Below are 71,833 nucleotides of genomic sequence, written 5' to 3' on the forward strand. Positions count from 1 at the left end.
TGTTTCCCAACCAGGTGGTTGTGATGTCAACTTCCCACATTCCAGTGGCTCTGTCATTCTGTCACTTTGTCACCCTGTGTCACTACCAGATCCCCCAGAGCATCCTTCCCCTTCATAAACCCTCACAGTATTTCCATAAAGATTAGAAGATCATGACTTAGAAGGGTATTTATAATGACATAGCTTGGGAATTGAAATTAGGGTTTCTGGAGGAATCCAAAACATGACTGGGCATCTAAAGTCACAGATGTTAGATCAACACAGGCACTGATCGGGGTTTCTGCAGGCATTATCAATAAGATTGGAACCAATAATCTAAGCACACGTGGAACACTACTGAGGGCTCAGTGTATTTGATTCAGATACCAAAGTGCCTAAAATATTGATCAACAATGTGGCATCATAGAAAGTCCCAGCTGCAAGCAGATTTAGGATACTTCCACTCTACGTAGGTCAGGAACATATGGCCAGAGGGGGCAAAGGAGACCTCAAAGTTGTGCAGAGTCTGAACTAGAAACCATGTCTTCTAACTCTCTGGGATCATGAATTCAGGCCCCCATTTCACAGCAGCCCCTTCTTTTGGACTTGCTTGGGTACATCCACTAGGATCTAGTCTCTCCCCTGCCCACAAGCTCCCTCCTTTTTTCATGCCATTCCCCACCCAGTTCACTTTTCTTAGTTCATTGTTTCAACTACTCTTTTGCCAATATAATAAACTTTCTATTGTTACCCATTTGGCTTGTCACTGCATTTGACTGGCAAAGCCTTATCCTTGGCTGAATTCTCCCTGTTGTGCCTAGTTGCTATAAAAATGAAAACAAAAATAGACATTTTGGCAGGATGACACCATCGTAAAATCATCATCATCCACCTTGGCTGGTCCAAAACATAGCTTGATGATCCCCGTACACCTCCCTGTATTCACCACGCACATACCTCATGGCTTTTCTCCTCCCTTGAATCTTCCAAACCTTCACTACTGCCTCTAGATAGATGGTACTGCCTCTACCACATGGAGCAAAGAGCTGCTGTCAAACAGAAAGTACTTCCACTTCCTACTTCTAAGCCTTCAAGCTCACTTACATCTGCAGCCATCCTTCATGACTTCCTGTGTTACAGGGGAGGAGTGGCCCCTTGTCTTTTCCAACACCTATCCCTACCCCTTTGCTCTGGATCCTTGCATCTTCAATCTCAATTGTATTGTTTCTCCTATGAAATGCTCCCATGGCACCTTGTATTCCTGGTAACACTTGCTTGTATTTGTTTTTCAATATCTGTCATCCTGGATAGAATGAAATCCCAGTGTTCATGGGTTCACTCTTTATCTCCAGCACCTACACAGAATCTGACATAATATAAGTGCTCAAAAATATTTGTTTAATGAATTAATGGGCGATCTGTGTTTGAGGCAAAGGTCTCCCCTCCTTTCACTCCTTGAGAGAGAGTAGCCTAGGAGGCCAGGTCAGTGGCAGGCCTGTGGGGCAGGTGTGGGAAGCTGCTCCAGGGATGGAGTCAGCAGCAGGAGCTTTGCACTGTGAGTCAGTGCTCTGGTCCCTGCTCTGCTGCTCTTTCTGGGTTTCAGGAGAGGCTGGACCAGATTATCTTAGGTATATCTTCAAGTAGGTATTTTTATTTATGAGCCTCAGACCTCCAGGAGCTTACACTCAGCACAGGTCTGATCTTGTCCCTGAATATATTTTATCTGGGATTGGAAGTGGCAGTGAACTTGATGAAGAGGGTGGAGATGATGGCTGGAATGTTGACTATGCCAGGGTGTGAGATAGTTGAAAGTAAGTCACATTATGAGGGAGGAACTCCATACAGTCTATTCAGTTTCTCCCACTTATCAGAGGAAATGACTTAACATCTTGCCTTGCTGTGCCAAAGCAGAGTATAGTGTATATATGTGGTTCTCTTCTGGTTGTGCCTCTTCTGGCTCTTCTTCTGAGCCACTGAAGCCCAAATCTGTAGAGATAGGCAAAATGATGCTCTTTCCCTGTGATATTTCTGACAAAAAGTATTACAAGTATATTTAAAAATGTTGGAAAACACCATTTTATTGTGTTGGTCTAATACCCACCAGTGACCTTCTGGTTCAATAATGAAGAATTATTTATGTCCACAGAAACTCCTTTTTTGTAGTAACTTTTCAAATGCTACTTTAAAGATGTTAATTCATTTGTTGAGTGCCTGATATGTGCAGAGTTTTGTGAATTCAAAGAAAATTAAGATATTTTCTTGTCCTTAGAGGATGGTCCAAGTGAGATGATATGAGAGAAAGAAAGGGAATTAACATTTATTCTCAACCTACCATTCATTAAATATGTTATTTGAATTATCATAGTATAATAGCTCTATGGGTGTCTTTTTGTTAATCTCATTTTACAGAAAAAATAAGGCTCGTGGCTCACGCCTGTAGTCCCAGCACCTTGGGAGGCTGAGGCGGGCAGATCACCTGAGGTCAGGAGTTCGAGACAACGTGGCCAACATGGCGAAACCCTGTCTCTATTAAACATACAAAAATTAGCCAGATGTAGTGACAGGCACCTGTAATCCCAGCTACTTGGCAGGCTGAAGCAGGAAAATCACTTGAACCTGGGAAGTGGAGGATGCAGTGAGCCAAGATAGCTCCACTGCACTCTAGCTTAGGCAACAGAGTGAGACTCTGTCTCAAAAAAAAGGGGGGGCTCAAAAACATTATATAACATACCTATGTCTCAAGTGCCAATGCCCTGATTCTGGGTCGCATACTCTTCCAGCTTGTATGCTGTGTAAAAACATGAAGCCAATGCAGTAGGCAATGGTGGAGGCATGGAGGGAGGGCTGGATAGTGCACAAAGGCAGAAATTTGTACTGTCTGGGACTACATCTCTTGGAAGAGGTTACATTTGGAAGATCAGTGGGAATTAATCAGGGAGTGAAGGGGAAACTGGCATTCTAAGTAAATGGAAGAAGAATTGACAAAGGCACAGAGATGTGGATGAGCTTGGTTTGTTCTGGAAACAGATAGTGGCCATAATATTGGGTGTATAAGAACCAGAGGTGGGATGTTTCCTGGACAGAAAGGAAGGACAGGCCCAAAACATTAAAAGCTTTACTTGAAGCATTGTGTGATTTTAGCATACATTTATGGCTTCCAAATTATATTTCCTAAAATGCTGTTGCCAAGGATGCTCGACCGTCATCTCTTTTGAGAGCCTCCAGACAACATGAGTTTCTCTGCCTTTGTGCACTCCCTAGCCCTCCCTGCATGCCTCCACCGTAGACTATTGCATCTGCTTCATGTCTTTACATGGCATACAATCTGGGAGAATATGGGTCTCAGGATCAGGGCATTGGCATTTGAGCTGTGGATATGTTATTTAACATTTTTTGAGCTTCATTTAAAAAAAATCTATAAAATGGGATTATCAATAAGAAACTCATAGAGCTATTGTAATGTGATAATGCAATTAACATGTTTGATGGATAGGCGGTTGAGAATAAATTTTAATTCCCATCTCATTAATATGAGGGTTTCAGAAATTTGAGCTCCATTTAAAAATACCATTAATCCTTGAGTATTTGGGCTGCCTGGGAAGGAGACCCTGAGCAGACAACAGTGGGGGCCTTGTACCTACCCCCTGCTGCAATCAGAGTAATTACACCTTTACCTTCTTTATATATTGGAGGTATACATATGATTTAATGTGAAAACAGGGTGATTCTGCTTTTAAAAGTTTGACCAGAGACAACTGGACATCCCTGACCATTTAAACAAGGAGAAGTATGATCAGATTTACATTTTAAAAAGATTACTAGGATAAGGTGGTCTTAGTTGTTTTGATTTGGTTATCTACAAAGCTGAAGCCTGTGGTGAATGACCAGCCTGATGGTTTAATGAGGATCAGAGATGGACTTGGGGGAGGAGCTTTGTTAATCAGCTTCTAGAAAAGGGGAATTGCTGGAAGATGACTGGAAGATCTTTGCTTGGCCTAGGCCATCTGGGCACAGCTGGTGCATTCCTGGACTCCACTCTCATCTGCCCATGCACTTCCTCACCATCCTGCCTGCCTGAAGATTCAAGAATGTTAAGGATTCCCATCTGGCTTGGGTGTGCCCCTTAAAAGGGTGAGGTACCAGCCAAGCTAGCATTGGCATGCATGAGATTCTTATCAAGCTAATTCCCAAGTGATGAGAGAAAGGAAAACAAGGATTATCCTTCTGCCTGAGCAATCAACGCTTTGAACAGTCCTCCTGTGGGCCAGAATCTCCGTGGGCAGGGAGCATATGTGGGTCTGATTGGCAAACCGCACTGGGAGAGGATTTATGGTCCTCCCAAGGATGATGGGATTCATAACAGGCCCACTGAGGGACCAATGCTGCTTGTGTTTCTCTTGGAGCACAGAGAATAGTGATGACCCATGATCAATGACCTGCCTCATGGTTCTGTGCCCATCTGAATTAGTGGGTAGAAGAAAGGGACAATAACTATTCAGCATAACATATTCTTATCACCTCTATTAGGTGGCCTCAAAACAGGCACTCCATTCTATCTGTATAGTGTGAACTAGAGAGGTAGGCTCATCATGTATAATGTGGTGGTTGAAAGAATTACTGTGAGAAAAGAAACCAACACAGTGCCCAGCAATTAACTGATATTCCATAAGCTACAGTTATAACTATAAGCATTATTATTACAGTCCCAGTTATTCTCTAGATGCTGAGCTCTATTCCTTTAGGATGGGGGATGCACACCAATATCATCTGGTACCAGTGCTCTGGTCCCTCTTTTCCCTAATATCTCCAGCTGTAGAAAACTCCCTTGGAAAGAAGCAGCAGGTCATCCCTGGAGCACAAGCCTAGTCCTGACTCTGACCAGCTATGAGCCAGTTGCCTCTTCTGGGCCTCAGGCTCTTCATTTGTAAAATGAGTGTTGCTGCTTTCATCTTGATCACTAAGGTAATTATGAGATCTCTGTGCTTGTGGTTGCTCTAGACCATATTAGAGCCTGGGTGACTCCCTGATTTATCATCTCCGATATCTTCGCCAATCCTTCTCCTATGTAACACATGGAACGATGCCCTCTTTGGATCCTAGGCCCTGCCCTGGCTTCTTGGTTGACTTTGGTGAATGGAGCAATAGATAAAACCTCTTATCAGGAGCCTGTATTTACACATGTCACCATCAAGTGATGCCTGTTAATCCTAAAATAGGAAGGGATGAAGAGTGATCATCTTGCCTATCATTTTCCTCCAGACCCAAGAATATATTTTTAAATAAGAATATATTTCTAAGATCCCAAGAATATGTTTCTGAATCTTCTAAGAAAGAAGACTCCACTGCCTACAATGACAGAGCTTTCTGACTCCTGTGAAACTTCATGTCTTTTTGCTGATGTTAAAGATGAATTCTACCAACTAAGGTGAGCAGAACAGATCTTTGGCACCACCGCCCTCCTATTCTTGGAAACAGTTGTCCTGATAATATCTCTGGCTCGTCACAACTCCATGCCATTGATCTCTCCATCATTTTCTCCACTGTGCCTAAAGGAGATAACCCAGCTGGACTGTATCTTTCATCCTGCAATTAACACATCTTAAGAGAAAGGTAGGGAAGATGAATCCCTCTTATCACCACCCTTCACCTCAAAGCCTGTTTTCAGTAGTGTTTTTACCTAGGAAAGCCAGGACAAAACTCCTAAGGGCATGGGGGGACACATTAAGAAGCATTAAGCAAGTTGCTCAATCTTTCTGGAGCCCACACCTTCATCTGTGACACCAAGACCCCATGTTCCATCACTCTGTGAGCCTGTAGTTCTAAACCATTCATTCTTTTAGTGATGGTGGTCACACAAGGGAAGCCCCTCACATCCCTCCATGCATTGCATTTCACATGCTTTGTAATGCATTGTATTGCATTTCACATGTTTTGTAATGCATTGTATTGCATTTCACATGCTTTATTTTCTCTTCTTAACAACCTTGAGAGTTTGTTATTATTGCATCTAGAAAAACTGAATACTGGACAGTTAAAAGTAAGTGCATATCACACAGTCTGTAAGGTTGCAGAGCAATAAGGCAAGCCCAGCAAAGAACTGCGCAAAGCAAGGAAGCTGTCCTGGACTCTCAGTGCTGTTATAGATCAAGAATTCCAAACCTGGTTGGGAACATAAGCCATCTTGGAAGTACTTTTAAAATGCAGATCCCGGCCAGGTGTGGTGTCTCACGCCTGTAATCCAAACACTTTTGTTGGCCAAGGCAGGGAAATCACAAGGTCAGGAGATTGAAACTATCCTGGCCAACACGGAGAAACCCCATCACTACTAAAAATACAAAAATTAGCTGGGTGTGGTGGTACACGCCTGTAATCCCAGCTACTTGGGAGGCTGAGGCAGGAGAGTGGCTTGAATCCAGGAGGTGGAGATTGAAGTGAGCCGAGATAGTGCCACTGCACTCCAGCCGCCTGGTGACAAAGCGAGACTCTGTCAAAAATAATAATAATAATAATAATAATAATAAAATAAATGAATAAAAAAACAAAAGAAGCAGACACCTGGTCTCTAACTAAGACCTACTGGATCATAATCTCCAAGGAGTGGGTCTTAAGGATTTACACTGGTTAACTATTTCCCAGGTGATTCTACCTAGTTTGGCAGCCACTGTCCTGGCATGTTCTGGTAGAACTGTAGAACTACAGCCAGCCCATGAAACATTCTGGTAACAACATTTCCACAGTCCTACCACCTTCTCTGAGCTCCTCTAGGGATCTTCCTAGGAAATTGATAGATGCAGGAAGCATAGTAAACTCACAAACTTATTTAGCTTTGCAGAGGTCTTAGCAAGAATGTAGTGTGGTTTTCCACCAGGAGCTTGTATTTCTTCACCCACATGCCTAGTGGTGAGCTTCCTGGCCTAAATGAAAATGCTTTTAGTTGGAGAACTTATTACCTCACAAGGCAGTCCATTTCTTTCCACATTGTTATCTTTGTTAGAAATTTTTCTCCAATAAAATAGGAACACTTTTACACTGTTGGTGAGACTGTAAACTAGTTCAACCATTATGGAAGACCGTGTGGTGATTCCTCAAGGATCCAGGACTAGAAATACCATTTGACCCAGCCATCCCATTACTGGGTATATACTCAAATGATTATAAATCATGCTGCTATAAAGACACATGCACACGTATGTTTATTGCGGCACTATTCACAATAGCAAAGACTTGGAACCAACCCAAATATCCATCAATAATAGACTGGATTAAGAAAATGTGGTACATGTATACATATGTAACTAACCTGCACATTGTGCACATGTACCCTAAAACTTGAAGTATAATAATAATAAAATAAAAAATAAAAGTGAAAATAAATGAAAAAAAGAAAATGTGGTACATATACACCATGGAAAACTATGCAGCCATAAAAAAGGATGAGTTCATGTCCTTTGTAGGGACATGGATGAAGCTGGAAACCGTTATTCTGAGCAAACTATCACAAGACAGAAAACCAAACACTGCATGTTCTCACTCATAGGTGGGAACTGAACTATGAAAACACTTGGACACAGGGTGGGGAACACCACACACTGGGCCCTGCCATGGGGTTGGGGGAGCGGGGAGGGATAGTATTAGGAGATATACCTAATGTAAATGACGAGTTAATGGGTGCAGGACACCAACATGGCACATGTATACGTATGTAACAAACCTGCATGTTGTGCACATGTACCCTAGAACTTAAAGTATAATAAAAAAAAGAAATTTTTCTCCAAAAACGCATAAGATCAGATCATAAAGAGGTAATCACTATAATACCCAAATAAAGCAGTTCTTTACATATAGCTGGTACTTACTAGGGGTTCATTGAATGATTGAGTTAATTACAAACAAAATATTTCGTTGGGTTTGGTTATAGGCCTTCATTTTACAAACAAGAGTTGGAGGTTCACAGAAGTCACCTTACTTAATCCACAAAGTTAAAATAGTGTCAGAATCAAGACTAAACCTAGGGTTGATTAAGTTCCAACCCAGTGTTTATGACTGGGGGTGGATGGAGGAGGAGCAGGGATGCAAGGTAGCAAGAGGAGAGCATGCCCATCCAGCACTACACTTCTAGGAGCACAGCATAACACTTCTGGGAACACAGCATAGCAGCTCAGTGTTTAGTGTTGGTAGCCAGATAGCCTAACTTCAAACCTAGGTTTTGTCACTCACTGGTTGTAAACTTTAGGCTTGTCACTTGACATCTCTGCCTTAGTTGCTGATCTGTAAAATGGTGATAACATCTCCTTCATAGAGCTGTTGTGAGAATTAAATAAGTAATATGAGTAGAGTGTTTAGAAGAGTACTTGGTACGTGTAAGCACTATATAAATACAGATTATTGCTGTTCTTCTTCTTCTTATTATTATTATCATTTGTTTAGTTCAGTGTCCTTCAATGATGGGGGCCTATCTCTTTATTTCTCCCATGACTTATGAATACCCATGAAAGCCAAGAGAGCATGTTGGTGACTAAGCAAAGCTGGTTTCACAATACTCTCCCTAATCCACTCTCAGGACCACTTCCATTTCTTATAAAAAATCACCCCAAGTCACATATAGATTGGGGCTGCAGCCATGACAATGGATACTGACATGGATTGGGCAAGGATTCAAGGTTGGAGTCTTACATTTGGGGAACCATTTTCACATATCAGGCTTATTGTATAAAGCCATAATAGGGAAAGTTTCCTAAAATATTCACCTGTAGGCTGTGAGAACAAACTGGACATTAGAGAAGCCATTAGAGTTAGTCCTTGGTCTAGGCAGGGGCTGAGTTCTCATTAGATTCAGGGTGCCTCGATCATTTCTACCCCTCCAGCAATCAAAGCAGGGCAGAGAGATTCTGACAGAGATAAGGATGTAACTCCAGGACTGACTATCAGAAAGAGAAGGAGGCACCTCTAGGTCCAGGTAGGGAGGGCATATTGGAGCTCAGGGGAGGAGGATTGGGGTCAGTGAGAAACAAGGACTCGAGAGAACTGGCAGAGCTGCTAGAGAGAGAAGAGTTATAGACTCTGTGTGTGCGTGCATGCGTGTGTGTGTGTGTGTGTGTGTATGTAAAAGGCGTAGGTGGTATTGAAATCTTCCCTGGCTAGATGTTAGATGATATCTGGGAAGGGTGGTGAATGAAGTAGTAAGAAACACATTTAGTTAGGGCTCTTTTATCTTATTTGGACATCATTTTATGCTAGAGTGATGCATTAAGTTTTTTATTATCCATATTTCATAGATGGGTAAATTATGTATCTTGTGAGCCAAGCTATGGTTGGCCTGAGAGACCTTCTGCTTTTAGGCATCTGCATTTTTGCTTCCTTGTATTCTTGGTGTACCCTTTCTGCCATATCATGAATAGCATTCTGTTTCAAAGTACTGTGTGTTTTTCAATGGGAGACAAAGAAATATGGGTTTGTCAACCATCTGTGTATTTGTTGTAAGAGTGTTGTTAAGTGTCTTGCTGACTATTGCAAACAATTTCTTTTAGAATCCACTGTTATGACTGTCTATCTTTCCTTTGAAGAAAAAAAGAGTGTATAATAGACTGTCTCTTTATATTCTGTATGTCAGGAAGTTCAGAACTACTCATTAGGCTGAGGTATAGCAACTATGTAGGTTGCAGATTGAATATCATGTGCTCTTTTATCTACTCACAGCCTGTTCCCTATGGTTTCCTGATTTCCTATTCATAGTTGTGTAACAGAGATGCTATGTTCACTCCTGTCCTGCTTCATAGGGAAAATCCAAACTGTTTCAACCTGTGCCTTATATGGAGTGAGGCCCTCTCATGCCCATAACCCCATGCAAGATACCCATAACCTTACTCTTTGTGTCCAAACTATACGAAGGAAGCTTGTTCTCAGAAGTGGGTCTGTTAAGATGGAATGGCAGGAGGAGGAAGCTGAGTAGGAGGTTTTGATAGAAGGAGGTCCCCATGGAGTGAAAGCCTACTTCTGTTCAGCCTCAAACCCCCACTAGCTGCTCCTCCTTTTTAGAGACCATCTCACTCTGTTGCCCAGGCTGGAGTACAGTGAGTGGTACAATCATAGCTCACTGAAGCCTTGAATTCCTGGGTCAAGGGATCCTCCTGCTTCAGTCTCCTGAGTAGCTGGGACCACAGCTGCATGCCACCATGCCAAGCTTTTTTTTTTTTTTTTTAACCATTTTAGTCCAGATGAGATCTTGTTATATTGCCCAGACTGGTCTCAAGCTCCTGTGCTCAAGCGATCCTCCAGCCTTGGCCTTCCAAAGTACTGAGATTACAGCCTTAAGCCACCATGCTGAGCCTCTGTTCAGCTCCTTGACCTTCAGGATGTTCTGTCTTTACCTTGATCCCATCCTTACCCAGTTTCAACAACCCTGGCTCACTCATTCTTTCTTTTCAATAAACAATCATATAACCTGCAAAGGCAAGAAAAAAAATGTTGCTTACATAGGATACACTGACTACTGAGCAGTTTATAATTTTGTTTGTAAAATAGAGTACAACATATAGGCAAACTGGGATTGAACATATAATTGAATATATGGCAGATAGTGAGAGCCTGTTTTCTCAGTATTGGAGTAAGAAATGATAGCTAAGCAAGGAAGGCTAGAATAAACCATGTGATACTAAATTAGAGTTAAAGACATCAGTATAAACTAATGGTTAGCTTAATACAGAAAAAGATGGATACATATTGAAATAATTATGGATACACACTGATTAGTATATGCACATATATTTCTAATCTCTATCCACTGAGAAAGCTTAGAAGCAATGACATTCCATTAGCAATGAGCACAACCAACACACTTGGTTTACAACACAGTTTTTCAATAACAGAAACCAAGGCTCACTAGAGCAATGAGTTAATCTAGGTTCAGGACACAGACTATACAAGATAAGTCTGAAGCATCTTGTAGGACCAGAAAGCCAGGGAGTGCTCAAAAAAGGAAGTGGTGCTGTTATTGGGGAAGAGACACAAGAGCCAACTGAAAGAGCTCCCAAGGCTGGAAAAATATGAGCAACAAGTAAATGACATATATTGAATTATAACCAAAAGTATGACATAAATAGTATCCAATATCTATCAGTTCATGCTGATAAGAAGAAATGATTGTATAGTTCTTAAAAAGAGAGGGAAAATAGGAAAATCTCTCACAGAGAAGAATTACAAATAATTTATACAGCATATATAACATGTACTCCCAGCCCCATAAGGAGGTGGCTTGCCCTTGGAATGGGTGATGTGGAGTGACATCCTTCCTAAGACATGAGTACAGGAAGGGAAAGAAATGGAGTAACTTTACAATAGAGAAACTTGATGAACACTGTCCAGGGTCAGTGTTTGCAGTGAGGTCACGTTGCTATATCACCTTGATGTGATGTGATGAGAATGGCACTTTACCTCTGTGGTCTTCCTCCCAAAGGTCAATAATCCTATTATAATCATAGGAAAAACACTACACAAATCTCAATTGAGAGACACTCTAAGAAATACCCAACAAGTACTGCTCAAACTGTCAAAGTCATCAAAATACTAGGTTGGTGCAAAATTAATTGCACTATTACTTTTGCACCAACTTAATAAAAAAAAGTCTGAGAAACAGTCACAGTCAAGGGGAACCTGAGGAGATGTGACCACTGACTATAACTTGATTTTCCTAAATGGGACTCAGGAACACAGAAAATTGATCATAACAAATTTACTATTAATGTAAGATATTAACAAAGGAAACTGGGTGCAGATATACAGGAATTCTTAACTATGCTTGCAATTTTTCTGTAAATCTAAAATTATTATAAAATAAACAGTCTATTTAAAAAATAGAGTGTACCCCAAATGTAAACTACAACGAACTTACAACTTGGAGTTAAATTGAGTTAGACATGCCGTACATGTTACCTATGATATCATGTGTGATCCCTCCACAGTCTCACAAGGCAGATACTATAATTTTTATCTAATTTTTAGATGAGGAAGATTTCAGAAGATTTCAGAGGTACAGAAATTTTCATAAAGCCACAGAGTTGTCAAAGATTTGAAGTGAGTTTCATCTGACAGGATTTCAACTTGTACTTGCTCTGTTAGGGAAGGTTTGGCCTAGGACTCTTAAAGATGCATGTGAAAAAAGGGGATGTGCTTTTAGTTATTTGTTTATAGAAAAGCAATACATTTAAATGAAAATTTAAAGTCAGGTAATCCAAATAGTTGTAATATGAAAAAATTAAGTATCAGTCTAAATAATCTGCTTTTACGTTTATTTCTTAGGCCATGTCTATTTACCTTCTCAATAAAAAACAGAGAATTAAGCTCACATTCATCATCCCTTCCCTCCCTCCTTCTTATTTAGACATATTTTTTATTTTAATATCATTATTGGCTACCTCTCTAACTTTAAATGCTATAATTAAAACTCTATTTCTTCATTCTTGAAGTTTGGGCAGTATTTCTTGACTTCCTACTAAATCAGCACCACATTTCCTTTACTTTAGATTAATTTTATTTTAATATATTATTTGTGACATCTGTACAGGAATAAATAAAAGGAACGACTTATTATTTATGCTGTATCATGAAGTGTATACCATCCAATAGCAAAATACCGCCTGTCAAACACTAAACTCATAGCTGCTAAACAGGTGTTATACTTAGGGAGTGGGCTATGCCAGCCGCAGTAAAGGTTGACTATGTTGACCACGGGCCAGGCTGAAGACGGCTCTATTTGTCCTGACTGGAGACCCCGGAAAAGCTGGGCACATTGAGGCAGTGGATGGCCTGAACTGAGATCACTGGGCTCAAGTTCAGCTTCTGTGCAAGAGCTTGCTTGCTGGAAGGCTGGAGTCCAGACTTGTTAAGGAAGACAGAGTAGTGTTAGGAACTGACACCTGGGGATGTTTCAAAGTCCCTGGGGAGCGCTTCTAAACACCTAGCACCTTTTTTTCTTTTAACTTATGTGTTCTTTATTTAGTCCAAACAATACAGCATTTAACATTTTCCAAAAATTAGATAAAAGAATATATTAAATATCAAATATATAAAGTTTTTCTGTCAAAATAAAATTTTCTGAATTAAAAGATGTAAAATATATGTGTTTAACATTTGTTAAAAGCATAAAGTTAGATATATTCTAAATAAAAGGAATTGTACCATTTACCTAGTTTTGTTGTTCCTATGAACTTACAAAATTTTATATATAGGACATTTAAAAATACATGTATTTATTTATTTTAACTGGAAAATAAAATTTGTGCTGTATATATTTAGCATGTACAACATATTGTTTTGAAATAATGTGTACATTGTGGAATGAGTAAATCAAGCTAATCAACATGCATTATCTCACATACCATTTTTTTGTGGTGAGAATGCTTAAAACTACATGTATATTTATGTATAAATCATAACATATATATAGATTTACAGGACATTTTGTATAAAATATAAAGTCTGCATTTTTCATTACTTATTACTATAAAACAAAGTACAACGTGCATGTAGTATTAAAATGAAGCCGTCCTAAAGCCATATAAAAAAGTCACTCTTATTGACATTTCTGATGTACAGGCATATTTTGGGAATTGTGAAGATGCCAAATACAGCCTTTATAAAGAAAAACAATAATCAAATCATTAGTTTATTTTCATTGTAGTAATTTTGAAATCAATTTGACACAGACTAACCAGTGTATCTGTAGAATAATACATAGGTTGAACACTTAGCACAGGGAATTCAAGTACTGACTAGAGAAAGCTGAGTAGGCGAAAATAGTAAGTAATATTCCTGTCAAAGAAAAACAGTTTCTGTAAAAACTTTTTAAAAAATTTTCCTTTGGTAAATGCCTGTCTTCAATAAAGAGCAGAAATAAAAAGCAGAAAAAAAGATGTTCTTACACATTGAGCTTTACACAATCAACTCAACATTGATATTTTGTATTTTTCCTAGGGAAATATGGGATTCTTCCCAAAAATCTCTCATGCAAATATAGACACAAAATTTCAAACAATGGTATATCAATATTCATGAGATATTTCTTCATACAATATAAAGCACTCCTTTTTCCTCAGAGGAAGGCATCTAAACTTTCTTTAAAGTATAGATTTTATGACGGCAAATAGGTGCACACCTCTCAAGCTTTTTAGGAAGTGTCTCTTCTCAAAAAGTGGACTTTCTCCACTATGAACTGGGGCAGTCCTTTAACCTAGTACTCACTTTTGCTCTCAAACGAAAGAAATGCCCTCTACCATAATTAATTTCTTAAGTGGAGTAATTTTTATTGCTCCCAAAATGCAGTCTTGCTGAAGAGTCTGAAAAAGTCTTCATAGTTTTGCTAATTTATTCCAATTCTAAAAACTTATTCGAAGAAAATTAAGAATAACTATCAATGGGCATGATTATTTTAAATTACACTTGACAGCAAGTGCAAAAACAACATAAATGCCCAGTATTGGAGACCTAGTTATGCAGACCATGATGTGCTTGTGAATATCATGTGTAAATAGTGTTGATCAATATTTACCAGCATGGAAGAGTATTGACAATGACTCTTGTTCAATTTTACCATTTACTTAACAGTAAAAAAAATGTAGATTATAAAATATTCTGTAATGAACCCATTTTGTGATGTTTAAAGGTTTGCAAACACATCTATGAAATGATTAGCCGTGGTTATTTTTAGGTGATAGGATTTTTAGGTTGATCTTAGTCATCTTCCTTAAGCTTATCTCCATTAACAAACCTTTATACAAGTGTGTGTCACTTGTTTAATGAGAAAAATCATGCATATGAAATTATAATTATATATAACCATGATACATGTCTGCATATAGATGTGTGTCATCACAAAGGTGACATCATGTCCCAGCAATGAGGAGAATTACTAAGCTCTGAAAATGAGAATCCCACATACTGGATATTACAGGTTGAAATTCTGTTCTGAGTCTGTCAATACAATCTATTGAGTTGGATATTTGGTTAAAAAAAGTAATGCTTTTAATGTCTTGCCAAAAATGCAGATCAACAAAATTATTTACATAAACTTATATTTATATGCATCATAGTTGAGCTTCAAGTCCCCTCTCAAGCCTGTGTAATTTATGTCATGCTTCCCTTATCTCAGACTACTAGACTTGGGGCTTGGGCCCAGACTTTTCCCAGAGGTACGATCTTTTGGTAGCTGGTGTTTGATACCTAAAGCTCAGTAAACTCAGCTGGTTTGAATTATCATGAAGACTTGGGGTTATGAACTGTGTCATATCTCTCATCTCACACCTGGCACTCCAGCCAAATTGAAATACACACCATTGGCAAGTACCGCCCTTGTTATGCATTTGTTTATGCTGGATCTTCCACCTGGTTGAACTTTCCTCCTCACTGCACCTCCTAGCACCAAAGTCTGCTATCTTTAGAGGTCTTGTTTAACTGCTTCCTGCCCCAGGGAGCCTCTTCTCCCCACTCCCAAGTGGGATATCTCTTTCCTTCCAAGGCCTGGGAAACCACCTTTGATCCACACCATCAGAATGGTTCTCCTCTCTCTGCTGTCTTTGACCTAAGGTACTTTTTAAATTTCTGCTTTAAGTTCTTTTGAACACAAATTGAGAGATAAAAATGAGTAAGTTAATCAGCTTAAAATGATATTTACTAATCCACTTGTTTTATCTGAAGTGTCCATTGCATCTCCTACTGGATTATAAGCTTTCTAGAGCAGGGACAAATTTCCCACTTACATCTGTAAACACAGAGGCTAGTACACAGTAGGCGCTCAACATATGTTATTGTAGTCTTTGGTGCTAGAATCATGCAATGACATGGGTTGTTGGCTGTGAGGCTGCTGGAAACTGAACATAAATCCCAGAACATCTGCTTCTTAAAAATACCATCAGCTGTCTTAAGAGGAAGGAGGAGAAGTACCATGCACTTGGGTTGAAGCGGGGATCTCAGCACATCTGAGCAGGGGTCTCAAGAACTCACAGAAGTCAGGGCTCCAAGTAAAGCAGCTTTATTGTTGCTGAACTGAAGGGGTGAATGGAAGAGAGCAGTAGCAGCGTGGCTCAGCCTAGTTCTCGCTTCTCTAGAGCTGGGGATCAGGAAGTGTTTCTCAGCCCAAATGAGAGGTTGAGGGCCTGGCTTTCCAAGGGGGAATTAGTACCCAAAGGTGGGGTAGGGAGAGAGTAACTGCACCTGTGCCTCAACTCTTCTGGGCTCAGTCGCCTTCACACTCTTCCTCTTTGCAGTGGTAGGTTGTGCCCCCACTTAGGCAGCGCAGCTTTTGACGAGCCCTCCTAGGCTTCTGAACCTCAGGCCTTTGGGAACTGGAATGACAGCCTTCTGAATGGGGAGCACCACAAGGAGTCGAGTAGGGAGCTAGGCAGGGGTTTGATCTTTGGGGAGGGGAGCATTTGGGAACATTTGGAGGCTTCCAAGATTGCTGCTTCTGCTGTGACATTGCTTGGCTACCAAGTCGAATCTGGAAGAAAAATAGTTATATCAGGGACCCAGGCAGCTTGGGCTTCTGTTTCTCTCCTCCACAAACTGGAGCTGTCAAAAATGGAGTCCAGCATTTACAACCCACTGAACTCCATCTCAGGAGGAGAAAAACGGACTTGAAAGGACTAAATATTTGGGAGTAAATCTTCCCAGGGGACTCACTTACTAATAACCATGTTAATGATATATGCTTCCTTTAAGAAAAAAGAAGACAAATTGTACTTAGTTGAGCTGACAGTTTACTTTTCCCAGCCCAATATCCACCTGGTTAAGTGCAAAGGAGAGCCAAGTCTCTGCTCTTTCTTTACTCTGTCTTATTCTGTCCCCAGACTCCTAAGTCTGACTGTCCCATCTCTGCTTTTCTGGCCCTCTAACTTCTATGGCTTTCTCCCATGTTATATTATTTGGGGTCTTTCTTTTGCAGGGATCCACTTCCCTTCCCTTCTTTCTACCCCAAGCATCTCCTACCTGGCTTTTCAGCTCCCTGGGAAGAGACAATAGGAGAGATCAGGACTGCCTAAGCAGCACTTGAGCTACATCCAAGTGTCTCCTCAGCCAGAAGTAGCCTTACCCTAGTGGAAGATGTGTGGACAAGTTATCCCAGGAGGAGTCTGGAGGCCTTGTGTTGCCAGGAAGTAAGAGGCTCTTTTATATATCCTCCAGTTGAAGCCTCCAGGCCACATGTCATTGGAGGAGAGCCATGGAGCAGATGATTGATCTGGGTATTTCACAATTCCCAGTGCTAGATTCCTCGGCTACATGTAGCTGGAATGTGGTTCAAAGGCATCTGCAGGTGCGTGAGTGAGCAGAAGGCTGGGGCCTTCAGATCGGCCTACGCAGAAGTGGGTACACTGGCTAAGTCTGGATGTCCTTGGGAGGCTGGGCGGGTTGCAGCTGCTGTTGAATTCTATGTAGGATTGGAGGGAAAAATCAGGTTCGACATCACCCAGAGTCTGAGGAAGACCTTCCTTGTCTACTCCCCACCCATCATCCCTGACTGTCAGCATCCCATTCCGTGTCATCACCTCTGTGGAGACTGGCCCATTGCTCTAGCCACATGTGAGTCCTTCATCCTCTGACCTTTATAGATACATCTCACAGCCTTTACTATTGCTTTGGGTCATGTGACCAAGATACATACCCTATCTCACCTATTAAACTGTTATTTGATGACAGGGAACTTGCCTTTATCACTTCTGCATTCCTAGAGCCTGATGTTGTTACTGACACAAAGAAAATACTCATTAGTATTTGTTGAATGAAACAGTCTATGCGCCATTAGAAAAGACTTTGTGTTTCAGGAGAAAAAAAAAAAACAGGAATAAAATAAAGCCCAACTCATTTTGTTTTGTGGACGAGACCTTAACTTCTTGTTTCCATCATTGTCCCCTAAGGCATTTGTGAACACCCTTTCATAAATACTACAGGGAACTCTGTGGGTGGACCTCACCTTACACAATAGGCTGAGCAGAGGGTGGAAAGAAAAACCTTCACACACCTGCTGTCTCTTAAATGCAAAAGGGGAGCTGTTCTTGGAATTATCAAGGGACATTGTGGAAAAGCCTTCCACAGAGTGAAAAGTTCTTCTTCACCTTTCATGAAAATTGAGATAATCATGTTTTGGCAGTGCTTAAATTGGGAACATTCTCTAAACACAGTCCCTCACCTCTGGACGCTTCCATCTCAGAATCGCTCCTGGTGTGCACAGCTAAGTTAAAAGGCACTGATGAAACTCCCTGCTGCTCAAGACTGTGCCTCACCTGCCTCTGTATTCCTGATGCCTGACACACAGTAGGTATTCAGGAAACAGTTGGGTAAATAAAAAGATGAGCAATTAGAAGGAACATTCTGACTGTAGGCGCAGACCTCAAAGGCCTTCAAATCATGTATAGGACAAAGGTGAGTAGGGTTGGGGTATGGGAGAGGGTATGAAGACCAGGGTGGAAAATAGGACAAGGCCAGAAAAGGAGCAGCGATTGGATCCCAAAATCCAGCAGGGCAGGATCATCAGGTTTCAATGGCTTCATCTGGGAAAACTTTGAGATGCAGTTTGGATGGAGGAAGAGAAAATCTTTGTGAGTGAAACAGCAGGTGGGAGAATGGTATGAAACCTCGCTCACCCTGTTAGAGCAGAGCCCTGGAGAGAGAGTGCCTGATTTAGACAGCCTCAGGGATATACCCCATCTTCCTTTACTTCCTTTTCCCTCTTCTCTCTCCTTCTCTTTCTCCTCTTTTCTTCCCTCAGACACCAGAAATAACTCTGATGGTGCCTCAGAAGTGCTTCCCTTGCACTAAGCATTAGTAGGAAGGCAAAGTAACACTGGTCTCAATGCACCAGTTGCTCCTTTTCCCCACCCAAGACCTGCACCACTTAAACACATGCTTCAGAGACCTCACACATCACAAATGCATTTTTTTGAAGTTAACTAGCAAGTATCCAACCCTTACCATCTCTACCTAGGACTGAGGGTTCTTTCTGGGAGCTCTGCCCTAGGCAAACTACACTTCCTGTCCCTTCTATATCTTTCCCAGACCACCTCCCATAATAAATTGCCCACAGAAATCTCTTAGCCCCCTCCTTTTCAGTACAGTGAATTTCATCACATATAGGATGGAGTGTGTCCAGCATCTAGATTTGCCTAGCTCATTAAGTGAGCCTGTTTGAGGCCCCCGAGCTGCACTGTCTTCCAGATAAACTTAAAAGTCCAGCCAGTTTTAAATCAGGACCACAGAAATGTAATGTTCTTATTCTAATCTCACTCCACTTCTCTTCGTGGTTCAGATTGTGTCTATAATTCTGTGATTTGATATTTATTAAGTCCCAACTATGTACTGGATACAAGAAAGAATAAGATGTCTATATTATGTTTCAAAGCTTTCACTCTCCAGAGGGAATACAGACAAATTAATAGGTAACACAAGCTTGTAAGTGAAAAATGGGCAAATAGGCAAATTGTAGTTGCCTATTTGTACTGCATCTGTAGACTAAATTGAGAATAGAACTAGTCCTCTTAAATGTACCAAATTAGAAAGGTAGTGTCTCAAGTGATGTAGCTCCCACCATTATCAGAGTCCCCACCTGGTCTGAAGACAGGAGCCCATCTCTGAGAATAATCCCATCTCATTCCTGGTCTCTATTCAGGAGACTGTTTCTCTGAGCAACAGATATCTCCAGGTCCCGAGCCTCAAATGAAGTTGCTTGGCTTCCCAAGTGTCTGGGTTTCTCTTTGGTCAATTTCTTGCTGATATCTCAAATCATTTGGCTATTCCTGAAGTAACTCCTCAAATATATTTTTAAAATCTCTTTTATTTTGCTTTATGTTTTTAATGAATAATTGCCCTGACTGTTAAGTGTTCATCCAGAACACTCTGATGTCTTCAGGATAAATCTAAATTCCTTTAGCCAGCATTCAAGTCTCTGTGTATACTTGAACCTATCCCATCGCTTTATGCTTAACTTCTGGAACTTCCTTTCATTATGTCTCCTCCTCTGCTGAATGGATGGATTTATTGTATGGTGAACTGGCTTTTATCCTGTTTGATATCTGTCCGTCTCTACCTCTCTTTCTTCCTCCCTTTCCCACTCTGTCTCTTTGTCTTCCTCTTTTTATTTCCTCAGCCTGCCTGCCTTCCTTCTTCCTCTCTTTCTTTCTTTTTTCTTTCTTCCTTCCTTCTTCTTTCTTTCTTTCTGTTTCTTTCTTTCTTTCTCTCTCCCTTCCTTTCTTTCTTTCTTTCTTTTTCTCTTTCTCTTTTTCTTTCTTTCTCTCTTTCTTTCTTTTTCTTTCTTTCTCTCTTTCTCTTCCTTTCTTTCTTTTTTTCTTTTCTTTCTTTTTTCTTTTTTATTTCTTTCTTTCTGTCTTACTTCTTGTCTTTCTTGGTTCCTCTTCTGAGAATACTTCTGAGGGCCAGTCCAAATCCCGTGCTCTCTGTAATGAATTTCTAGACAATGCCTGGCTGAGAAAATCTTTCAGAGCATTTATTGCTTGTTATACATATAATTTATTATCATAAACAATTGTACTTGTATGTGATATTGTTAATGTCTTGAACATGGGGCTGTGACTTGTATATCTCATGTCCCATTTCAGTGTACATAATGGTTCATTACAGTTACTAGTTATTAGATTTGTTAATTATTAAGTTTTTAAAAATCCCTATCACAGATGTTTGCAAAGAACTTTAGTTTACAGAATGCTTTTCAAATGTTATGTCCTGAGTCAATTAATTCTGATGAAATATAGACTCAGGCCATGACGAAATCAGACACTTACAGTGAGGTTGGGATTGTCCACATCACACTGTGGACACCTCAACTATATTTCCTGAACACTATTATATTTTTACTTAGACTGTGCCAAGAGTTTAGTTTGAGAGGAGTGTTCAAGAAATCTATATCATGTTTTCTACAGGTACTTCTTATTTTAGAACCCAGCGCTGCTCATGTTTTCTTAGGAAGAAGGGCCAAGAGATCTGGTCCTACCTCTTTCCTCCAGGTAGGATGGTATCCAAACCACCAATAATCCCGACTTGTACTCAAGACTATAATATCATCAGAACTGGCTTGTTAATCTAGGCCAAGCTTGTTCAACTCCTGTGGGCCCCATGTGACCCAGGATGGCTTTGAATGTGACCCATCACAAATTTGTAAACCTTCTTAAAACATTATGAAATTTTTTGTGATTTTTTTTTTAGCCCATCATCTATTGTTAGTATTATTGTGTGGCCCAAGTATTAATAGTATTTTATGTGTGGCCCAAGACAATTTTTCTTCTTCCAATGTGGACCAAGGAAGCCAAAAGATTGGATGCCTCTGATGTAGACCATTGGATATAAGTGGTTTAGTTTCCATTTCAATAGAATAAATTGTCATTGGCAAAAGAAGAGCTTAGTGTAGTGTTTTCTTCATCAGACGAGTAAGTCTCTTTTTTCCCTTTCTCACCATCCAAAGAAAGAGAAAAGAAATCTTCTAAGATTTAGAAGAAAATAATTAAAACTGTGTCCACAGCAGGAAGGGGAACATCACACACCGGGGCCTGTTGTGGAGTGGGGGAAGTGGGGAGGGAAAGCATTAGGAGATATACCTAATGTAAATGATGAGTTAATGGGTGCAGCACACAAACATGGCACATATATAACAAACCTGCACGTTGTGCACATGTACCCTAGAACTTAAAGTATAAAAAAAAGAATTAAAAATGAATAAATAAATACAAAAAAAAAAGCTGTGTCCACAGCTTAGGTTGTTCACAACTCTATGTTAAAAAAACTTTTAAAGACTAAATTATAAAAGAAATCTATAAATACATAAAATCTCAATTCAGAGTATTTTTTAAAAGCCTTATAGAAAACCTAAGACAAATTAAATAAAAATCCCTTTAGGGAGGACTTTCAGAACAGTGGCATGAAGAACTCCTTGGACCCTTCTCCTAGCAAAATAATTAAGACTTGAAAAAAAAATTTTGCAATTGTCCTTTGCAAATTGTCCTAAGGGTATACAACAAATTAAAAAACTTTTATTCAAGAAAATCTACTAAATCATAGTAACAATAGCAATAGTCTGTGGCACTTGAATCACAACTTGCACCCTCCCTAATCTCTTCCAGTTGGGCATGATGGTACTCCACTCTTGGAAGACACAATCAATGAGATAAGGTTCCATCCCCCTTTAGCTCCAAATCATGGCCTCCAGTGTCTTCCTGTGAGGGGGAGGCTGCCAACATTTCTTACACCTCTTCCCTTAGTTCTGTGATATAGAGGCTAAATTCCAGGAGGGGGACTCTAAGAGATTGGGGGCTTTCTTACTCCCCATCTCCCACTCATGGGGCAGGCAGTCACTCTACCTCAGGTGCAGCAGGGCAAGAATATTGGGACACCAAAGGCCTTTGTCCCAGCTCACTTGTAGGGTGGAGGATCGATGGTGGGAGAAACAATCCAAGAAGAATAGTGGTTGCCACCCCATTAAAGTGTTCTGCTCATTAATCAGCAGTGAGCTCCAGGAGATATTTGCCCTCAGCTCAAAAGCAGTGGCTAAGAGAATTTGTCCAGGGAAGAGGAAGTCCAGAAAACCCAGAGAACTCCAAAGTTCTCACCAAAGGAACTGACTATATTTGGAAAAGAGTGTGGGGACGTTCAAGCCGAAAGGCACTTTGGTAAATGGGAGAGATTTTGTTGGCAAGCATTTAAGAGGAGGCTGTTGAGTCCTAACAGCAATATGCTAAACCATAGGGCAGCTTGTTTACCAGAGAAAACCAAGGAAAGTGAGGGCTAAGTAGAGTCTTCCTGGGTTTAGAACAAATTTCAAACCTGGCCTCAAACACTACCCTTGCAAAGGGGCCTAGACTGAATTGGCTTCAATTATGAAGCAATTTGTGTTCCAGGACATTATCAAAAATAATAAAGCAATCTGTCAGCAACTGTTGTGAAGCCTAACAGTTGTGTGTGATGCCAACAGAGATAGCTTAACAGAGAAATCATCGAAGAGACAACCAAAGAGAGTTCTGCTAAATCTACTGTCATTCAGGGTAACTGTGAGCAAGCCCCGGGTTGAGTCCCCTAGGAGTGACATCAGAGACATCACATTTCAGGAGAAATAGACTTTACTAATATAGTCTATCTAAATAGTCAAACAAATAAACAAGCAACAGCACACCTTAAAGGGAGAGGAGTATCATTACACAGAGTTGCTACATTCTAATATCTAAAATAACCACTTTTAAAGAAAAAACACATGATATATGCAAATAAACTGGAAAGTATGACCCTTACACAGGAAAAGAAGCAATAAACAGAAACATCCTGGGAGAGGGCCCAAAGGCTGGACTTAATAAACAAAAATTCCAAAGTAGCCATTGTAGCCACTTTTAAAGAATTATAGGAAACTATTTTTTTTTATTATTATACTTTAAGTTTTAGGATACATGTGCACAACGTGCAGATTTGTTACATATGTATACATGTGCCATGTTGATGTGCTGCACCCATTAACTCGTCATTTAGCATTAGGTATATCTCCTAATGCTATCCCTCCCCCATACCCCCACCCCACAACAGTCCCCGGTGTGTGATGTTCCCCTTCCTGTGTCCATGTGCTCTCATGGTTCAATTCCCACCTATGAGTGAGAACATGCGGTGTTTGGTTTTTTGTCCTTGCGATAGTTTGCTGAGAATGATGGTTTCCAGCTTCATCCATGTCCCTACAAAGGACATGAACTCATCATTTTTTATGGCTGCATACTATTCCATGGTGTATATGTGCCACATTTTCTTAATCCAGTCTATCATTGTTGGACATTTGGGTTGGTTCCAAGTCTTTGCTATTGTGAATAGTGCCGCAATAAACATACGTGTTCATGTGTCTTTATAGCAGCATGATTTATAATCCTTTGGGTATATACCCAGTAATGGGATGGTTGGGTCAAATGGTATTTCTAGTTCTAGATCCCTGAGGAATCACCACACTGACTTCCACAATGGTTGAACTAGTTTACAGTCCCACCAACAGTGTAAAATGTTCCTATTTCTCCACAACCTCTCCAGCATCTGTTGTTTCCTGACTTTTTAATGATTGCCATTCTAACTGGTGTGAGATGGTATCCCATTGTGGTTTTGATTTGCATTTCTTTGATGGCCAGTGATGATGAGCATTTTTTCATGTGTCTTTTGGCTGCATAAATGTCTTCTTTTGAGAAGTATCTGTTCATATCCTTTGCCCACTTTTTGATGGGATTGTTTGCTTTTTCTTGTAAATTTGTTTGAGTTCATTGTAGATTCTGGATATTAGCCTTTTGTCAGATGTGTAGGTTGCAAAATTTTTCTCCTATTCTGTAGGTTGCCTGTTCACTCTGATGGTGGTTTCTTTTGCTGTGCAGAAGATCGTTAGTTTAATTAGATCCCATTTGTCAATTTTGGCTTTTGTTGCCATTGCTTTTGGTGTTTTAGACATGAAGTCCTTGCCCATGCCTATGTCCTGAATGGTATTGCCTAGGTTTTCTTCTAGGGTTTTTATGGTTTTAGGCATAATGTTTAAGTCTTTAATCCATCTTGAATTAATTTTTGTATAAGGTGTAAGGAAGGGATCCAGTTTTAGCTTTCTACATATGTCTAGCCAGTTTTCCCAGCACCATTTATTAAATAGGGAATCCTTTCCCCATTGCTTGTTTTTGTCAGGTTTGTCAAAGATCAGGTAGTTGTAGATATGGGGGATTATTTCTGAGGGCTCTGTTCTGTTCCATTGGTCTATATCTCTGTTTTGGTACCAGTACCATGTTGTTTTGGTTCCTGTAGCCTTGTAGTATAGTTTGAAGTCAGGTAGTGTGATGCCTCCAGCTTTGTTCTTTTGGCTTAGGATTTACTTTGCAATGAGGGCTCTTTTTTGGTTCCATATGAACTTTAAACTAGTTTTTTCCAATTCTGTGAAGAAAGTCATTGGTAGCTTGATGGGGATGGCATTGAATCTATAAATTACCTTGGGCAGTATGGTCATTTTCATATTGATTCTTCCTACCCATGAGCATGCAATGTTCTTCCATTTGTTTGTATCCTCTTTTATTTCATTGAGCAGTGGCTTGTAGTTCTCCTTGAAGAGGTCCTTCACGTCCCTTGTAAGTTGGATTCCTAGGTATTTTATTCTCTTTGAAGCAATTGTGAATGGGAGTTCACTCATGATTTGGCTCTCTGTTTGTCTGTTATTGGTGTATAAGAATGCTTGTGACTTTTGCACATTGATTTTGTGTCCTGAGACTTTGCTGAAGTTGCTTATCAGCTTAAGGAGATTTTGGGCTGAGACGATGGGGTTTTGTAGATATACAATCATGTCATCTGCAAACAGGGACAATTTGACTTCCTCTTTTCCTAATTGAATACCCTTTATTTCCTTCTCCTGCCTGATTGCCCTGGCCAGAACTTCCAACAGTATGTTGAATAGGAGTGGTGAGAGAGGGCATCCTTGTCTTGTGCCAGTTTTCAAAGGGAATGCTTCCAGTTTTTGCCCATTCAGTATGATATTGGCTGTGGGTTTGTCATAGATAGCTCTTATTATTTTGAGATACATCTCATTGATACCTAATTTATTGAGAGTTTTTAGCATGAAGCGTTGTTGAATTTTTGTCAAAGGCCTTTTCTGCATCTATTGAGATAATCATGTGGTTTTTGTCTTTGGTTCTGTTTATATGCTGGATTACGTTTATTGATTTGCGTATATTGAACCAGCCTTGCATCCCAGGGATGAAGCCCACTTGATCATGGTGGATAAGCTTTTTGATGTGTTGCTGGATTTGGTTTGCCAGTATTTTATTGAGGATTTCTGCATCAGTGTTCATCAAGGGTATTGGTCTAAAATTCTCTTTTTTTGTTGTGTCTCTGCCAGGCTTTGGTATCAGGATGATGCTGGCCTCATAAAATGAGTTACAGAGGATTCCCTCTTTTTCTATTGATTGGAATAGTTTCAGAAGGAATGGTACCAGCTCCTCCTTATACCTCTGGTAGAATTCAGCTGTGAATCCATCTGGTCCTGGACTTTTTTTGGTTGGTAAGCTATTAATTATGCCTTAATTTCAGAGCCTGTTATTGGTCTGTTCAGAGATTCAACTTCTTCCTGGTTTAATCTTGGGAGAGTGTATGTGTCAAGGAATTTATCCATTTCTTCTAGATTTTCTAGTTTATTTGCGTAGAGGTGTTTATAGTATTTTCTGATGGTAGTTTGCATTTCCGTGGGATTGGTGGTGATATCCCCTTTGTCATTTTTTATTGCGTCTATTTGACTCTTGTCTCTTTTCTTCTTTATTAGTCTTGCTAACAGTCTATGAATTTTGTTGATCTTTTCAAAAAACCAGCTCCTGGATTCATTGATTTTTTGAAGGGTTTTTTTGTCTCTATTTCCTTCAGTTCTGCTCTGATCTTAGTTATTTCTTATCTTCTGCTAGCTTTTGAATGTGTTTGCTCTTGCTTCTCTAGTTCTTTTAATTGTGATGCTAGGGTGTCAATCTGAGATCTTTCCTGCTTTCTCTTGTGGGCATTTAGTGCTATAAATTTCCCTCTACACACTGCTTTGAGTGTGTCCCAGAGATTCTGGCATGTTGTGTCTTTGTTCTCGTTGGTTTCAAAGAACATCTTTATTTCTGCCTTCATTTTATTATGTACCCAGTAGTCATTCAGGAGCAGGTTGTTCAGTTTCCATGTAGTTGAGCGGTTTTCAGGGAGTTTCTTAATCCTGAGTTCTAGTTTGATTGCACTGTGGTCTGAGAGTTTGTTATAATTTCTGTTCTTTTACATTTGCTGAGGAGTGCTTTACTTCCAACTATGTGGTCAATTTTGGAGTAGGTGTGGTGTGGTGCTGAAAAGAATGTATATTCTGTTGATTTGGGGTGGAGAGTTGTGTAGATGTCTTTTAGGTCCACTTGGTGCAGAGCTGAGTTCAATTCCTGGATATCCATGTTAACTTTCTGTCTCATTGATCTGTCTAATGTTGACAGTGGGGTGTTAAAGTCTCCCATTATTACTGTTTGGGAGTCTAAATCTCTTTGTAGGTCACTCAGGCCTTGCTTTACGAATCTGGGTGCTCCTGTATTTGGTGCATAAATATTTAGGATAGTTAGTTCTTCTTGTTGAATTGATCCCTTTACCATTATGTAATGGCCTTGTCACTTTTGATCTTTGTTGGTTTAAAGTCTGTTTTATCAGAGACTAGGATTGCAACCCCTGCCTTGTTTTGTTTTCCATTTGCTTGGTAGATCTTCCTCCATCCCTTTATTTTGAGCCTATGTGTGTCTCTGCATGTGAGATGGGTTTCCTGAATACAGCACACTGATGGGTCTTGACTCTTTATCCAATTTGCCAGTCTGTGCCTTTTAATTGGAGCATTTAGCCCATTTACATTTAAGGTTAATATTGTTATGTGTGAATTTGATCCTGTCATTATGATGTTAGCTGGTTATTTTGCTCGTTAGTTATTCAGTTTCTTCCTAGCCTCGACGGTCTTTACAATTTGGCATGTTTTTGCAGTGGCTGGTACCGGTTGTTCCTTTCCATGTTTAGTGCTTCTTTCAGGAGCTCTTTTAGGGCAGGCCTGGTGGTAACAAAATCTCTCAGCGTTTGCTTGTCTATAAAGTATTTTATTTCTCCTTCACTTATGAAGCTTAGTTTGGCTGGATATGAAATTCTGGGTTGAAAATTCTTTTCTTTAAGAATGTTGAATGTTGGCCCCCACTCTCTTCTGGCTTGTAGAGTTTCTGCTGAGAAATCAGCAGTTAGTCTGATGGGCTTCCCTTTGTGGGTAACCCGACCTTTCTCTCTGGCTGCCCTTAACACTTTTTCCTTCATTTCAACTTTGGTGAATCTGACAGTTATGTGTCTTGGAGTTGTTCTTCTCAAGGAGTATCTTTGTGGCATTCTCTGTATTTCCTGAATTTGACTGTTGGCCTGCCTTGCTAGATTGGGGAAGTTCTCCTGGATAATATCCTGCAGAGTGTTTTCCAGCTTGGTTTCATTCTCCCCGTCACTTTCAGGTACACCAATTAGATGTAGATTTGGTCTTTTCACATAGTCCCATATTTCTTGGAGGCTTTGTTCATTTCTTTTTATTCTTTTTTCTCTAAACTTCTCTTCACGCTTCATTTCATTCATTTTGTTTTCCATTGCTTATACCCTTTCTTCCAGTTGATCGCATCGGTTACTGAGGCTTGTGCATTCATCACATAGTTCTCGTGCCTTGGTTTTCAGCTCCATCAGTTCCTTTAAGGACTTCTCTGCATTGATTATTCTAGTTATCCATTCATCTAATTTTTTTTTTCAAAGTTTTTAACTTCTTTGCCATTGGTTCGAACTTCCTCCTTTAGCTCGGAGTAGTTTGATCTTCTGAAGTCTTCCTCTCTCAACTCGTCAAAGTCATTTTCTGTCCAGCTTTGTTCCTTTGCTGCCGAGGAGCTGCGTTCCTTTGGAGGAGGAGAGGTGCTCTGATTTTTAGAGTTTCCAGTTTTTCTGCTCTGTTTTTTCCCCATCTTTGTGGTTTTATCTACCTGTGGTCTTTGATGATGGTGACGTACAGATGGGTTTTTGGTGTGGATGTCCTTTCTGTTTTTTACTTTTCCTTCTAACAGTCGGGACCCTCAGCTGCAGGTCTGTTGGAGTTTACTAGAGGTCCACTCCAGACCCTGTTTGCCTGGGTATCAGCAGCAGTGGCTGCAGAACAGCGGATATTGGTGAACTGCAAATGCTGCTGCCTGATCATTCCTCTGGAAGTTTTGTCTCAGAGGAGTACCCAGCCGTGTGAGGTCTCAGGCCGCCCCTACTGGGGGGTGCCTCCCAGTTAGGCTACTCAGGGGTCAGGGACCCACTTGAGGAGGCAGTCTGACCATTCTCAGATCTCAAGCTGTGTGCTGGGAGAACCACTGCTCTCTCCAAAGCTGTCAGACAGGGACATTTAAGACTGCAGAGGTTATTGCTGTCTTTTGTTTGTCTGTGCCCTGCCCCCAGAGGTGAAGCCTACAGAGGCAGGCAGGCCTCCTTGAGCTGCAGTGGGATCCACCAGTTCGAGCTTCCGGGCTGCTTTGTTTACCTACTCAAGCCTGAGTAATGGTGGGCGCCCCTCCCCTAGCCTCGCTGCCGCCTTGCAGTTTGAACTCAGACTGCTGTGCTAGCAATGAGTGAGGCTCCATGGCCTAGGACCCTCCAAGCCAGGTACGGGATATAATCTCCTGGTGTGCCGTTTGTTAAGCCTGTTGGAAGAGCACAGTATTAGAGTGGGAGTGACCCGATTTTCCAGGTGCCGTCTGTCACCCCTTTCTTTGACTAGGAAAGGGAATTCCCTGACCCCTTGCACTTCCTGGGTGAGGTGATGCCTCACCCTGCTTCAGCTCATGCACAGTGCACTGCATCCACTGTCCTGCACTCCCCCGTGAGATGAACCCAGCACCTCAGTTGGAAATGCAGAAATCACTGTCTTCTGCATTGCTCATGCTGGGAGCTGTCAGGAAACTATTTTTAAAGAAGTAAAGGAAGGTATGGTAATGTTTATAAAATAAAGAATGTCAATAAACAGGTAGAAATTTTTTTAAAGATTAACTTGAAATTCTACAGTTGAAAAGTAAAATAATTGAAATGAAAAATTCAACAATATATTGAACTGTCAGAAGAGAGAATCAGCAAATGAGATAAATCAATAGCAATTAAGCAATTTAAATAACACTGAGAAAAAAGTAATGAAGAAAAGTAGGCAGAACCTCAGAAAAATTTGGGATATATTCACACCAAAGTATGTGTAATAGGAGTACAAGAAGGAGTGGATAGAGAAAAGGAACAGAAAACAGAAAAAAATTCAAAAATAATGACGTAAAATTTACTAAATTTGATGAAAAACAATCTCTTCATTTAACAAGATCAACAAACTCAAAGTATGAGATACACAAAAAGACTCACATCTAGAGACATCACTGTAAAAGTATTGGGGAAAAAAGGTGAAGAGTGTCTCCTGAAAACAGTGAAAGAAAAATGACTCATCACTTACAAGGAAACCCCAATAATATTTGTAGCTTATTTTTAATCAATGGAAGCCAGAGGCATTGGAATGGCATTTTCAAAATGCCGAGAAGAAAAACAAAAAAACAAGAATCAAAACAAAACTGTCAACCAAAGCTACACACAAAGAACAGTGGAAGAGAATTGAGTGTCAAAAATAAACCATAAATTGATGGTTAATGATTTTTTGACAAGGGTGCCAAAAATTTAACTGTTTCACTGAGGAAACAATAGTCTTTCAACAAATAATGCTAGGGCTACTGGAAAACCACAAGCAAAATAATAAAATTGACCCTTATCTTGTAACATTAAAAACATTTAACTCAAAATGGATCAAAAACCGAACTGAGGGCCTAAAACAATAAAAGTTGTAGAAGAAAATATACAAGAAAATCTTTATGACCTTATGGAAAAACACAGTCTTGGCTTTCATGGAACTCTGGTCTGAGTTGGCTATATAGCAGCTGCCCTTAGGGAGCACGCAGTCCAAGTTGGGGAGAGAGAATCCTGGACCTTAGCGTGTGTCTGGTCCCAGCTGGATCATTATTCCCTTTCTGGGGAATGGTATCATCTGTCACTTTGGTCACCAGTCAGCTCCATGCTTATTAATATGCTAGTTGAATTATTTGGAGGGGTCACCCAATATGTGCAGTGCTTGAGCTCCTTCTTGTTACTGAAGCCAAAGGGAATATATCCCTTATCTAGTCTCCTGGAATAGTCAAGAAGCAGATATATGGCTGAGAATCAGTGTACTGGATGTCCCTCGGGTGACTGACCAAAGACACAGGGACATCTAGAGGTTGTATTAATCAGAGCATTTGTGAGGTGGACATCAGATTATTCCTACATGTTCTTGCTGTCTGATCTGCCAGACACCAGGGGATTTTCATGGATTAAAAAAATAAGTGCAGGGTATTGCCCACTTATCCAGTTCATAGTAAAATTATTGAGGCATAATACACACAAAATTAAATTAACAATTATTTAATCTCATGTAAAATTTGTAATTGAAAAAATATTTATGAAAAATCAGGACTTCTTCACAAAATATAGAGATGAAATGTTTGACTGGAAAGATTGGACTTGGGACTCTGGGAGAGAAAAGAAAGACATTGATTTTTAACATACTGACTCCTTTTCTATGGATTTTTAAGTTTTTTCAAATCATATTTACCACATGTTCTATGCATACTTGTAGTTAGAATAGTCTAAGATTCATGGTCTATTTGCAGAAAGTTTATGTATAATTTTCTAACATTTTTTACTGAAAGAGAATGAAATTTGGGAGTGAGTGGGCAGTATTGTAAAGGGGAGGAGGGGTAGATGGATGAAAGGATGGGGTGCACATCTGTCTCCCTGCCACACCCTGGAGACCAAGTAGGACCCTGAAGAAGTCCAAAGCACAAGGCTGTATGTTCCTGAAACACCAGGAGGATGGGCACAGGCACAGCCACGTAGTGATTCCTCTGACATAAGGTGTCAAAGTAGGAGCCAGAGATGTTTTTCTCTCCCCTCCTCCCTACCTTTAGCCATGCGACTAGCACATCTTTGATTTCCAAAGCTTCCAGGCAGCAGGAAAATAGAGAGCAGTGAAAAAAATATTGCAGACACAAACAGGTGAGGAAGAGTCCACAATAAGTGGCAAGAAGATCTTTTGCTTTATTGTTTCACTTGAGGCTGCAGGAAATGAGCTGGAGAGTGAGTTTGTTTCTTGGGATCCCAGAGTAGACAACACAGTTGGTGTCAGGGGCAGCAGATAGGTTTGTGGGAGAAGAATCAAGTTTCTGGATCCCAGGGCAGAGGGATCCTCTAGGCCAGAGCTCAAGAGTCTTCACGGGGGCATCTCAGCCACTCTTGCAGGCCCAGGAGGAGAAAGGTGAGGAGGAAATGTTTGATCACTCATTTCACCCAAGTCTGCTCTTCTAGGTGCAGAGTCCACTTTAGCAGCAGCCTCCAGAGTGCTGGCCGCTGGCCCCTCCACAGCAGCTGGAGACTCCCGAGGGCTGGCTGCAGCAGTCAGAGCTCTGGGGTCTGTGATGGTGGGACCTGCGGCGCCTGTGGTGGCTCAGACAGCAGCCGCCTCCCCCAGAACTGCAGCAGCCCCCAGAGCTGGAGCCACAGCCGCCCCCAGAGCTGGAGCCACAGCAGCCTCCGGAGCTGACACTGCAGCAGGAAGAGACTGGAGGACACTTAGGGGGACACTTTGGGGGGCACTTTGGGGTGGGGCACTTGGGAGGGCACTTGGGGGTGCACTTGGGAGGGGGCTGGCACTGCTGCTGGCTCTGCTGGCAGGACATCTCAGCGGTGGGTGTTCAGGAGCTGAAGGAGAGACAAACAGCAAGTTAGAGCCAGGCACAGAGGCCACCCTTATTGCCTTTTTACCATCATTTATTTTTGCTACATTTTTAAAACCTGTTCAAATAAGTCAGAGAGAAATTATCTCTAAAATTGTTTGTCAGATGCTTTCACAATGTCTTATAGGATCGTCAGGATGTTTTTATAAAATAGAAATAGACTATCTTATTTTAACCAAGCAATATAATGAGTATTAACAAACTTGCCCAAAATTAATGTCCTTTAAGTGGAAAAGGCAATTTGACATTCACAGAATCTGACTGAAGTCTACCCTTCTGCACTACTTAGAATTCTGAAAATGTCCAATCTAGGAGCCAGTTTAAACCTGCAGTTTTGCTTTTTAAAAAATAAACAAGAAGACCCTATCTCTAAAAAAAAAATTAGCTGGGTATGGTGGCATGCACCTATAGTCCCAACTACTTAGGAGGCTGAGGCTGGAGGATTGTTTGAGCCCAGGAGGCCAATGCTGCAGGGAGCCAAGATCATGCCACTGCACTGCAGTCTGAGCAATAGAATGACACTTTGTCTCAAAAATAAATGAAATAAAATAATAAAATAAAAATAAAGATTCCCTTTTGGAGGAGCTTCCCAGATGGCTGTATTTGGTTGACACAAACACACAATATATTATAGTCAGAATTGCAAAGGGTCATCATATGAGTTGGCTATCCCAAATCATATTATAAATGGAGAAATGAGGTCTAAAGCTAATTGTAGCAAGCTGACACGTGACTGTAGATTTCCCGGTCTGGTGAACCCATGCCTAGTGAAGCTCCCTCTTAGAACCCACAGACTCCTCCATCTGCCACCCTGGCAACCATAAATTTCAACTTGTTACTTGCTGTTCAACACTGGGGCTTCTGATACAGATGCCCAGGCACCACTCATGACTAAATGAATCGTGATGAAGGTGTAAGGGCCATGTATCTCTGTGTTTATCAAGCTCCAAATATGCTTCCTCTGGTCTCTGGTCTCCATTATTTGAGAACCACTATACTCCCAGTACAGGCTTCGGGGAAGAGATACAGTTGAGTTGCTAAGATCTACTCTCTGAAAGGACAGTTTGTTTTAACTTATCTGGAATGGGAGACACTAAAAAAAATACAGAACTAATTTGGATTAGAGCATGAAGCACAGACATACAAATCATCCAGGTGCTTCCCATTTCTCCTGCACCACAGCTTGAACTCCATCAGAATTTCTAGACATTCTCTACCTCTTCTAATCCAGCTACCCCTCCCCAATAAAGCCCTGCCCGGCCTTCCCTCCTGCCCTGGTCTGGGCATCCCTCTGTGGAAGCCCCTGCTCCTTTTCCCAGTAGACACTTACCGAGGTCACAGGCAGCACAGGGTCCTTCAGCACCTCAGGAGGTGAGTGGATGGGGTGCTCTGGCCACGAGCCCTTTTATCCTGGCCTGGGCTCTGCCTCCAGCTGTGAGACAGGGACTGGGAATGAAAGGATCTGTCTCCTGACACCCACATGGGTCCTGTGACAAGGAGTGACTGGCAGCTCCACATTAGCCTTTCTCCATGGGGCTCAGGAGAGCTGTTCCTAGTGTGGAGTATGACTTAGAAATGGAGTAGCAGTGAATTCCTACCACCACCTGGCACCTTATTCTCTTAGAGGTGCCTACCTCTCAGTTCTCGCTCTTGAAGTGTGGTCCCCCAAATGTTCTCCTTCTTCCTCTAGCAATGTTAATTTATGAGCTCCAGGCATCCAGGTTTGAACAAAGAAACACAGAAGCCTCTTAGCTTTTTCACATGTGTCCCACCACTTTGCCACTGGGAGTTGTTTACGTGTGTGTGCGTGCCTGTGTGTGTATGTGTGTGTGTGTTTCTTTTTTTTTTTTTTTTTGAGACAGAGTCTCGCTCTGTTGCCCAGGCTGGAGTGCAGTGGCATGATCTCGGCTCACTGCGAGCTCTGCCTCCTGGGTTCACACCATTCTTCTGCCTCAGCCTCCCGAGTAGCTGGGACTACAGGTGCCCGCCACCACGCCTGGCTAATTTTTTTTTGTATTTTTTTTAGTAGAGACAGGGTTTCACCGTGTTGACCAGGATGGTCTCTATCTCCTGACCTCGTGATCCGCCTGCCTTGACCTCCCAAAGTGCTGGGATTACAGGCTTGAGCCACAGTGCCCGGCCATGTGTGTGTGTTTCTTAGTGTGGTGTGTGCGTTTCTAAGTGTGGTGTGTGCATTAGGTGTGCATTGTGTGGAGCACACGTTCAAAGTAGATCTGCCTCTGAAAATCAGCTTGAGCTTGGAGAAAGTACTTGGAAGTTAGCTTTGGGGCTTTGGAGCCAGACATCTTGAGGATGAATCCTAGCTCTGATACTACTTATATAATGTAGGACAAACTAATCTCACTGCCTCAGTTTCCTTGACTGTAAAATGGGGATTTTAATAACCTCCCCTTCATGAGTTTGTTAGGAGTATTAAATGAGATAACATACTTAAAGCTCATAGAACCATTCCTTGCACATTTTATGCATACTACAAGTTATCATCACTATTTCTAAAAGTGTGTATATATACACATATATGTATGTACATACATATGTATATACACATACATTTATTTTTTGGTCAGGCATGAAGCCAGCATTTGCATAGCACTATAGAGTTTATGAATAGTTATTCCACACGACTTAGGCTATCAGCATAAGAACCTGGAGCATGCAAACATACATGCTGAGGATATGTCATCCTGCAGAGATCTGTACCTATGTTGCCTGAGTGTGACTCTTTTCCTGCTCAGGTTGTTACAAAAGGCTTTGTTATAAGGGAGTGGTCAGGATATCAATACCTTGGCTCATAGGTAAGTCTTACTCAGAAGCAGACTCACTGATTCTTAGGATACTTGGCCTGAGGGATCACATGATCCATGCCTCTAGTGATGTGGTACCCAATATGTCAATCAGTCTGATTTAGATCTGGATGGTAAGTTGGCAGCAGGTTTGAAACTTCATAAAGATTGGTCTGCTTGCCTTAATTGTATGATGTCAGCGACTTAAATTTCATAAAATTTTTATTAAGCAAGTGACTGGCTTTTTAGATCTTCAGTTATCAAGGCTTGGAAGCGGATATGGCTGAGATCTAGAATGTAGCTATGAGGCAAATCAAAAGTAAAGCATTATGTCCCACATTGTAAATTTATAGGAATGACTGTAATACTTTTTTTCTAATTGTTTCTATGTCCATATGTAAACTGGTTATTAATTAACACATTTTTGGAAATGTTCAATTTTTAAAGAATCACTCGAACTTCATACTGAGTGGTATTGTACTTTATGCTTTGGAATCAGCACCTAGTATGTTAATGGGTTATTTTTTTCACCCAGTAGATCCTTTTTTATAACATACATTATTAAATAACACTCTTAAAGTAGAAAAGGATAGTTCATTATTTCTTATGCCTGGTGGCTCCCAAAACCATGTTACAAAAGGAAAATGTGATGTTTATTTACTTCTGAATAAAAACTTCATGTGGAAAAGAGCAACATGTAAACACTCCCGAAAGAGAAGTGACCAATTGAGAGGAAATTACATCACATATCTCAGGAATAAGATTAACATTGTTGACATGCAAATATACTTTACAAAGTAATAAGAAAAAAAATTCCATGAAAATAATGGACAAAAGAGATAAGCAGGCAATGCAAAATGTTAAATTTATAGTGAAAAATACATGTATAAAAAGACTTAGCTCTTATTTTTCTCTATGGAATTTATGCATTCATATTAAATAGGCAAAGATTTAAAAATTTTACAAACCAAGGGTGGATATGGGAGGGAAAATTTATTCTGGATGGAATACCTTTCTGAAAGGCAAACTGGTTATTGATTCATTCAGATATTATTTACTGGTGAGTTCAAATAATTAAAATGTAGAATGTACATATATTTTGACCAAGAGATTCCAATTTTCAGGCTTTCGTTTTGTGGAGATTGTTATAAAAATGTGAAAATCTAAATACTCAAAGGTGTTAACTATGGTATTGTAATAAGGTAAATTGGAAACGCTTACTACTAAGTACTTATTTTAATATTTAGGGTATTAAATTGTGACCCAGGCATATAAAGGTACATATGGCAATAATTAAAATTATTTTGTGGTTCTACATTTAGGCATAAAAAGATATTTCTTGACTGAAGCTGTTATGTTATAGAACACATATACACCAACAATCGGAAATTGTTATTTAAAAATAAAACCATAGATATCAGTAACAAAAATATGGGACATCTAAGAATCAATATCTGTAAAAGATGAACAAATGGAAAAATTACAACATTTTATTGAAAGGCATTAAAGTAGACGTAATAGAACGAAACATTGTCTTAAAGACGTCAATTTTCTACAAGTCAACCTGTGGATTCCATGTAATTCTAATGAAAACCACAAGAGGGAGTTCAACGGAACTTAATGAGCTGATTCTACGACTTGAATGCAACAGCAAGAGGCCCAGAATAGACAGGATAACCGTGAAGAAGAATGCATGGGAACTTATCTCACAAAACACCAAGCATAATTATAAAGCATTGTCATTCAGACTGTGATCTATTGATTAAGGAACAATGTGACAGGTTATAGGAACTAAAAATCATTCATTCATGTATGAACCCCTGAAATGTGTCCGAGGCAGGATTACAGAAAAGTGGGTTAAAAGTAATCAGTTCAGTAAATGATACCAAACCAACTGTTTATTCATTTGGGCAATAAATAAATACCTCTACTTCACACCATATAATTAAAATAAATTCCATAAATCAAAGATCTAATGTAGTAAACAAAACTTTAGAAATATATTTAAAATTTTCAAAAATGATTTAATAGAATGACCTTATGGACTTTTGATGGAAAAGATTTCCTAAATAATATACATGTGTTCACATCAGAGACAAACACATTACAAACAAACAAAAACCCTTGAGTTAGGTTATATTAAATTTTCTTTAACCAGAAAAAATCACAAAAGATGAAAATACAGATTATGAAAAGATATTTGCAACACATATAATTGACAACAAGTTAGTATCTAAATCAATAACCCTACAAATCAGTGAGAAGAAAGCAATGACCCAAAGGAAAAATGAGAAAAACACATGAAAATTGATTTCCAGAAGTGAAAACCTGAATAACCAATAACCAATACGTTTTTGAAAAAGCTTTTCAACCTTGCTAGGAATCAGAGAAAAGCAAGAAAAAACCATGATGGTCTATAATTTCACATCTGTCACCTTGGTGAGAATGAAAAATTCTCACTATTTATTCTTCTCATTGATGTTGAATAACAGAAATTTTCATGTACTCTGATGGGAGTGTACATTAGTACAACTTTTGAAGAGTAATTTGGCAATATTTAGTCAGGATGAAGGCAGATATACTGAATGACATGCTGATTCTTCTCGTAAGTCTATGCCTTGGAATCAAAGGTTCCAAAGTATGTGTGAGAATGTTAAAAAGTAGCACTTTTTATAAAGTACAAAGTGAAAACAATGTAAGTACCCAATTTCAGGTGAATGCGTAAGTATGAATATTCTTACACTGGAATGCTATACAATAGTGAGAATAAATGAAAATGAAATTGAGTCATCTGTATCAACACTGATAAATGTCTCAAAGTCATGGAGTAGATCACTTTTAGAAAATTAAAAATACAAATTATAATTAATATAGAAATAAATTATAAATAAAATATAGCTAAGTACAAATATAGTTAAGTACAGAGGAATTGTTACATTTTTAACTTATAAATAAATTATAAGTTAAGGATAGATAAGCACAGGAAAGTATATGCATTACACAGGAAGGAAAAACATGAAATACAGAATAATGAATATCTCTAGGTAGAAGGGATATATAAGGGGATGGTTTCAGTCATATTTATGATTATTTATTTCTTAATATGAGTGGAAAATACATGCATGCGGTGTTTACCAGGAAATCCTTTTAAGTTTGTATCTGTGTAAAATATTTTAAGAAATTTGTACATATGTAAAATTTAACACATACTTATATAGTAAGGTATTACTCTATTATATTTCATATATATTAAAATATTTCAAAAAATTGTTTTACTTAATTTTGTTTTCTTCTCTAGAAAAATATTTAATTTAATATGCATGTATTTGTGCCTGTTTTTCTTTATAATTTCTTTAATTGTTTTTATATTGAGAATGTTTTTCTCAATCCTGGGAGAAGATAAACATTTAGCTACAAGTACTTCTTTCTTTATAATTCGATTTCCTCAAAATATTTAATCCCATGGATTTTGTCTTGGCATCTAATACTAAATGAGGGTTTATGTTTTCTTTTCAGTTATCAAAATTCCCTAACTCCAGGTATTGAATAGCCATCTTTTTCCCATTGATAACCATCACCTGCATCATCATATTTTAAATCTTTGTGTATATATATACATATAGATTTAATAGTATATATATGTATACATACATATGTGTATACAAAGATACGTATATGTGTATATATACATACATATGTGTGTGTGTATACATGTGTATATATATATACACTATTACATTCTTCTTTTTTTTTTTAATTTGCACCAGTCTCAAGGTTTGGGGTTTAATTATGTGAAAGTTACAGATAAGTATTTTATCAGATTGGGACTTGTGGTAGATAAGAAAAGTCCTCTAGATTTCTGGCAAACAAAAGGAAGAAAGAGAATTTCCTAGGACTAGAAGCTTAGGATCCTGCCCTCTTTGTCCTTTCCCAGGGAGGAGCCTGCAGGTGAATCCCTGATATGGGGGATATACAGAATGAGGACCTGACTCTTCCCTCAGGAAACATGGAGGAAATGAAACCAGTTTTGTCATCTAAGCAAAGATGAGTTTCTAGTTCCTCTGCAAACATTGGTCAAATGATGCATGAGTGCTTTCTATGACCAGATGTGGATCACATTGGAAAGACCAACTGTTCTTAGCCATTTATCCCCTGTCTAAGAGAAGATTCTGGAACCAAGGCTGAACTTCGAGAAATTCACCCTGGAGAGGCATCACTCACATCACAGATAGAGGGGAGACACTAAAATGCCCAAGAGTGGAGGAGTCAGAAATTGGATTCTGCTTCCTGGTTGCTCCAGTATCAGAAGGATATTGCTCCTACATGTCAGACTGAGCCTCTTCTTTGTTCTCCATTAAGAAAATACATTTAGAAAGTTGGAGAAGGACAGACATTAGGTGGGGAATGAGTAGAAGGACCAGGCTCCCTTTCTGTGGTATGGTGGGCCAGCCCACTGGAGCAGGGATATGGGCAAATATGCCATTCAGTCAAATTTGGGGCCAGGCAGAGTGGCTTGTGCCTGTAATCCCAGCACTTTGGCAGGCTGATGCAGGCAGACCTCTTGAGTCCAGGAGTTAAAGATCACCCTGGACAACACAGCAAAATCCTGTCTCTAAAAAAAAAAAAAAAAAAAAAAACAAAAATCAGCCTGGCATGGTGGTGTGCACCTGTAGTCCCAGTTACTCAGTAGGCTGAGTTGAGAGGATCACTCGAGCCTAGGAGGTTGAGGCTGCAGCGAGCCATGATTGCACCACTGCACTCCAGCCTGCACAACAAAATGAGACTCTGTCTCAAAAAAAAAAAAAAATCAATCAACCAATCAATCAAATTTGGCATTGATATTGTTTTTCCGATTGGATATTTCATTACTGAACTGAAACCAAGTTTGTAATTTTTTTGTTTTAGAAATGGGGTCTTGCTTTGTTGCCGCACCTGGTCTCAAACTCCTAGGTTCAAGTGATCCTCTCTCTCGGGCCTCCCGAAGTGCTGAGATTATAGGCAGGAGCCACTGCACTGGGCCCACGTTTGTGATTTCAAGTAACAAATCACTTTCCATTACTTTGAAAGAGCTGTAAAGTCAGTTGGCCTTTCAACTTTTCATTTAGGAATGGAAAACCATCCCACTGAGTAAAATTTTAAGGACAATTTTACTTTTAAAATTTTTAAATTTTTAAAAAGCTATAATTTTATTACATCCTCCAAACTAAGCTTGCTCAATATGAGGGTTGTAGACAGATTTTTTAACATCCACCAGCTTAAGAAAACACACAATCAGATAAGATTTCACAGAAGGATGACATTTGAGGTGAACCTTAAAAGAGGGACAGAATTACAAAATGTCCAGATGGTGGGGAGAGATTTGGAGGAACTTCAGATCGAGGAAATAGCAAGTAATGCTGCTAATAGTAATAGTAAGTAGTGATTACAGTAGTTAGTAGTGATACTAAGAGTAGCAGTAGTAGTAGTGGCAACACATAAAATATCAAGAGAAGCTACTCTTTATTGAAGACTTATAGTATTCTAGATACAGAGCTATGAATAGTAAATTCTACTTACAGCTTCTCACAAAAAAGAGGATGAAGATATACAAGTGTAAGTTATGAGTTGCTCAGTGCAGCAAGAACATGGGGTGTCATGGGAAGTATGAATGGTAAACCTTAGAAAAGAAGTTGGAAATAATTCCTACTGAGTCTCAAATGTAATACTTAAGAAGCACATGCATTTTTCTGTAGAAAGCCTCTGTTTTGCAGAAGTAGAGTGACAATTTCAGACATGTGGTATAGGGAATGTGTTCTGGAAAAAAGTGCAGAGAATTTAATGGAGATGGAAGAGGAAGAAAGAGACAAGATTTAATGGAAGGTTAATACAAGTGCAATTTTTACACAAAGATATGCCTCGAACTAAACTGATTTCAGAAGTAGTTAGTGGGAAAACTGTATTTTCAAAATATATTTCTGTTTTTTGCTTTCTATTTTGTTTTATTAATCTATTCATCTATTTTTCTTTTCTTTTTTCTTCCATATGCACGCATCCATGTGTGCATGTATGCGTGTGTACCTGTACTTGTGTGGAAGTGGGTATTTGCATGTGATGTGTGTGTATGTGCATACATGTGTGAGGGAGGAAGGATGTTGGGTGGAGCTAGGTGAGGAGGAGCAGATGGCGCTCACAGAAGGAGAGGAGCATGGAGAGACCAGTCAGGGCCTTGAAGGGGACCAGAGGCAAAGAAGCTGTGTTTACAAAAGACATTTCAGACTTGGTCACAAGCAATGCAGCTTCAGGCCAACTGACATAGGACAAACAGCGTTGGAAGTCCCTTCCCACTCCTGCCCTCATTGACCCCAATTCAAGCCCGAGTGTTCCACTGGCCCCTGAAGTTCCAAGGCCACCACCTGCAGAGGACGGGGTGAGGAGAAAAATAGCCACTCAAGGAGAATAGGGGAAGGGGTATGTGCAGAGATCTCTTTAAATGAGCAAAAAATGTAAGATATTTGTGTTCCATATGAATGTTTACTAAACAATAACCTTAGCAGAGACTTTAATAAATAAGTGGATAGGATAACCTATTCTGTGGATAGCAGTCAGACTCTTTGCCCAGCCTCTCCTGTCGTTTCCCAATGAGCTCATGAACAAAGTGGCCATGGTGGCAGGTAAGACAGTGAAGTTGTATTGCTGCCCTTGCCAGCTGAAAACAAACTGATTCTGGTAGTCGTTACTAATAGGCAAGAAGAAAAAAAATCCAGATCAATAGCTGCATAATAGGGGATGTGCTAATTTGCTCAAGGAAATACCACATCTAGTACAACACCTGTAAATGGAGTCACCCCCTGGCTAGGCTTATAATAATTCGGTGTATTAGTCTGTTTGAGCTGTCATAACAAAATACTATAAATTAGGTGGCTTAAATAATAGAAATTTATTTCTGGTAGTTCTGGAGGCTGGGAAGCCCACCAAGATCAAGGTGCCAGTCGATTTGTTTTCTGATGAGAGCTCCTTTTCTGGCTTACAGATGGCTACCTTCTCATATCTACAACTATCTGATCTTTGACAAACCTGACGAAACAAGAAATGGGGAAAGGATTTCCTATTTAATAAATGGTGCTGGGAAAACTGCCTAGCCATATGTGGAAAGCTGAAACTGGATCCCTTCCTTACACCTTATACGAAAATTAATTCAAGATGGATTAAAGACTTAAATGTTAGAGCTTTTATTTTTTTTTGAGACAGAGTCTCTTTCTGTCACCCAGGCTGGAGTGCAGTGTCGTGATCTCGGCTCACTGCAACCTCTGCCTTCCGGGTTCAAGCAATTCTCCTGCCTCAGCCTCCTGAGTAGCTGGGATTACAGGTGTGTGCCACCACGCCTGGCTAAGTTTTTGTATTTTTAGTAGAGACCGGGTTTCACCGTGTTAGCCAGGATGGTCTTGATCTCCTGACCTTGTGATCTGCCCACCTCGGCCTCCCAAAGTGCTAGGCTTACAGGCGTGAGCCACCATGCCCGGTCAATCTAAGCTTTTTAGAGCTCTTCAAGGATGCTGAGCCTCCCCTCACAAACATATGTTTCACAATTGTGATGAAAGGTGAATCATCTGGATCTTCCAAGGTGGGTGATTTGTCATTTCATGACAAAGTAATTCTAATATTCCAATCTCCCTACTGCTCTGAATCTCTTCCTCTGCAGCAAACCAAGGCAGGCCTGTCATTTCTAGGTCACACACACTGGGCCACCTTTCAGTCCATGTTTTGGCCAGCCAACCAAACAAACTCTTAGGGCCTTTTCTCACTCTCGGAACTGTAACATTGCCTAGAATCTCTGCAATCAATTCAGCCTCATCCAACCTTATATTCCTTCCACAATTGTTCCACACTCTTAATATCCATTCCCACATGTATTCCCTGAGTGTCTGTCTGTAAACACTGTAGTTCTTTTGGAGTGTAGTGCACCTTGTCATGGGTCACATGTTGTATCTCACCATTGGGGACCTGCTGGGACTTCACTCTAGAAGCAAAACGAGGTGATAGGGAGGAGTCCTGAGAAGAATCATCAACGTCTTTCAAGGCAACTGCCTCACAGAAGCCCATTACAGTTTCCTTAGGAAAATCAGGATCAGCCTCCTCAAGTGGGTGTAGAAAGTCTGCTTCTACTGGCAAAGAAGACTCAAACAAACCAAACTCAGAGGTATAGTGTTTCCATGGTCATCAGGATTTTCTCATTGGTCCTCATTCCAATTTTCAGGGTCCCATTTCTTCTTCTTCTTCTTCTTTTTTTTTTTTTTTGAGACAGAGTCTCACTCTGTCACCCAGGCTGGAGTGCAGTGGTGAGATCTTGGCTCACGGCAACCTCCGCCTCCTGGGTTCAAGTGATTCTCCAGCCTCAGCCTCTAGAGTAGCTGGGATTACAGGCGTGTGCCACAATGCCAGGCTAATTTTTGTATTTTTTTTTTTTTTTAGTAGAGACAGGGTCTCACTATGTTGTCCAGGCTGGTCTCGAACTCCTGACCTCAAGTGATCCACCTACCTCCGCCTCCCAAAGTGCTGGGATTACAGGCATGAGCTACTGCGCCAGGCCCCCATTTCTTCTTAATCAATGGCCTCACTTTAACTGTAGACATGCTGAGAATTTGGAAATTTAATTGGCATTGTAATTCAGTCATTCACTGAAAAGATTTTGGGTTTAGTTTTTAGCAGTCTCAGCTCTGAGACTACAGAAGATAAGGGTTTCTTTCAGAATAGACATAGAAACTTTCAGGTTATTTATGTGCTGCATGGTTATTTATGTGGCGCAAAAACTGAGGATTCAAATCCTGAACCTCATCATTTTCTTCTCCCGTCTCACTTAACACAATGAGGAGCAACCAGCCAATCTCTTTATATTCATTAGTTTGACAAAAGTATTTGCAGGTAGCAAATCCACAGCCATTCAAAACCTTGTCTCTTATAAGCATTTGATTAGAAACATCCAATAGTGATATTTTGCAAATCCCTATAGCCACATTTACTATCAGCGTTCTCTTCACTATGGGAAATAGGGTTCATTAGTGCATTTAAATCTAGTTAGGCTAGAGAACAAATTCCAGAAATCCCAGAACTCATTCAGAAAACTTGTCCTTAAGATTCTATTCCTTTAGATTCTGTTATGTTTTGGTAAAGTAAGTGTGAGCAAGAAAGAGAGAAAGAGGACTATTTTGCAGTATTGGTTCAAGTGACTATCAGGGATGGCAAAACCAAAATTTGTAGGGAAGGATGGCAGGATGCAGATTCAGAGGAGAGCTGATGTTGCAGTCTCAAGTCCAAAATCATTCTGGAGGCAGATTTTGTTTTAACTTTTTATTTTCAGTTTAGGGGTACAAGTGCAGGTTTGTTACATAGGTAAACTTGTGCCATGGGGGTTTGTTGTACAGATTATTTCATCACCAAGGTACTAAGCCTAATACCTGCTAGTTATTTTTCTTGATCCTCTCCATTCTCCCACCCTCCACCCTCCGACAGGCCGTCTATATGTCCATGTGTTCTCATCATTTAGCTCCCACTTATAAGTGAGAACATGCAGTGTTTGTTTTTCTGTTCCTGTGTTAGTTTGCTAAGGATAATGGCCTCCAGCTCCATCCATGTCCCTGCAGAGGACAAGATCTCATCCTTTTTTATGGCTGCATAGTATTCCATGGTATATAGGCATCACATTTTCTTAATCCAGTCTATCATTGATGGACATTTAGGATGATTCTATGTCTTTGCTATTGTGAGTAGTGTTGCAATGAACATACATGTGCATGTGTTTTTATAATAGAATAGTTTATGTTTCTTTGGGTATGTACCTAGCAATGGGATGGCTGGGTTGGATAGTATTGCTGGTCTTTGAGGAATTGCCACACTGTCTTCCACAATGGCAGAACTAATTTACACTCCCACCAAGAGTGTATAAGCATTCCTTGTTCCTGAAGGCAGAATATTTTTTCCCTCTCTGGATATCAGTCTTTTCTCTTAAGACCTTTGACTGATTGGCTGAGGCCTGCCCATATTATGGAGGGTAATCTGCTTTACTCAAACTCTACTGATTTAAATATTAGTCACATCTTAAAAAAATATGTTCACAACAACATTTAGACTGGTGAGTGGTGCTAGAGCAAGATCTAGGAACCATAGCCTAGCCAAGTTGCCACATAAAATTAACCATCACATATGTACATATACATGCAAATATAATGGCAAATAAAATTCAAAAAGGCTGGGCACGGTAGCTCACACCTGTAATCCTAGCACTTTGGGAGGCTGAGGTGGGTGGATCACCTGAGGTCAGGAGTTCGAGACCCGCCTGGCCAACATGGTGAAACCCCATCTCTACTAAAAATACAAAAATTAGCAGGGCATGGTGGCAGGCACCTGTAATCCCAGCCACTTGGGACGCTGAGGCAGGATAATCGCTTGAACCCAGGGGGCTGAGGTTGCAGTGAGCCGAGATTGCACCACTTCACTCCAGCCTGGGCAAAAGAGTGAAACTCCATTTAAAACAAGCAAACAAAAAATTTCAAAAAAACATGTTCAACTTTACTGATATTCAAACAAATGCAAACAAAATAAAAAAGAAATATCTTGAATTTGAGAAAGGAGACTAACAGATTTATTTACTTATTTCAGAATGACAATTATTTTAATGACTAAAAAATAGTATGTGACAGTTGGTAATAAACATATTTGGAGATGGCAATGTGAATTGGCATAACAATTCTGGATAGCAATTTGATACTTATTGAGGTGTAATGAGTTTAAATTTATAATAAGCAAATCTTTTTACACAAAAACATTGTGTTCTAGGAATTTACCTGAAAGAAGAGTTATAATATAGGAGAGATAAATGGATAAGGACGGTCATCACAGGAAATTAGATATAATAAGAGTTCAACAAGAAGAAATTGTAATGGCCTTCCTTCAAGTAGTTGTGTTGCAGGACATTGCTGATTTTGCTCAGGACCCATCCTCACCACCTCTCTTTGCTTTACATATGTACATAGACTCAGGGTATGAGATAAATATGTTTTAAAAAACTATACTCAACGATACCAGCAGCACTATAATAATAATAGTTTTGTAAAAGAACATCAATTATACTAAACAAGTTTTGGGAAAATGTCTGATATAAAATAAATGTTTAGGCTGGGCGCTGTGGCTCACATCTGTAATCCCAGCACTTTGGAAGTCTAAGGTGGGCAAATAACTTGAAGTCAGGAGTTCAAGACCAACCTGGCCAACTTGGTGAAACCCCATCTCTACTAAAAATACAAAAAGTAGCTGGGCGTGGTGGCACACACCTGAAATCCCAGCTGCCTGGGAGGCTGAGGCAGGAGAAATGCTTCAACCCAGGAAGTGGTTGTTGCAATGAGCCGAGATGGTGACACTGCACTGCAGCCTGAGTGACAGTGAGACTCCAACTCAAAAAAAAAAGTTTAACTATTCTCTCCTTCATAAGTTTTTAATTCAAAGGAATAAATATTAAATTTGCAATAGAGAAAGCTGGCAGATCAAGTGGTTGAAGTTATATCTCCAGGAATGGGACAATTAGACATCATGTAAGGCTTGATATCATGCTCTAAGGACAACACCACTTTTGTAGGATATTTGTAAAAATGTGTAATCTGAGCCTGGTCAAGAAGAAACATCAGACAAACCCAAATTGAAGGGCATTCTACAAAACCAATGGTTCTTTAAAAAGGTCAATGTCAAGGAAGACAAAGAAAGACTGAAGAACCATTTCAGATTGGAGGAGACTGAAGAATCATGGCAACTACGTCGAGGCAATGGAGATCCTGGATTGGATTTTGAACCAACAAAATTGTCTTTTGTTATAAAGGATATTAGTAGGAAGATTGGCTAAATTTGAATAAGGTCTGTAGATACTAATATCTTGGGAGAGCCTGGAGATGAGGACAGAGTATGAAAAGCAGTGAAGAAATAACAATCAGTCAAGGCAAAAAGGAATGCATATTTCTGGTTTTATTGTTTCACATCAGGCTGAGCTATGCAAAAAGACCAGCTGCAAAGGGATATAGGTCTATGCTTTGGGCTTCCCAGAGCAACCACACATATGCAAACTGAGGTCATTAAGTGGCTTGGCTTCGGGGGAGAAGTTTTGGGCCTCTGAACTCCAAGACAGAAGAATCCTCTATGCTTGAATTGAGCCCTCACCAAAACCTCTCAACAACATGGGCAGGCCCAGAAGGAGAAGGAAGACGGGAGGGAAATATTTGGCCATTTGTGTTCTTCTAGGCTCAGGATCCACTTCAGCAGCAGCCTCCAGAGTGCTGGCCACTCCCCCCTCCACAGCAGCTGGAGCCCCCCGAGGGCTGGCTGCAGCAGCCAGAGCTCTGGGATCTGTGGCAGTGGGACCTACGGCGCCTGTGGTGGCTCAGGCAGCAGCCATCTCCCCCAGAGCTGCAGCAGCCCCCAGAGCTGGAGCCGCAGCAGCCTCCGGAGCTGACACTGCAGCAGGAAGAGACTGGAGGACACTTTGGGGGACACTTTGGGGGGCATTTAGGGGTGGGGCACTTGGGAAGGCACTTGGGGATGCACTTGGGAGGGGGCTGGCACTGCTGCTGGTTCTGCTGGCAGGACATCTTGGTGTGGGTGTTCAGGAGCTGAGAGAGAGTCAGACAGCAAGTTAGACCCAGGTAGAGGCCCCCCCTGCCTATTCTTGCCCTTTCAGCATCATTTCTAATCCCTATATTTTGATGAACTGCTTAGTGTAGTTGTAGCTAATTAATCACGGGAAGTTTCATTATGTCTAATAGTTGGCTAAACACACTTATAGCCTCTGTTTTGAACCTAATGCTTTTTATATACTTATAAAATCATAAAACATTTTCAACTATTTTATAATTAGAAAACTGAAGCCAAAAGATATTAAGAAAGTATTCTCAAAATCAAGCATGTAGTATGTAGAGGAGACATTCTGCTTCAACTACACACCTGAATCATGAAAACAATCTAGAAAGGGGTTTGGAAATAAAATCGTTTCTCAAGGGGAAACAGTCATTCTCTCTTGGAAGAATTTTCTAGATTACCTTGTTGTAAGGACATAGAAGTTCAGAACTGCAAAGGATGTTGGAGAACTAACTGAGGAAAAATATCGTTGAATTAAGTTGAGAATTGTATACAGGTTTCCAACTTAGTCCAGTGCTCTGACATTTTTCAGTAAACAAACACCTGTACCGAATGCTCAGCACTTATATTTTGTTTGTCTACCGTACTTGTCTCACCAAGTTAAATACCATTAAATGTGAGTTGAAGAGAGTCAGTTAGCTGTGATATCCTCTACACTGGCTGGGAACCACTGTTTCCATCTCATCTTTTCAGGAAAGGACAGTTATATTTTTCAAGGTAAACCTCCCTTTCTGAAAGCAGTTACAGGTGAACATAGCAGGCAATGTTGCAACGCCTTCAAACTAGAGACCCAAGAACTCTAGATCCATCTCATTTCTCCAGAACACCAAGTCACCATCACAGGACTCCTCATTCTCATGTCCCCGGTCTGTTCCCATTGCCTTTGCTCAGTGTTCTTGAGACTCCCTCCTTCACTTATATGGATGCCAGCACCACCCCAGCCCTGGAGGCCCTGCCTACCCTCCCCTCCTGCCCTGATCTAGGCATCCCTTTGTGGAAGGCCCTGCTTCAGTACCCAGGGAACACTTACTGAGGTCACAAGCAGCACAGGGTCCTTCAGCACCTCGGGAGGTGAGTGGTTGGGGTGCTCTGGCCCTGAGCCCTTTTATCCTGTCCTTTGGGCTCTCCCTCCAGCAGTGAGACAGGGCCTGGGCATGAGAGGACCTGCCTCCTGACACCCACGTAGGTCCTGTGACAGGTGGTGACTGGCAGCTCTGCACATGTCTGCCTTCGTGGGTGTTCAGGAGAGCTGCTGCCAGCATGTAATATGGTCACTTAGAAATAGAGGTGGGGTGGGGAAATCCCTACCATCATCTCCTGCCTTGATCTGCCTGAAGGGCACCTGCCTTTAAGATTCTCACTTCTCATTCTTGGAACTTTGAAGTTTTGGCCCTAATACTGCCCTTACTGCCCTTCTTGCCTCCCCAGTGTTAATGAGCCCATGCAACCTGATTCAAACCAAATTATAATGTATTCCTTCCAATTTTATTCTGTACAGGTTACCCTGATACAATATATACTATGGATTACATGGTTTTAACTCTATAAAAATGGCATCATACTTAAGACACTCATTTTTGACTTGTTCTCTTCCTTAAACATTATTTTTGCTAGTTACTCAAGTTGATCTGTATAGCCATAGTTTACTCATTTTTACAACTGTGTAGTATCCGTCTTATGAGTGCATCATGATTTGTTAGCCTCTCTCTTTTGGATGGACATTTAGAGTGTTTTCACTTTTCACTGTATCAATATTGCAGCTAAGGAAATTTTTGTGCGTGTCTACTTGTGTATTTGTGGGACAGTCTCACCAAATTATGTACCTATAAGTGGAACTGTTGAATTTTGGATCACACCCATCTCTCCAAATTGCTCATACTGATTTCAGTTTGCACCTATGTTGTATAAGAATCATTCTTGCTGCACATAGTTGCTAAACTTCAATAATTGCCATTCGATGGATGTGCACTGGTATCTGTCTGTAGTTTAATATGTGTTCCTCTGCTTTGTAGTGATCAGAGCATCTTTTAATATATTTTTGGTTAGTTGAGGTTTCCCTTCTGTGACTTGTCTGCTTTTTCTCAAAAATGTTTTTCAATTTGTTTATCTCCTTTTGTTAGTATTTGTAAATGTTCTTTACATATTCCAGTTACTAATATACTGCTATTAAATGTGTTGTGAATATCTTTTCCAAACAAATATGTTCTTGTTTGCATTTTAGTCATTTGATGAACTAGTGTTCTATTTTTAACATAGTTGAATTTCTGCAACAATAACTATATTGTTTGCAATTTTCATGATTTTAATAAATCTCAACCATTTGTAAGTTTAGAGATCTTTTCCCTATCTTTAAAAAGTTGAAAATTTTTTCTTTTTAAAAATGACACTGTTGGTGGGACTGTAAACTAGTTCAACCCTTGTGGAAGTCAGTGTGGCGATTCCTCAGGGATCTAGAACTAGAAATTCCATTTGACCCAGCCATCCCATTACTGGGTATATACCCAAAGGACGATAAATCATGCTGCTATAAAGACACATGCACACGTATGTTTATTGCAGCATTATTCACAATAGCAAAGACTTGGAACCAACCCAAATGTCCAACAATGATAGAGTGGATTAAGAAAATGTGGCACATATACACCATGGAATACTATGCAGCCATAAAAAATGATGAGTTCGTGTCCTTTGTAGGGACATGGATGAAATTGGAAATCATCATTCTCAGTAAACTATCGCAAGAACAAAAAACCAAACACCGCATATTCTCACTCATAGGTGGGAACTGAACAATGAAAACACATGGACACAGGAAGGGGAACATCAGACTTCAGGGACTGTTGTGGGGTGGGGGGAGGGGGGAGGGATAGCATTGGGAGATATACCTAATGCTAGATGACGAGTTGGTGGGTGCAGCGCACCAGCATGGCACATGTATACATATGTAACTTACCTGCACGTTGCGCACATGTACCATAGAGCCTAAAGTATAATAATAATAATAGTAATAATAATGAAAAATAAAAAATAAAATAAAGAAAAAAAAATTATGTATACAAAAAAAAATGAAGGTTTTTATTCAATCAAGAAAGGAATTTTTGTACATTTTATATATTTTAAACATTTTTCTGAATGGATAACCAATTGTCTTAGTATTGTAATCAAAATTTCCATTTTCCCCCACTCATCTGAAATACCTATCAGTCAGAATCAATTTTTCACATTTCCGTAGATTTATAATTGGGTGAACAATTCTTGTCATTGCCAATTTGTCAACACCTCTGAGAACATCCTGCTGCCTTAATTACCATAGGTGGATAATCAATTGCAATATCTAAGTCACACAGGTTCCATCATTCCTTAAGATTGTCTTGGTGATTATTAAACCTTTGTTATTTTATATAAACATTAGAGCCAGTTTGTCACATCCCACACAATGAAGATGAAGCAAAACAAATAATTATTAGAATTTTGATGAAAACATCATTGAGAAAATGCATTAATTTATGAAGAATTATTATATTTTATTATAATTTTTTTCTACTAACCCATAAATATAGTATACCTCTTTATTATGGTATTCTGTAATGCTGTTTAATAGCCTTCTCATTTTATCAAAAATATTTTACATTAAAATTGTATTTTAGACTTTATGTATTTCTGCTATTTTAAATGGCAATTTTTAAAATTATATTTTTGAATTATTTGTTGCTGGTTAATGTAAATTTATTCTTACATCTTGCAAATTTTCTAACTCTTAATATTATTTTAATTTTCTATAGTAATCATTCTTATCTATATATCTTCTTTCTCAAAGTTTTTTCTCCTTAAGTTAAATTCTTGGAAGTACAACTGTTGGATAAAAAGTATGCGCATTTAAAATTTTGATTTGTATACAGAAAATTATTATTTGTTGAGTAATGGGTCACCAAATGTCATCTTAATTTTCATATTATGCCAATTTATAAGACCCATTTCCTATCACCTTCAGTAATACTGTTTTGTTATTGATTTTAAGTTTCTTCTAGTTCAATATAAAGGAATATCTTCTAATCCTTATCATCCTTGAAATGGATGGGCTGTGCTTCTAGAGCAGAACTACTAATGTAAGCTGAGTAACCAATGTCTTAACTACTCTCGCATTAAATACATTGTTTGGAACAACATGAGCCACAGCCAGGCAATTCAGTGGCAGACTCAGACCTCATCCTTGAAAGACCATCCTTGTATTATATACAAGTCTTTGGTTATTTGTATATGCAAATATGAAATAACAAATTTCAAAATGTATCGGTCATATATTTCTTTCCAAGCTGTTTGTTCATGCACTTTGTCCGTTCATTTGTAGATAGGTTTATTTCTTTTCTATAAAGTTGTAAGGACTTACTATTTATCATAGATTTTAGTACTATTCCTGACTTACATACTTTACTTTTTCTCCGCTGGTTATTTATATTTTCCACCTTTTAAAATTGTGCTTTCTGACATATAGTATTTCTTTCACTATGTGATGAGATTTATCAAGTTTTTTCATGCTTAAATATTTTATCCAATTACTTATAAAGAAATAATTAGATAGTCTGTATATTCTTCTAATAATTTTGGAGTATCAGTTTATTGTTACTACTCTATGCAGGGGTTGCAGAGGAAGGAAACAAACTAAAAATCAGTCATGTGTGGTGCTGGCTCTGGGACACAGAGTAAAATCCACTAAGTCTAAGCTAATTTTTACTGGGTCTCAGCATTCTTCCAACCAATCTCTTGTGATATGAGAGCCTGACAACATATAAATGTATTCTCAGAAAATCACTCCTTTGCTAGTGCATATTGTTAGCATTAAAATGGTACCAAATTCAATAAATTTCAAATGCTATTGAAATCTAACACCAAACATAAGGGAACAATCCTCATGATGTTACATCATATTGCTACCTTATTAACCCAATCCATGTCAGATTAATTGACAGTTTGGGTGCTACCCTTTGTGGTATCAGAGTCATGAACAGAATAGCTTCTAATCCTCATCATCCTTGGAATGAATGGGCTGGGCTTCTGGATCAGAACTGCCAATGTAAGCCGAGTAATCAATATCTTGACTACTCTATTATTAAATACATTCTTTGGAACGACATGAGCCATAGCCAGGTAATTCAGTGGCAGACTTCTGCAGGGTGATAAGGCTAGTATACTGTAATGTAGATGTCTCAGAGTGAGAATTCCAATGATGATGGCTTAAGTCATACACAAAGTAAAGATGATGCTAATAGTAATCAATTCATTTTTAAATTGCTTACCTATGGAGTCCACTTCTGTTTTAGAAACTGTTGAGGGATACATGAATATAAGAACAAAGCTGCAGAATCAAGGATAGTTTATTGTAGTCATATTTGAAAATTAAGACTCATAAAGAAGTTACAGTTGAATGGCACTGTTTTAGAAATGCATAGGTCATGGAATAAAGCCTGGATGTTGAAGAAGGAGGGTTATCCAAATGAATATAAATTGTTCTATCATAATGACATATGAATGTATATGTTCACTCCAGCACTATTCACAATAGCAAAGACACGGAATCAACCTAAATACCCATCAGTGGTAGACTGGATAAAGAAAATGTGGTACACATATACCATGGAATAGTATGCAGCCATAAAAAAGAATAAGATCATGTCCTTTGAAGAAACATGGATGAAGCTAGAGGCTATTATCTCTCCTTAGAAAGCAGCTATAATTTAAAAATATTAATGAATTAGCATTTGTTTAGAGAAAATGACATGTTATAAGCTCTCCACCAGAAACTTCCTTTGCATTATTTCATTGACTCTCAGCCATCCCTGGACAATTATTTTTATATTATCTCTATTACAGAGTTGACAAACTGAGAACGAGAATGATGAGGTATTAATGTTTTTCATAATGTCATGCAGGTAATAAGTGGCAGAATTAGGTTTTTCTCTAGGTCTGACTCTTTAACCAGTTACCTAATGGCTGTAATACAGAAACACACACACACACTCTCTCTCTCTCTCACACACACACACACACACAACTATAAGATAGTTGAGGGTTGGAGGATTCTATGAAACTTGAGTTAAGCCAGGTTGCCCAGAGCCACAGAGGTAAGATTTGGGAGTTAACAAAACAGAGAAGCTCCAAGACTAAACAGATTAGGTATTCTCCACGGAGAACAACACAGGAAATGATGGTAGGGATTTTCCCACTCCATTTCTATTTCTAAGTGGCCATAGTCCAAGCTGGGAGCAGCTTTTCTGAGCCCCATGGAGGAAGGCAAGTGAGGAGCTGCCAGTCACCACCCACCTCAGAACCCATGTGGGTGTCAGAAGGCAGGTCCTCTCATGCCCAGGCCCTGTCTCACAGCTGGAGGCAGAGCCCAGGCCAGGATAAAAGGGCTCTGGGCCTGAGCACTCCATCCACTCACCTCCCGAGGTGCTGAAGGACCCTGTGCTGCCTGTGACCCCGGTATGTGTTCTTTGAGAATAGGAGCTGGGGCTTCCACAGAGGGTTGCTCAGCCCTAGGCAGGAGGGGACGCTGGGCAGGACCTTGAGGGCCGAGATCCATCTGGATAGAAGTCAAGACCTCAGAAAGATTGAAGGAGGATGTGCACAGGAGGCAGGAAGAGGGCCAACTGGTAACACAAATAAGAATTAGATGTCTCTGTCTTTGTGCTTCAGCTGGCTGAGTTTTAAGGACAGAGGGAGTTGAAGCCCAGGCAAATAGACTCTGCTAGAACAGCTTCAAATAGGACACTTACTTTTCAGAGCAAAACTGTGACACTCCTTGCAAATTTGAGCTGGAGATAGTAGTTCTCAATCAGTGGAGTGGAGATAATTAATGGATCTTTTAGGGCTTTTTGAAACCCACTTATCTCTAGATTCAAATTGGAATTGAGAATCTCTTTAAGTAGTTAGACATAGGAAGCTGAGAACCACTGTGCCAAGATGTTACTGTGAGGCCTTTGTGTGATGAATATGGCAGTGCACCAGCCTAGAGCCAGGGTGCCTGAGTTCAAATCCCTTCTATGCACCAAAAACACTGTTCTTCAGCATCTTCCTTAACAAAGGGAGCCTGTGAGACAAGCCTGTCTCCAAAACCATTTACAATTGTACATGCGCAGGTTTTTACAAGACAAAGTCTCCTAGGAAGTTACTCCAGGAGATAATCCTTCATTATCTTTTTCCAAGAAAATATTTGTATCCCCAGGTTTCCACACTGGACAGTTTCAGGGTTTTATTTGACACAATGAGAAAAATTGCTTCCTTTAATTTACTAAATGTTTAATCTTGACAGATATTTTTTCATATGGCTTACTGCCTCAGTTTCCTTCTTTGTAAAAGATATAGTAATTCTTGACTGTCTTAAGATGAAATTGTGAACTCAAAAGATACAGTGTGAGAGCATTTGCCAAACTACAAGAAATAACAAAATTTTCAGTGATTAATGATTTACCATGACATTTGAACAGTTCATCAAAATAAAGGAAATAGAAACAAGAATAGGCAGGGGTGGCCTCTGCCTAGGTCTGACTTGCTGTTTGACTCTCTTTCAGCTCCTGAACCTGCCATCAAGATGTCCTGCCAGCAGAGCCAGCAGCAGTGCCAGCCCCCTCCCAAGTGCACCCCCAAGTGCCCTCCCAAGTGCCCCACCCCAAAGTGCCCCCCAAAGTGTCCCCCTAAGTGTCCTCCAGTCTCTTCCTGCTGCAGTGTCAGCTCTGGAGGCTGCTGTGGCTCCAGCTCTGGGGGCAGCTGTGGCTCCAGCTCTGGGGGCTGCTGCAGTTCTGGGGGAGGTGGCTGCTGTCTGAGCCACCACAGGCATCGCAGGTCCCACTGCCACAGACCCCAGAGCTCTGACTGCTGCAACCAGCCCTCGGGGGGCTCCAGCTGCTGTGGAGTGGGGAGTGGCCAGCACTCTGGAGGCTGCTGCTGAAGTGGACCCTGAGCCTAGAAGAGCAGAATCCAGGACAGCAAACTGCCAAGGACATCCCCCTTCTCCTCCTAGGCCTGCCTGAGAGGCTCACAGGTCCAAGGGAAAGCTCTGAACTTGCCAAGAGCATATCTTCTCCCTGGAGTCCAGAAACTCAGATCCTGTCCTGGATCTCCATTCATTGGCCTTGGACCTTACCTTTGTGGCTACCCTCCCACCCTCTGTCTAAGCCCCTAGTTCACTCCATGTCATTTGCAGTATGCATCTACTCATTAAAGGAATAAAACAAGGAATCTGCTCAGAGTCTTGTTCTATGAGGACCCTATTCTCCTTGAGTGGCTCTTGTTCTCTTCACCTTGTCCTCTGCAGTTGGTGGCCTTCGAACCTCAGGGGACAGTGGGGCACTCTGGAGTGAATTGGGGTTAATGGGGCAGGAGTGGGAAGGGACAATTTCTCCCAACTATGTCTGTCCTATGTCAACTGGTCTGAAGCAGCATTGCTTCTGACCAAGTCTGAACTGTCTCTTATAAACATAGCTTCTTTGTTTCTGGTCCCTTTCAAGGGCTTGACCAGTCTTTCCATGTTTCTCTTTCTCTGTGAGTGCAGTCTGCTCCTCCTGACCTAGCCCCACCAACATCCTTCCTCCCTCACACACATCACATGCAAAAACACACACTTCTGCACATCTCCAGGTGCACACACAAACATGCACACACATGCATGTATATACATGGATAAAAAAAGAAAAATATAATAAATAAACAAATGAAATAAAACAGAACAAAACCCATGAATATATTTTAAAAATACAGTTTTCCCACTGACTACTTCTGCAATAAGTTTAGTTCCAGGCACATTTGCCAGTAAAAATTGCTTTCCTATTAACCTTCCATCAAATCTTGTTGCTTTCTTCCTTCTCCATCTTCATTAAATTATCTACACTTTATTCCAGAACACACTCCCTGTACCATATTTCTCAACTTGCCCGTGACTCTCTATAGAAAAATGCATGTGCTTCTTAAGTATTACATTTAAGACTTAACAGAAAGTGTTTCCAACTTCTTTTCTAAGTCTTACCATTCATACTTCCCATGAAACCCCAGCACTAATACTGCTGACAGGATTTAAAAAGTTTTAACCACCCATGTGGCCATGACCTTGTACTAGTAGCTGATGGGGACTACATAATATAAGTCACAAATTGTGCTGTCCAAAGTTTTGTTAAAACCTGATTCATGAGGTATGTCAAAAAAAAAAAAAAAAGGAAAATAGAGCAAGTGAGATTTGAACTGCAGTGTCTCAGACAGAAAAAAATATGTTGGAATAAAACATAGAGGTAAAGTAAGAAGAGACATCTTCAAAGTATAGCTAATAGGCAGTCCTGCTTAGCAAAGCTTAAATTAGAGGAATTGTACAGGGTCTTATGCACAGAGCCTTGAATGTCACTCAATGGACATTGACCTTGATCCTGAACACAGTGCAGAGCTCTGGATGAGATTTTCTTAATGGTCAGGGGTAATTATTTCTGGAGCGCGGGATGGTGTGGAAAGATCATTTTTGGATTCCAGTGAAAATTAGAATCATGGAGAAACCCTAGGGAAGTGAGGCATTGTAACTTCAGGGAAGGCCATGCATCTTGAGATATATGATACTATAATAATAGAACAAGGCCGATTGTATATCCATATCTATATAATCTACTTCTATTCTATCTATGCCTATGTTCACACACATATCTCAGATATTGATTCTCTATACCCGTTATGACCTGGATATTGGTATTATTGTGGCCATTTCTACCTCATCACACTTTCTGGAGAATTGTTTTGGACACTTCCTGAAAAGAGAACTTTTTCACGTGCTTACTCCCTAGTCTAATTTGCTTTCATCTAATTAGTTCTTTTATTTTAAAAATAATATTGCCCTCAGGATACAAAAGCAACACCTGTTATATACCAAATTGACATTAGTAAATCTTAATCTCCTAAAAATGTTTTTAAATAGACCTTCAGACAAAAACTTTTGTTCATGTTGAAACAAAGCAATAACACTAAAACTTTTCAATTGTATTTCAAGTCCTCCTATTTTTTCAGGTCTTCCAGCCTCCTCCACTAGGGAACTCTTTTCCATGGGGTCCTTCACTCCATATAGTGCCTGAGACTTGGACCATCTCAAAAAGTGTTCATTCCCTTTAAAATTACTGATAGACAGGTGTTTCATATGAGGGTTCACTGTGTTACAGGAACTTTAATGGGCATTTTCTTTCTACAATTTCATTGATCCTCACGACATCCTGGAGACTAATCTTTATTACCTTCATTTTAAATTTCAGGAAACAGAGGATGAGATAATTTGGGATTTTCAGAAGCCACACAGCTAATAAGTGACAGAACCAGGATTCTGTCGCAGGTGTGTCTGACTCCTACCAGGCTTGTAACTGTGATGGCATAGACACATATTTGCACATGCATGCATACACACACACACACACACACAGAATCTGGGACACATCAGGGACATTAAAATACTTCTGTAAAATTTTGGTTTAAATGATACCATCAGGGATATAGAAAAAGAGGGCTTGGGAGGCCAAACTCCAAGAAAAAGGCCAAAGGCAGCTCCAAGAAAAATGAGGTGGCACTGATGGGAGCTATTCTGATCTCCTGTGGAGGGAGGCAGGTGAGAAGCTGCTGGTTATCACCTGGTCATACAACCCATGTGGGTGACAAGAGGCAGGTCCTCTTATGCCCAGGTGCTGCCTCACCCATCAGGAGCACAGCCCAAGGCCAGGATAAAAGGGCCTCCTTGATACTGTTCCAGTGTGAGATTCAGGAAAAGACTCTCTCATCTCCATAAATAATTAACACTCAATCATTAGTAAAGTCTTGTTCAGGACTGCACACAGTTTAAGGGTAAATGTCCAAATTCCTGCAGTGAAATAAGACTTTGTGTGCTCCCTCTCATTTAAGCCTTTGTCATGTACCCTCAGAAATGACCTGAAGCTGAACTGGATTATTTTTTGTACTTTGATTATGCTTCTCTCTGCGATGCAAGCCATGGTCTCTGCCCTTTCAGGACAGTGTGGCTCAATCCCACCTTTTTTTTTCCCTTCCTGTGGCATATCATTCTAATGAGATAATAGTAAATTATTTGATGGCCTGCCCTGGGTGTTTTATATTTCTTTACCTCAATTATTCAACACAGAGCTGTGTGCACAATGGATATTTAATGACTTTTAAATCCTCTCATTAGTATTAGCATTGACTTTACAGTTTATAAACAGCTATTCCTTATGACTCAGGCCACCCTCATAGGAGACACACTCTGAGACAGGCTCAGTGAGGTGTGTGGGCCACATCACCCTGAGAGGTCTGACACTGTCTTTCTTGGGTATGACGTTTGTTCTCCTGCTCAGATTGTTCCAAAGGGCTTAGTAATGGGGCAGTGGTCAGGACATTGGTTCCCAGGTTGTCACAATGGCAGGTCTACTCAGAAGTTCAACTCCTGGTATCTAGGATGATGGGGCTGGGATGCCATCTGGTCCTTGCCTCTGCCTTCATGCAGGGCAAGCCCAAGCCCTCAGCTGACATAACTCAGATGTAGGTGATGAGTCAGCAGCATAGTTGTATCAGGAAGACTGGAAATTAAGTCTTGGCTTTGAGAAATCACAGCCTGGCTATCAGGTCAATACAGACATGTTGATCAGCAAAGCACTGATTTTTCCGAGGGTCAAGGCATTTATCTTTTACATCATCAACATTTTATCATAACATGGGATGGAAGGAAACATTACTGAGATCTAACTGGAAATATGATAGTTTAAGCAGAGTTATATTTTTATCTCTGTGCATCAGAGCCAGCACCAAGGAAACTGGTGATCTTGTTTTGCTTTCTCATCTTGACAAACTCTTAATAATTATACATGAAGGAACTCATACAACTGAATGGCAACAACCAAACAACTCAATTTAAAAATGAGCAAAAGACTGAATAGCTATTTCTCACAGACATACAAATGTCCAACAGGTATACAGAAAAAGGTGCTCAATCTCACTAATCATCAGGGAAATGCAAATCTGAACCACCATGAGATATCACTTCATGCCTGTTAAAGTGCCTATTATCAGAAGGATGAAATATAACAAGTGTTGGCAAGGATGTGGCAAAAAGGAAATTCTTGTACACTGTTGGTGGAAATATAAATTGGTACAGCCATTATGTAAAACCGTATGGAATTTCCTAAAAGTATAGAAAATAAAACTACCTCATGATCTGCTAACTCCACTTCTAGAAATAAAATCAATATTTTCCAGAGATATCTGTACTCCCAGCATTATTTCAGCATTATTAGCAATAACCAAGATCTGGAAACAACCTAAATGTCTGTCAGTGGATGAATGAATTTTAAAAATTCTGAATATATATACTATATAGCAGAAGGAATATTATTCAGCCTTAAAAAAGAAGACAATCCTTGATTCTGCTGATGTGATGCATTGTGTCTATTTATTTGCATATGTTGAACCATTCTTGCATTTCTGGGATGAATCCCACTTGATCATGGTGAATAATTTTTTTAGGGTAGTGTTGAATTCTGTTTGCTAGTATTTTGTTGAGGTTTTTGCATCTATGTTCATCAGAGATATTGGTCTGTAGTTTTCTTTTTCTATTGTGTCTGTTTGGTTTGGTATCAGTGTGATTCTGGCCTTGTAGAATGAGTTTAGAAGTATTTGGTGTTCTTCAGTTTTTTGAAATAGTTTGAGTAGAATCAAAATTAGTTCTTCTTTAAATGTTTGGTAGACTCCAGTAAGTAATCTATCAGGTCTGGGGCTTTTTCTTGATGGAAAACTTTTTATTACTGCTTTAATCTCATTACTCATTATTGGTCTGTTCAGGTTCTCTATTTCTTTATGGTTCAATCTCGGTAGGTTGTCCAGTAATTTATCTATTTTTTTCTAGGTTTTCCAATTTGTTGGTGTACAGTTGTTCGTAACAGTCTCTAATTATCCTTTATATTGCTGTGATATAAGTTATTATGTTTCATTTTTTATCTGATTTCATTTTTCTGAGTCTTCTGTCTTTTTTTCTTGGTCTAGCTTAAGTTTTGTCAATAGATGCTGAAAAAGCATTCAATAAAATTCAGCATCTCTTGGTAGTTAAAAACCTTCAAGACATTGCATGTAGAAGGAACACACCTCAACATGATAAAACCCACACCTAATACCATACTGAATGAAGAAAAATGGAGAGGCTTTCTACTAAGTATGAAATAAGACAAGGATGCCCACTTTCACCACTTTGATTCAACATAGGGTAGAAGTCCTAACCGGAGTAATTAGCCAAGGAAAAGAGATAAGTGGCATCCAGATTTGAAAGGTAGAAGTCAAATTATCCTTTTTGCAGATAACATGATATTAGATTTAGAAAAACTAAAGACTCCACCAAGAAACTCTTAGAAATGATAAATTTAGTAAAGTGGCAGGATACAAAATCAACATACAAAAATCAGTAGTGTTTCTATACACTTATAGAAATCAATCTGAAACAGAAATCAAGAAAACAATCTCATTTATAATAGCCACAAAAATAAAATAGCCAGAAATAAATTTAACCAAAGAAGTGAAAGAACTACAACGAAAGCTAAAAGCATTGATGAAGAAATAAAAGAAGACACAAACAAATGGAAAGATCTCTCAGGATCATGAACTGGAAGAATTAATATTGTTAAAAAGTCTACAGTATTCAAAGCGATCTACAGATTCAATGCAATCTCTGTTGAAATACCATGTGAGCCAATTCTCCCTAATAAACTTCCTTTCATGTATACACATATCCTATTAGTTCTGTCCCTCTGGAGAACCCTGACTAACACAACAGAAAAAAAAGGCTTAACATTTTTATGGAACCATAGAAGACTCCAAATAGGGAAAGTGATCCTGAGTAAAAAAGAATAAAGCTGGAGGCATCATACTACCTGATTTCAAATTATACTACAAAGTTATACTAACCAAAACAGTACAGTACTGGCATAAAAACAGACGTATAGACCAAAAAAACAAAATAGAAAATCCAGAAATTAATCCATAAACTTATAGCCTATTTTTAAACCTTACTGCAAATAATGATTAATAAATAATCAACTACATTTTTTAGAGTGTTCCTTGCAATTGTGGTTACAAGAGTGTATACATTTGATAAAACTAATTGAATTGTATATTTTAAAAAGGGGTTTTATTGTGTGAAAGTTATATATCAATAAAAGTGATTTAAGTTTAAAAACTAAAGATTTATTCCATATAATGTGAGTATATATAAATATGTGTGTATATATACACATATACACACACGTATATTTATATGTCTACTATGTGTACATACAATCTGAAGGAGGAGTCCGGGGAGATTGTTAGTGGAAGGAGTGGGGAACGAGGAACACAAGAGTGAAGAGGCTACTGTGAGAAGGAGGATGAAGTCGGCCTCCTGGTCATGCCTGAGGGATGCAGTTACATAGGTGAAAGGAACCAGAATTTGAAAGAACAATGCTTCTTAAAGCTACTTCAGTCCCTTGGTTTAAAAGGAAAACACAGAAAGAAGAAAAAACACAAAACACACAAAAATGCAAGCTTTTTCCTCCTGACCCCTTTCCCCATCCTCTGTCCACCAAGGCCTCAGCAGCCACCAGCAGACACAGGGGAGCAGAACAAGGACGACACAAACAGGAAAATCAAGCAGGCTGGTAGCAAATTGGGGAGCAGATTCTGGATTTTATTTCTTCAGTTCAGGCAGCACAGAATACAGCAGCATGAGCTGTGGAGGAACTAGGTGTGTGCTTTGGAGTTCCCAGGGCAGCCATGGATCTGCAGAAGAAAGTCTCTAAATGCCATTAAGGAGAAAGATTTTGGGTTTCCTGACACCAGAGCAGAGGGATTCCCCAGGCAAGACTTCAAGCTTTTACTGGAACCTCTCAGCTATTCAGGCAGAATCAGAAGGATGAGGAAGTCAAGGTCCACTTCAGCAGCAGCCTCCAGAGTGCTGGCCACTGCCCCCTCCGCAGCAGCTGGAGCCTCCTGAGGGCTGGCTGCAGCAGTCAGAGCTCTGGGGTCTGTGATGGTGGGACCTGCGGCGCCTGTGGTGGCTCAGACAGCAGCCGCCACCCCCAGAGCTGCAGCAGCCCCCAGAGCTGGAGCCACAGCCGCCCCCAGAGGTGGAGCCACAGCAGCCTCCGGAGCTGACACTGCAGCAGGAAGAGACTGGAGGGCACTTAGGGGGACACTTAGGAGCGGGGCACTTGGGAGTGCACTTGGGAGGGGGCTGGCACTGCTGCTGGCTCTGCTGGCAGGACATCTCGGCGGTGGGCGTTTAGCAGCTGAGGGAGAGTCAAATAACAAGTCAGACCCAGGCAGGGGTCACCTCTGCCCCTGTGACACTTAGCATCGCTCAAGTATAAAAGCATCATTTTCAGTAGTTTTATTTCCAATAATTTCCTCAAAATCTCACATCATCTTTTTCAAGATATATTTGGATGTCAGACAACTGTAAACTAAGACTAAACAATATTGCAAAATGCATCTAAGATTCTGATGTGTTGTCAGTGGAGGAGGAAATTATTACAAATATATCTTAAGACTGAAATTGTCTAATTTATGAGTCATTTAAGAGAAAATTATTTTTAAAGGAGAAGAAGCAGTCATTCTCTCTGGTCATAACTTGCAAGACAATTTTACTTTGGAAGGTCAGCATTGTGCAGGATCTTGGAGACTACTAGGTCAGTAAACTCACTTCAACAGAGATAGATAAACTTAGCAATTGCTGCAGACCTAGTACTTGAACCCTGACCCCCTGATCTCAGGTTGGAGCTCAGACTTCCTCACTCACCACCTGCTCAGGCTGATGGGCTGACACGGTGGGTCTCAGGCTTGGTGTGTCCTAACCAAACTGGGAAGTTTGTGAACAAATCTCAGACCCACGAAAATGTGGGGTTCATAAACCCCAAAGAGTCTTTAGTCCCATGTCCACAGCTCTAGTTCTTCCCTTGCAGGCAGAGACAGGGTTGTATCTTCAGAGGTGGGCTTCCCTCCTGTGGGCTGCCAGAGTGGAGCAGGTCTCTGCACTTCAAAGTTCCCATTCTGGAACACCCACCTCATCCCAGAGCAGTTTGTTTCCTCTAGAGTTCAAAGGCACATGGCACAGCTGGCCAGCTCTTTTCCTCTTTTCTTTCCTGCTCCCAGTTAGCACCAGACCCCTTTTTGCCCCCGGCCCCTTCAGTCTTTTCTAAACTCTCCACCTCTGACAACATGGCCCTAGCCCCCGAGGCCCTGCCCCTCCTTCCCTCCTGCTCTGTTCTAAGCATCCCTGCTCCTATTCTTACCGGAGTCACAGGCAGCAGAGGGTTCTTTAGCACCTCAGGAGGTGAGTGGATGGGGTGGTCTGGCCCTGAGCCCTTTTATCCTGGCCTGGGCTCTGCCCCAGCTGTGATACAGGGCCTGGGCATGAGAGGACCTTCCTTCTGACACCCACGTGGGTCTTGTGATGGTTGGTGACTGACAGCTCCTCACCTGCCTCTCTCCCCAGGCTCAAGGCAGCCACTCCCAGGTAGGAAAGTGCCTACTTGAAATGGGGTTCCAGGGTGACTCCTACCATCACCCACCTCATTTACTTGAAGGCTGCTTGCCCTGAGAGCCTCTCAGTTCTCAGTCTTAGAACTTAGGACCTATCTCATTTCTGTCTCTTCCGAAGTACCTGATGCTCCATGCAGCCTGGGTTGAAGTTGAAGTACTAATCCCTGAGGTTTCCATGCATGTTTATTTCTGTCCCTGTGCACCACCAAACTGTGTGGCTGTTGGTGCAGTGTAGACATCTACACAAGTAAAACCCTGGAAGTAGAACCCGACCCAGTACCAGGCCCTGCGAGATGGGACTGTTGAAACTATTTAGCCCGTACCGTTTTTTAAACCATAAAGCTGGAAGATGAAAAAGAATTAGTTACAGAAGAATTAGTTGGTTGTGAAAGTCAATAAAGTAACACAAAAAAGAGAAAATGTGCCTAACAGAGAGACTGAAACGTCGTAGGCTCTGAATAAATGAAACATTCATAACTTGCTGAATACAGAATGAAGATACTGATCTTTGTTTAACAAATGAAGCACAGCTTTTTTCTAATGAGAGTGAGTCTGGCTGCTTGGTGATCTGTTTGCTTTTAAACAGCCCTTTTCTTCTGGTGGGGTCCTTGATGTGTCAGCACTGAGATGTGAACAAGGAAACAGCTCATTAGAGAAACAAGAAGCAGCAGCTCTGCTCTTTGTATTAGTGTGAGAATTTGGACTTTTCTGGGTTCACACTGGGAGCACCGGATGATGGTCACAGATGAGAAACAGGAAGAAAAGAGACATGATTGTGAGACATTATAAGTCTACGCTTCCATGTAGGATCAAATGGCTGGTGGAACCCCGTCCCGGACCATAAGGGGACGGGTGCCTTTTAAGAACAAGAGTCCTTAATATTTAATGTGAATGTGTTTATGCTGCTACTTTGGAATCCCCTGTCCTCTCTCTCCACTAGAATCACTAGCTTTCTACATGTCCACAGGATTTATATGAATGGAGTGTTTTGAATTTATACATTTTTAGGATATTAATGAAACGGGCTGCTGTTCATTCTAGGACACACTAGTCACTAAGACAGCCATGACTGCAAGGTTATCCACAAATTAAACTATTTCTTCAGAGGAAGACCAAGAAAAGCCAGATTAAATCATATGAGGGACAAGTCCTCTTCCTCCCAACCCTGACAGACTCTGGATATGCCCAGAACTTGGGAATGATATCTAGGTCAAAATGGACATGGTGACCCTAACCAAAATGTGGTGGAGATACATGTGTATTTATAAACACATATACAGAGCATACATATTGAGAGAGATGTATATGTGTGTGTACCACCTGTCTCAGAGCATCAATTATTACAGCTGCCCAGACTCCTGTGACAACGTAGTATCTCCAAACACTGTAGTGTGTCTTTGATTCTGTTCTTTTATGACATCCAAGAAAACACTCTCCCATCCCTGTACATAATTAACACTAAATCATTAGTAAAGTCTTGTTCATGATTGCACACTGTATAAGGGTAAATGCCCAAATTCCTTCAGTGAAATAAGACTTTGTGTTCTCCCTTTAGTTTAAGCCTTTGTCGTCTACTCTCAGAAATGTTCTGAAACTGAACTGGATTATATTCTGTACTTTGATTATGCTTCTCCCTGCAGTGCATGCCGTGGCCTCTGCCCTTCCAGGACAGTGTGGCTCAATCCCACTTTTTTATTTATCCTTCATGTGGCATATCACTCTAATGAGATAATAGTAAATGCTTTGATGGCCTGCCTTGGGTGTTTTATATTTCTTTACCTCAATTATTCAACACAGAGCTATGTGCACAATGGATATTTAATGACTTTTAAATCCTCTCATTGGTAATAGCATTGACTTTACAGTTTATAAACAGCTATTCCTTATGACTCAGGCCACCCTCATAGGAGACACACTCTGAGACAGGCTCAGTGAGGTGTGTGGGCCACATCACCCTGAGAGGTCTGACACTGTCTTTCTTGGGTATGACGTTTGTTCTCCTGCTCAGATTGTTCCAAAGGGCTTAGTAATGGGGCAGTGGTCAGGACATTGGTTCCCAGGTTGTCACAATGGCAGGTCTACTCAGAAGTTCAACTCCTGGTATCCAGGATGATAGGGCTGGGATGCCATCTGGTCCATGCCTCTGCCTGACCTGAGCATGGGCAACATGCCTCAGGGCAACACCTGAGCTCTCAACTGACGTAACTCAGATGTAGGTGATGAGTCAGCAGCATAGTTGTATTAGGAAGATTGGAGCTTGAATCCTGGCTGTGAGATATCATGGCTTAGCTATTAGGTCAAATAAGATATCTTGTCCAGCAAAGCATTGACTTTCTGAAATTTCCTGTTTGTCAAGGTTTTTCTCTTTTAGGTAGTCAAAAATTCACTGTCTCATGGGATGTGAGTGAATACTATTGAGATCTAACCAGAAATAATTCAAATGGAATATTTTTTTATATGTGTTCTGTAACCAGTAACAAGTTAAGTTAGTAATCTTTGTTTTGTTCTTTCCATATCTACAACCCTTTAAACAATTACAGTGATGAGAAAATACTATTAAGGTCTAGAAGAAAATTCTATTCTATTTAAATAGTATCTTTTAAAAATATTTTTATTGCTGTTATTGTTATAATTGTTAATATATTGATGTACTGCAACTGTGTTGAACTCTCCTAAATTTTTGCAGTGAACACTTTTCTAAAAAAATTTGGTAAAATACATAATCCAAAATTTACTGTCTTAATCATTTTTTTAGTGCACAGTTTAGTAATGTTAAATAGAATCACATCGTTGTGTAACCAATCTCTAGAATTTTTGTCTTCTTGCAACACTGAAACTCTACGCTCATTAAACAACAGTTCTCCCTTACTCCCTCTCCCCAGCCCTGGCAATCACCATTTTACTTTCTTTTTCTATGAAATGGACTACACATCGTATCTCACATAAGTGGAATCACACAGTGTTTGTCTTTTTGTGACTGGCTTATTTGATTTAGCATACCTTTAGGATTCATTCATATTGTAGCATGTGCATAAATTTCTTACCTTTTTAAGGCCATATATTATCACATTGTATGTGTATGCCTCTTTTGCTTCTATAATCATCCAGCAGTGAATGCTTGGATTGTTTCCACCTTTTAGCTATTGTGAATAATAAAGCTATGAACATGGGTGTACAAGTACCCTGTCAAGACTCTACTTTCAATCTTTTGTATTGTATATACCCGGAAATGGAATTGCTGGATCCTATGTTAATTCTATTAACTTTTTGAGGAATCACCATGCTCTTTTTCACAGTAATTACACCATTTTACACGCTCACCAACAGTGCACAAGGGCTCTAATTCCTCCACATCCTCACCAACACTTGTTATTTTCTGTTTTGTTTTGCTTTATTTTTTTATAGTAGTCATTCTCTTGGGTTTGAAGTGGTATCTTACTGTGGGTTTTACTTTAAATAATTTAATCTAATTATGAATGGTGTTGAGCATATTTTCATGTATCTTTTGGCTATTTGTAAATTTCTTTTGGATAACTGTCTATTCAAGTCTGTTTTTCCATTTTTAATAAGGTTGTTTGTTTACTTGTTGTTTAATTGTCAGGGTTCTTTACATATTTTGTATAGCAACCCACTACCAGCTACATGATTTGCTAATATTTGCTCCCATAACAAAGATTTCCTTTTCATGGTACTGATTTTGTTCACTGATGCACATACATTTCTAATGTTTATGTAGTCTAATTTATCTATTTTTACATTTGTTGCCTGTGCTTTTGGTATCATAGTTAAGAAATCATTGTCAAATCCAATGTCATGAAGATTTCCTCCTATGTTTCCTTCTAGGAATTTTATAGTTTATTTATTTATTTATTTATTTTGAGATGGAGTCTTGCTCTGTCGCGCAGGCTGGAGTGCAGTGGCATGATCTCGGCTCACTGCAACCTCCACCTCCCGGGTTCAAGCAGTTCTCCTGCCTCAGCCTCCCAAGTAGCTGGGACTACAGGAGTGCACCACCATACCCAGCTAAGTTTTGTATTTTTAGTAGAGACGGGGTTTCACCATGTTGGCCAGCCTGGTCTCTATCTCTTGACCTTGTGATCTGCCCGCCTTGGCCTCCTAAAATGCTGGGATTACAGGCGTGAGCCACCACGCCCATCCTGTAGTTTTAACTCTATGTTTATGTCTTTGATCCTTATTGAGTTAATTTTTGTGTATAGTGTAAGCTGAAGGTCCAGCTTCATGCTTTTGCATGTGCATATCTAAATTTCCCAACACCACCTGTTGAAAAGATTGTCCTTTCTCCATTGAGTGGTATTGGCACCCTTGTCAAGAATCATTTTAATTAGCTAGGCATGATAGTTTGTGCCTATAGCTCCAGCTACTCAGGAGGCTGAGACAGGAGGATTGCTTGAGTCCAGGAGTTTGAGTCCTGCCTGGGCAACATAGCAAGACCCTGTTTTTGGACAAAAGAAGAATAATTTGACCATATATATGAGGGTTTATTTATTTTAAGTTTCTCTGCTACTCTTCTATTCATTCTATTTCATTGACCTATATGTCTGTCTTTATGCCAATAACACACTATTTTCATTATGGTTGCTTTGTTGCAATAAATTGTATTAATTTATTTTTATTTTTTTTTAGAGACAAGGTCTCACTATGTTGCTCAGGCTTGTCTAGAACTCCTGAGCTCAAGGGATCCTCTATCCTCTGCCTCCTGAGTGGCTGAGACTACAGGTATTCACCACTATGTCTGTCTGTGATAAGTTTTAAAGTCAGAAAGTGTATGACTCTAACTATATTTTTCTTCTTCAAGATTGGTTTGGCTATTTGAGGAATAGTCACGGTGTATAATCCTTTTGATGTGCTGTTGAGGATTTTTATCATCCCTCAATATCATCAGAGATATTGTTATGTAGTTTTCTGGCTTTGGCATCAGGATAATGCTGGCCTCAGAGAGCGAATTCATAAATGTCCTCTTTTCTTCAATTTTTTGGAAGCATTGAGTAAGATTTGTGTGGATTTCTCTTCAAATGTTTGGTAGAATTAATGAGTGAAGCTGTCTGGTCCTGCACTTTATTCTGTTGGCAGAGTTTTGATCTTTGCTAGTTATAGGTCTGTTCAGATTTGTTTCTAGGGATCTATCCATTTCATCTAGGTTATCCAATTTAGCATACAATTGTTCATGGTATTCTCCTACAATCTTTTATTTCTATAAGTTAGTTGTAATGCCTTCCCTCTCATTTTTTATTTTAGTTCTTTGATTCTTCTCTTTTTTCTTCGTCAAGCTAGTGAAAAGTTTATCAGTTTTGGTGGTCTTCTCAAAGAACAAACTTTTGGTTTTGATGATTTTCACTATTGATTTTTCTAGTTTTCACTTCATTTATTTCTGTCCTAATCTTTTTTATTTCCTCATTCCTTCTATTAGCTTTGATGCAGACTGTTTTTTGTTGTTGTTGTTGTTGTTTGTTTTTTTTTATTTTTTTATTTTTTGGTTTCTTAAGTCTTAAGGTATAAAACTAGGTTACTGATTTGAGATTTTTTTTCTTTTTTAAGGTAAGAGTTTATAGGTATAAATTCCTCTCCTAGCACTGCTTTCTTAGCATCTCATAAATTTTGGTATGCTGTGTTTTCATTTTCATTTTCTCAAGATATGTTATAATTTCCTTTGTAATTTTTACTCTGACCCATTGGTTGTATAAGTGTGTTGTTTAATTTCCACATATTTGTGGATTTTCCGGTTTTCCTTTTGCTACCGAATTTTAGTCTTATTCCATTGTAGTTGGAAAAAGATACTTTGTCTAGTTTCAGTATTTTAACGTTTATTAAGACTTGTTTTGTGGGCTTCCGTATGAGGCCTATCCGGGAGAATGTTGCATGTGTATTTGAGATAAATGTGTACTCTGCTAATCCCAGGTGGAATGTTCTGTATATCTTTTTGGTCCGATTCATGTATAATGTATTCCATGTCCTCTGTATACTTATGGATATTCTGTATGATTGTTCTATCTATTACTGAAAGTGGAATATGAAGTCTCTTACTATTATTGAAGACCTCTCCATTTCTCCCTTTAACTCTGTCAATATTTGCTTCATATATGTTGGAGCTCTGATTTGAGGCACATGTGTGTTTATAACGGTTCTATATTCTTGTTAAATTATTCCTTTTATCATTATGTAATGTCCTTATTTGTCTTTTGTAACAGTCTTTGAGTTAAAGTCTATTTCGTCTAATAAGTCTCAGGTTTTTTCACTTTTCTTTATTTTCTTTTCATTTTCCTCCTCAAATTCAATAATTTCAAATCACTTGTCTTCAAATTTGCTGATTCTTTCTTATGCCTCTTTGACTCTGCTGTTGAACTTCTCTAAATAATTTTTCTATTAAGTTATTGTATTCTTCAGCCCCAGAACTTCTTTGTGAGTCTTTGTAAAAATAATTTCTATCTGTTGATATTTTTATTTGTTAATACATAATTTTCTTAATTTTATTAGTTGTGTCTGTGTGTTCTCCTTTAATTCTTTGAGCATTTAAGACAATTGTTTTAAAGCTTCTTCAAGGAATTCATTGGCTTGTGTTTCTTTAAAGTCAGTTTCTAGAGATATATTTTGTTTCTGTAAATAGGTCAATTCTCTGTCTCTTTGCATGCCTTGTGTTTCTTTTTTGTTGAAAATTAGATGTTTGCAAAAACAGCCATGTCTCTCCATCTTTGAGAGCTGGCTCTGTGCTGTGGAAAACCTTCAGTGTAGTGTGAAGGCTCAAGAGTCCTCTCAAACCTTTTCTGGGGATGTACCTTCCCTGAGCAAGTGTTTGTGCTTGTGTTTGTGTTTGTGTGTGTGCACAGACACTTTTGTTTCAGTTCCCTGACTGCTTTTAAATGTCTACATTTTTCAGAGTCTTACTCTTGCTTCTTCTTGGAGCCTTTGCTTATTTTGTTCCTCTGCTGCTAATCTCTTATCTTTAGGCACTTGCAAGTCTGCAGTCCCCTTGCAGCTGTTTCATGCCACAGTGCAGCCTCTGCTTTCAGCAGCCTTCAACCAAATATCCAGACTATGCCACTGACTCATTGGTGCTCTAAAGTCAGGTGAGACAAAAACCAGTTCCTCACACAGTCCTCACACAACCCACAATCTTGCATGCAAGTTCCACTCTTTTCCTTCCATCTGTAAGAAAGGCTGAGAAATTGTGCAGCCTCCTCTGACCACACCACATTATGCAAAAGATGGGATGGGGTAGGGGTGAGCAAAAGCACCACAAAATTTCCTGCCATTTGAGTATGGTTACTTTCTTTATTAAAACTTTGCTTGGTTGCTGAAGCTTCTTATTTTGTTTTTAAAGTTTTCAGAAAGCTGTTTTTGTCTGTATATCATTGTCCAATGTCTTTGAAGTGAGCTAGAGCCTGGAGGTTCCTTATTTACCATCTTATGTCATCATCTGATGTCACTTCAGCAGTGAACGCTCCTAAATAT

General features: G+C 39.8%; 5 protein-coding genes across 6 annotated transcripts; 1 reads left to right on the top strand and 4 right to left on the bottom strand.

The window, feature by feature from the left end:
* Positions 1–15,984: 15,984 nt before the first annotated feature.
* Positions 15,985–17,112, bottom strand: LCE6A (late cornified envelope 6A). Its single transcript, XM_002810185.2, has 2 exons — positions 16,957–17,112; positions 15,985–16,468 (listed from the first exon to the last, which is right to left on the bottom strand). The coding sequence occupies exon 2, from the start codon at positions 16,445–16,447 to the stop codon at positions 16,205–16,207; it is 243 nt and encodes an 80-aa protein (XP_002810231.1). The 5' UTR covers positions 16,448–16,468; positions 16,957–17,112; the 3' UTR covers positions 15,985–16,204.
* Positions 17,113–31,643: 14,531 nt separating this feature from the next.
* Positions 31,644–32,294, bottom strand: LOC112130577 (late cornified envelope protein 1C). The gene has a single exon (XM_024239622.2). The coding sequence runs from the start codon at positions 32,292–32,294 to the stop codon at positions 31,938–31,940; it is 357 nt and encodes a 118-aa protein (XP_024095390.1). The 3' UTR covers positions 31,644–31,937.
* A 14,828-nt stretch (positions 32,295–47,122) lies between these two features.
* LOC103891389 (late cornified envelope protein 1C) lies at positions 47,123–48,267 on the bottom strand. The gene has a single exon (XM_009244092.2). It carries the CDS (start codon positions 47,758–47,760, stop codon positions 47,428–47,430), a length of 333 nt encoding a protein of 110 aa, XP_009242367.1. The 5' UTR covers positions 47,761–48,267; the 3' UTR covers positions 47,123–47,427.
* Positions 48,268–54,235: 5,968 nt separating this feature from the next.
* On the top strand, positions 54,236–56,041 carry LCE1C (late cornified envelope 1C). Of its 2 annotated transcripts, XM_009244102.2 has the most exons (3): positions 54,236–54,286; positions 55,375–55,438; positions 55,529–56,041. In XM_009244102.2, exons 2-3 carry the CDS (start codon positions 55,395–55,397, stop codon positions 55,749–55,751), a joined length of 267 nt encoding a protein of 88 aa, XP_009242377.2. In that variant the 5' UTR covers positions 54,236–54,286; positions 55,375–55,394; the 3' UTR covers positions 55,752–56,041. The 2 variants fall into 2 exon arrangements, with proteins under 2 accessions (XP_009242377.2, XP_002810233.2); XM_002810187.2 differs by having other exon boundaries at positions 55,375–56,041.
* Positions 56,042–62,717: 6,676 nt separating this feature from the next.
* On the bottom strand, positions 62,718–64,167 carry LOC103891392 (late cornified envelope protein 1D). The gene is made up of 2 exons (XM_009244109.2): positions 64,117–64,167; positions 62,718–63,114 (listed from the first exon to the last, which is right to left on the bottom strand). Exon 2 carries the CDS (start codon positions 63,090–63,092, stop codon positions 62,760–62,762), a length of 333 nt encoding a protein of 110 aa, XP_009242384.1. The 5' UTR covers positions 63,093–63,114; positions 64,117–64,167; the 3' UTR covers positions 62,718–62,759.
* Positions 64,168–71,833: the final 7,666 nt, after the last annotated feature.

Source organism: Pongo abelii, chromosome 1 (assembly GCF_028885655.2).
Source record: "Pongo abelii isolate AG06213 chromosome 1, NHGRI_mPonAbe1-v2.0_pri, whole genome shotgun sequence".
Taxonomy (NCBI): domain Eukaryota; kingdom Metazoa; phylum Chordata; class Mammalia; order Primates; family Hominidae; genus Pongo; species Pongo abelii.

Bases quoted from the DNA above. Each gene is read 5' to 3' on its own strand.
- LCE6A (XM_002810185.2), bottom strand. From the start codon at position 16,447: ATGTCACAGCAGAAGCAGCAATCTTGGAAGCCTCCAAATGTTCCCAAA.
- LOC112130577 (XM_024239622.2), bottom strand. From the start codon at position 32,294: ATGTCCTGCCAGCAGAGCCAGCAGCAGTGCCAGCCCCCTCCCAAGTGC.
- LOC103891389 (XM_009244092.2), bottom strand. From the start codon at position 47,760: ATGTCCTGCCAGCAGAACCAGCAGCAGTGCCAGCCCCCTCCCAAGTGC.
- LCE1C (XM_002810187.2), top strand. From the start codon at position 55,395: ATGTCCTGCCAGCAGAGCCAGCAGCAGTGCCAGCCCCCTCCCAAGTGC.
- LOC103891392 (XM_009244109.2), bottom strand. From the start codon at position 63,092: ATGTCCTGCCAGCAGAGCCAGCAGCAGTGCCAGCCCCCTCCCAAGTGC.